This window comes from Sardina pilchardus, chromosome 2 (assembly GCF_963854185.1).
Source record: "Sardina pilchardus chromosome 2, fSarPil1.1, whole genome shotgun sequence".
Classification (NCBI taxonomy): Eukaryota; Metazoa; Chordata; class Actinopteri; order Clupeiformes; family Clupeidae; genus Sardina; species Sardina pilchardus.
The window spans coordinates 13,210,959-13,283,047 of NC_084995.1; the positions used below are offsets into that span (position 1 = coordinate 13,210,959).

At 42.6% G+C, this 72,089-nt stretch overlaps 4 protein-coding genes across 6 annotated transcripts; 3 read left to right on the forward strand and 1 right to left on the reverse strand.

Annotated features, from left to right (window-relative positions):
* Positions 1-3,677: 3,677 nt before the first annotated feature.
* Positions 3,678-23,722, forward strand: LOC134063703 (uncharacterized). 3 transcript variants are annotated; one of them, XM_062519375.1, is made up of 20 exons: positions 3,678-4,073; positions 13,138-14,314; positions 14,506-14,567; positions 14,722-14,763; positions 15,254-15,609; positions 16,162-16,554; positions 16,736-16,770; positions 16,878-16,997; positions 17,468-17,587; positions 17,706-17,747; positions 17,875-18,009; positions 18,800-18,919; positions 19,051-19,076; positions 19,189-19,690; positions 20,512-20,757; positions 20,866-20,953; positions 21,498-21,656; positions 21,753-21,872; positions 22,175-22,296; positions 22,927-23,722. In XM_062519375.1, the coding sequence occupies exons 1-20, from the start codon at positions 3,964-3,966 to the stop codon at positions 22,972-22,974; spliced, it is 4,023 nt and encodes a 1,340-aa protein (XP_062375359.1). In that variant the 5' UTR covers positions 3,678-3,963; the 3' UTR covers positions 22,975-23,722. The 3 variants fall into 3 exon arrangements, with proteins under 3 accessions (XP_062375359.1, XP_062375369.1, XP_062375376.1); XM_062519385.1 differs by having other exon boundaries at positions 15,257-15,609; XM_062519392.1 differs by lacking the exon at positions 3,678-4,073 and adding an exon at positions 12,455-12,586.
* Positions 23,723-29,907: 6,185 nt separating this feature from the next.
* Positions 29,908-33,013, forward strand: paip2b (poly(A) binding protein interacting protein 2B). Its single transcript, XM_062519406.1, has 4 exons — positions 29,908-30,047; positions 31,480-31,637; positions 32,038-32,211; positions 32,335-33,013. Exons 1-4 carry the CDS (start codon positions 30,041-30,043, stop codon positions 32,389-32,391), a joined length of 396 nt encoding a protein of 131 aa, XP_062375390.1. The 5' UTR covers positions 29,908-30,040; the 3' UTR covers positions 32,392-33,013.
* Positions 33,014-34,284: 1,271 nt separating this feature from the next.
* Positions 34,285-38,916, forward strand: dok1a (docking protein 1a). Its single transcript, XM_062519419.1, has 5 exons — positions 34,285-34,493; positions 35,715-36,023; positions 36,300-36,378; positions 36,619-36,791; positions 37,115-38,916. The coding sequence occupies exons 1-5, from the start codon at positions 34,437-34,439 to the stop codon at positions 37,967-37,969; spliced, it is 1,473 nt and encodes a 490-aa protein (XP_062375403.1). The 5' UTR covers positions 34,285-34,436; the 3' UTR covers positions 37,970-38,916.
* Positions 38,917-42,644: 3,728 nt separating this feature from the next.
* Positions 42,645-44,124, reverse strand: LOC134100766 (NAD(P)(+)--arginine ADP-ribosyltransferase 2-like). The gene is made up of 3 exons (XM_062554176.1): positions 43,995-44,124; positions 43,625-43,698; positions 42,645-43,516 (listed from the first exon to the last, which is right to left on the reverse strand). The coding sequence occupies exons 2-3, from the start codon at positions 43,667-43,669 to the stop codon at positions 42,746-42,748; spliced, it is 816 nt and encodes a 271-aa protein (XP_062410160.1). The 5' UTR covers positions 43,670-43,698; positions 43,995-44,124; the 3' UTR covers positions 42,645-42,745.
* Between the last annotated feature and the right edge of the window lie 27,965 nt (positions 44,125-72,089).

The following is a 72,089-nucleotide window of genomic DNA, read 5'->3' on the forward strand; positions in this document are numbered from 1 at the left end:
TATAACATTAACAGAGAATGGCAAGAGAAAGTCAAAAGTTTTGTACAAGGTACATACTCCCCCTGTTGCAACACACACACACACACACACACACACACACACACACACACACACACACACACACACACACACACATTTCTAGTTGTAGTATGTCTATTAACAAAGTTCCTAAGTAAACAAGTCCTCTGACGTTTCCTCTAACTATCAAGGTTTTGCATGTTTAGGCACGTGCTGACTGGACTTTGGCAAAGCACCTGCTGAACGGCATCATCCCGGCCCTGTAGATATAGATGAGGGGCTGAAGAAACCCAGCCAGAACAATAAATAGTGTGCTGATGGAGATGCCCAGGGTGCCATTGATTGCATCTTTATTCGCTTGTAATATGATGAAGGTGAGCGCCATTGGGAGGAGCTGCACCACCAATGTCAGGCAGCTGATCAGTATCACCTGAGCGGCCCTCTGTTTAGCTGCCTGCCTCCCCCCCTCCTCCCTCTGTCGTCCAGTTTCTCTGGGTCTGTCCGCTGGTCCGGGCCGCTTCAGAGCCCAGATGACAGACACACCGCAGAACACATCCACAGTGAGCACAAACAGGAATACAGACCCGTACATTGCGAAAGGGTAGAAAGACAACATAAACACGTTGCAAAGGCAAATCCCCAGACCGAGCAGCCAGACCACAGCTGACAAGGACACTCTGTACCTCAACGGTTTCCATCTCAAGAAGAGCATCGGGTGGAGCACCGCCAAGTACCGCTCCACGCACACACACATCTGGAACAGGGGTCGTCCTGACAACAAGAGGCCATCAAAGAAAGCCTTAGCACTAATCAGCTGATGTAAACAGGGCATCATCATATGCACCACATAGAGGACTGCAGAAAGACAGTAGATGATTTCGGCCACGGCCTGGTTCAGGAAGAAGATGTCTGACGACTCACAAGTCCCGGTCCTAAAGAGAATGAGCCAGATTACAATACCATGGACTGGGGGTCCCAGGATGAGACAGACGAACTGACTGCATGTATAGAGAATGAGATCTCGTGCGTCAAGCGGTAGGGGTGAGGCTGTGGTGCAGTTCATTGTCCTTGCCTAGGTGGGCTGATGGGTAAACAAGAACAACATGAAATCAAAAAAGACTTTAGGTCCGCATTTGAACGATGGGCAACGTGCAAAGTCTTTAAGTCTAACTAAATCTAATTTAATAATCAACGTGCTAATTCAATTCCACAGACAGGACCTTAACCACAAACACTTATGACTCAGATCAATGCTCCCACATGCCATACGACTATACGGCTATAGCTTAGACACAACTGCAGTTTGCACTGCACTTTGGGCTCTTCAAATGGACACAACGCCTTAGACTTAGTTATTAAACCCACAGAGATAACTGGGAACTGGAAAACAACATTACCAATCCCCACTTATAAATGTACACATTTCTCATGACACCAACCTGGAAATTGACACTGTTCTTCTAGATCGTCCTCCACTGACTCTGCCTGCCTCATCTCATCTCGTCAGGTTTTCCACTTTAGCTTAATCACCATCACATCATTTCAAAGGCAAATCTTTCAGACCTCAGTGATGGAATTTGCAATTGGGTGGGTCAACTGAAAAAAAATATTGGCAAATGTGTGAATGAAACTGAACAACGTTAGTCAAGCATAACGTTGCTGTGCATGATTCAAGATTCAAAAGACCTCCCTGCCCATATATCCAGTCCAACATCCAGTAGTCTATGTTTGACACACATACAGTCATGTGTAACTTTACACTATTACAATTCATATGACACAGAAAAAGTGTCAATGTCATTGAAAATGTAGTGAGAGTTTACACATGACATTATGATGTCTGTTATGTTTTCCCACCATTCATTTGCTTTGCCAAAAAAAGAGAAAATAAAAATGCAAATGTGCAAAAGTCATGCTATGCTTGATGATCTCTCAAACAAATAAAAACATACCAAACCAGACCAAATGATGACAATGGTCTGGTTTGTTGTGTCTTTGAAGCACGGCCCTCCTTATGCAGCATATGGATTGATATTACGATCACTCCAAAAACAGAGAGTGCATTCGATGCATAGGAGACATTGCAGTGCAGATACAGATCAGTGGTGTGTAATTGAGGAAGAGGAGGCCCAGGAGTGTGGAGATGGCCACGAAGGCCCTCTGCTTGGGACTGTCCTGCTCTGACTCTGGCTCTCTTCTGTTCTGAACCTGGCCGTCTCAGCTCCCACAAGATGGACGCACAGCAAAATGATATCACCACAGCGGAAAAACACAGCAAGAGAAGCATCATATTCTATATTACCTCTACATTATTAGCAGGAAGCAATTCCTAATAAAGACCAAAGCAGAGGCTAACAGTCCACACAGCAGTAACCATGCCGACTTGAACCTTCATTGCCTGGTATGAGCCTCATATATTTGAGGTAGAGAACTGCTATACATCTCAGGTCCAGGTACAGTATGCAGCAAGGGTCGGCCAACCCATGTTCAGACAACAAAGTCAGTATAATTGAAAACAAATCACTTTCAGCATATCACCTTTTGCCAATGAATCTTGGCCAGACTCTGCGAAGTCAGAGTAACAAATCCTTATCTAGGAAAATGTGAATCCAGTTGTCAAATCAACAACCAATAAAGAAGAGTGCCATAATATCAAGATTTCCAAGAGCATGTTAGCTACTGAACTTGCAAGCACCGTCAAAAAAATCGTGATCCTTGGTTCTCTAATCCTTCCATCTGACAGTTCATCTCTTCCAATGTGTCTGCTGAAATTAAACCTATGTATCGAAAGTCTCAAATTTCATAGTTTAACTGACATCCTTCTTTCTTACATGCAATAGAGACATAAAGACGAAAACATTTATACACAAATATCGAAGGGTATCTATGGCTTTAACATTGTGCATATTATATAGTTATATATTATAGTTATATTGTTATATATAGTTAGTTATAGTTATATATATAGTTATATTATAGTTATATATTGTTATATATTCCAGGCAGGACAGAGCGCCCGCTCCACAAATCTTCTGAAAGGAAATGTGTTCTCCGCTGGCAGACGTCATGTTTTGACACTGGACCAACCCACAGGTCTTGTACCTCTTCATCAGCATTCTAGAGTAAGCTGAGCTCTTGATTTAACACCGTCTTGTTGTCCTAATGTTGCGCGGAATGCCATATGGCAACACCACCCTTGTCCTCTTACCATCAACTGCTTCAGACCACTAGATTGCAGCATTGTCTGCTTATGTCTTTTCCAGTAACATGTAGTATGTCTCCGCAATAAAAATATTATGGCTGATGACTGAGCCAACGTGGTCTTTCATATACCATAGTGACTAGTGTACTGCCAGAAGCCTGTTGACATGACTGGCACTTTGATAATTGTGTACACTGTCGAGTTGATGATATATTGGGTTGTGGAAGGTCCTGCTAAATCTGATACCACATGCCGAGGGGGTGGGGGTGACAAGAGAGGGTAGCTGAGGGTGGGGGTGACAAGGGAGGGTAGTTGGGGTGGCAACACCCACACACAGAGTGTGATATCATGTCTGCTGCCACCGCCCTGCGCAGCCGAGGAGCTGGCGTGCGGGACCAGAGTCAGGAGCGCAGGGTGACGTGGTAACGGGGAGTTCCGTGGGGGAGTGCAGCGGATAAATGCGTGACTAAACATGACTTGGACGAGCGGACAGCCTGACAGGATAATGTATGTGACCACTGGAGAGAGAGAGACAGCGCGAGATTCCTAAACAGAGCCCTTGGTGAAAAGAGGCTGACACAACTACATGGACACTAGCACTGGATAATGGCTCAATAAATGTGGAATTCATTGTGGTTTTAGAAGAGATTATTTTTATTTTCTTCTTCTTTTTTTTTTATCAGCGATTGATTTATTTTTCGTCCTTTTTGTTTTTGGCGTGGACTGCCGGAATAGTTTTTTTTATGCTTCAGTTGCCGTTGGACACCATGAAGTCTCATAAGAAATCCAGAGGTCAAGCTCTGGGTCAGCAGGGCAACACCTACTGCAAAGCGGTGACCAAGACAGGAAATCAGTGAGTGGCCTCAGACGCATGATGATGGGAGATTTTTCTTAAAAAATCTTCTCCTTCTTTTTGTCACTGGCAGCTTTTCCTGTTGCATCAAATAACAAGTGCAGTATGTATTACTCAATGAAATTTGATAAGAAATACTTTTTTAAGAATAACTTTTTTGATGTTTTTTTTTTCTGAAAATGAGCTGAAGTCAAGTTTGATACTATATATAGTGCTAAATCAAAATTTAACTATTTTGCATGCAGTATGGAATATGAAAAGTCATTAACGAAAACAAGACTTGTTCGAAGTACATGGCTCTGCACTGAATTTCACATCCCCGAAAAGATCAATATGATTAAATGTTCCTGCATCTGCAATAAGCTTTCTATGTTATGTCAAAGGACTTAATGTGTCAGTAGTTCCATCATAAAACCACAACAAATGTTTCAAGGATCAAAAGTGACAGTAAGTGAAGGACATGCCTGACAAAATCAACAACAATTTCTTTTGATTTTAGAGATAGAGTTATGATTTTATTCATTAAGAGCTTTCTTTCAAGTCATTATTATAAATGAGATGTCCGAGAGATATGATCAATCCGATCGCAGTGAACTTGTCAAAGAGGTCCATTCACACTCTGACAGCAGAGTTAAACAAAGTCAGGATATTCACTGCAGTGAACTTGTATGAGAAGGAAAAACAGGTGTTGCCACATACTGTACAAGGGAATAGGAAATATACTGTATTATTGTGAAAATAAAAAGTGTAGAAATTGTAGAAAACCAATTCCTGTTATGGTTATTGTTACAGTTTTGTTATGGTTATGGTGGCTTACAATACAGTATGCACATTTTCTATTACAATGCATTGCTAAAAGTCAGTATACATTATTATGAACATATTCATGACAGGGGCTCTAAAGTATTTGTAATGCTTCATATGATTTTAAAAAGTATAACTTTTAATGAATGTACTCATTACGTACAACATTATAAGTAATTTCGGCCATTTCGTAGTCTACAGTAATTTCCCGCATATAAGCTGCATTGTGTATAAGCCGCAGGACAGTGTTTTATCCAAGTTAAAAGAAACAAAACCATATTAACACCATATTAACTGCTCCCCTGTATTAACCTCATAGCTGAAGAAATTTTGCAAAATCGATGTATAAGGCTTATAGTCGGGAAATTACGGTAGACAAGATACATGGACGCAGTCAAAGTTAGAGCATGTGCATTTAAGAGTCCTTTATGACCGCTCTCGGGAACACTATGCACCCATGTCACAAACACATGACATGCCTCTGTGCTTGCGTCGCCTTACAAAGATTTGGACAACTCCTCTCGCTATGCAGGTACTTGTGTAGTTTGATGCATTTGCGTCTGCATAGATTGGCACTCTATGAAACGACCCTTATAGCTTCAAGTATCATATTGAGTAGTAAAGCATCTGTGGTTATGGCAGTGACATCAATGATGACATCTTGAATACAGTTTCTTTGAGTTGTGATTATATAAATACTGATATAGATTTATGTCGATCATTATGAGGTTTTAAGAATACTTCATAACCTTTTAATAAAGTGTTTACAATGCTGCAAGCAAGTGTGAATAACTATAAATGGATCAACACATGCATATTCAGATTTACCCAACAGCTGATGTCATCACCCAAAACACACACTAACACAGAAAAAAAGTGCATGAGTTGCAGAAATACCATGGACATCTGCAGAATTATCCTGAAAGACAAACCTAATTAGGAAGACACTACACTTTCATTTCTGCACTAATTCCAAATGTCAACATGTAATGACCATAAACTGTAAAAATTACATGTCATTACATGTTATTATCAAAATGACATGCTTAGTTACATTTGCACCGATATGTAACTGCTAAAACATAATGTACATATTCTATACGTAATGAAAAACAAAACTTGGGCTCATCCAAAATATTTCTAATATTTTCTGAAGCATGTTCAAATGGAGTTTGCTATTCTGTGTAAGCTCCCAATCACGTCTGTATATCAACAGGATTTGGCTGAATTGAGGCGTCATGTTAGAGACTTTCAGAGACTTGCTTTGCCTGAATAATTTATAGCCTTTGGTTGCTGGGTTATCTGGGTTTGCCTCCTTTAGGGAGGGCACAAGGTTGGTGGTGTCAGACTCAGTGGGTTGCAAATCACTAATTTTATGATGTGGGCCATAGCAGCGGCATGGTACGGGGTTACACAGTCACCTGTTCGATTCCCGTTTTAAATACCACGCTTCGACGAGCAGTCATCTGTGGCCTTGAGCAGGTTGATCTGAACGAGGTCCTTTTTCTAGTCAGACTGTGGTATATTTTCAGAGAAATGGGAGTTTTACAATGATGTGTGATGCGGTTTGCCAATGCAGTTGAACAGGTGATGAGCCAAGTGAAAATGTGAAAGGCTGCGGGAGGTCTTCAGTGGCTTGTAAATTCCATGTGTGGTTTATAAACATCGAAGTTCAGGTCAAGTTATTTCCACAAGCTTGGGGGTAATAAAAGAGAATAAGTCATCAATCATTTTTGTGTGACTCATGCCAGCGCAAGGAGATAAATCAATTGGATGTAAATGGTGACATACATATGCCTACATGTGCAGCCACATAATATGACCTTTGCTTCATTACTTCATAAAATGGCTATGATTGCGAGAAAAAGGTCAATATTTTAAAAAGGAAGATTAATATCAAGGGACACTACTGAGGCACTCTGAATGGAACATTTGTTTTGGTCCCTTATATGGCCAATTTCAATTGGACCAAATGTTTAAAAGCATACTTATTATTTTATCCGATTGAGAAGAAGTTTTTAGAACACCTACACAACTTAACTTAAAAATAATTAACTTGCAAGAAATATCTGCAATCTACAAAACAGGAGAAATTTTTAGAGCTTATCTGAGTGTCCTATCTTACGAGGATCATCCCTATCCCCTGCACTTACATTGCCCTTTTCTGTAGGTATGTTTTCATAGACAGAACATCACGGGGTCTTCTCACGAAGGACGTCATGCCCTCCAGAGATGGGAATCGCCAAATCACGTCTGTTGGCAGTAATCAAACCTTGACGCAGCCTCAGACATCCTCCCCCCGTGAAACTAAGCCTTGATGGCATTTAGATGTGCCACCTTCATATTACTCTGATACCGGTGTAGGCCCTCGATGGTGTTATATCCATCGAAATAAATCAAATCTATTCCAGGAGCTTAACACCAGGACGTGTGGTCACAGGGCCCAAGAGGGCTCGGGGACTATGCAGCTAATATGGCCCATCATCACGTTCCTGACCAGTTTTATTTGGTGGATTGCCCTTCGTTCTAATGTCACATGGCGCCGCGCTACATTGCACCATCAAGGAATGCCCTCCGTCTTCCAAGAGTGGACGTAAATCATCTTGATTCACTGGTGTAGTGTGAGGGCATCCCTCCAGCATGCCTGCCATAGCTATTAGCTGAACTTATAATCTGTTTATAACACTTGGGTTTAACCAGTTAGCCTGTTCAAAAGATTTAATCCATTGTTCGACATCTCTTGGCTCTGTTAGCAAGAGCACCTGTAGAGCACTGGTCCCCTGCCCAGAGCTGGTTTGGGCACAGCTGGCCTGAGAAGTCGCCCAATATGAATGTGTAGCATTGCATCTTTTAGGTGAACCTTATGCTTGCTTCGGCGTGTGATAGGCTAAAAATAAGAGTCTCCTAAAAAAGATTTACGGCCTCAGCTATACAGGCAGACACCCGAGAGACAGGCATAGCTTATGCCTGGCATAGGAAATAGAATGAGTTGGAGTTGAGAGAGAGAGAGAGAGAGAGAGAGAGAGAGAGAGAGAGAGAGAGAGAGAATCGTTAAGCACTTTGATTTAAATGCCTTTTCGACATTTGGACATACAAAGCTCATTTTTACAAATGACTCTATGGTCTGTTGAGGTGGTGATCGGTTGGTGAGTGTCAACGTTTTAGAATGAGTCATGGTGTGTTAACATTCCTCTAATTTACACCCTTGTCCACCACGTGCCGCTGAGCTGGCTACACCTGTTGGGTGCTAAAATATAGCTTTAGGAGGGGGCAAGAGAGCGGGGCAGATGGGGTTTCTAGATCATGGCTCTCATGTGCTCGGACAATTCACAGGGCCTACTGTAATTAAGTGAGGGTAGCCTGTTACCAAAAATGAATGTGCAATTCTTACTGGAAATTGAATTGCTGGAACAATACTTCCACGTTAGGCTACTTTGTGATACGACGCCCATCCCATCCCATGGAGAGTGTGGAGCATGGTAAATGACCACAACCAGTTGAACACCAAATGGGAGCCTGATAGGCAGTGTTTGGCCTGCTGTTGCTGCTCGTTTGGCTAACCCAGGTGGAGGAATCTGGACCCCACGCTGTGCTGTTGGTCCCTGTTCGCGTGTGGTGTGCTTTTCAGCCTGTCTTCACCATATCACTTCAAAGAGTCTACCCATGACATATATTCAAATGCCTTGAAATTCACCTCTCCAAGTCAAAGATCATCCATGCTAGAAAAAACATTGACACATTCACTTATCATGTGATATGGCCTTAGTTCCAGTTAATGTTAATACTGTAATTTCCCAAATGTTAGCCGCAGATTATACATTACTTGATTTTGCTCAATTTCTTCGGCTATGTGGCTAATACACGGGGGCAGTTCATATGGTATCTACAGTATATGGATTTGTTTTTTTGTTTTTTTTACTTGCATAAAACACTGCCCTGCGGCTTACACACAATGTGGCTAATACACAGGAAATTACTGTGATTTAGATAACTACGTTATGTAGGGCAATATATCTGCACTCAAAACAGGCAGAGAGGGTTGTATTATCTAAGACCTATGTTATCTATTTGTATATTTATTTAGTCATTAATTGATCTGTGCTGATTGGCTAGTGTCATAAACTGAGCACACTGTCTCATGCTTGTGTCAGGGTTGATAGCTGTTTTTTACACGGAGAGTTACACTGCAGATGCCATGTGTAAGATTTATGAGACTTGACAACGAGGTGAGGGATTTACGTTCTGTAATGTCAGGGATACAGCGACACCGATATGAAACTATTGGCTGTGTGTGTGTGTGTGTGTGTGTGTGTGTGTGTTTGTGTGTGTGTGTGTGTGTGTGTGTGTGTGTGTGTGTGTGTGTGTGTGTGTGTGTGTCTGTGTGTGTGTGTGTGTGTGTGTGTGTGTGTGTGTGTGTGTGTGTGTGTGTGTGTGTGTGTGTGTGTGTGTGTGTGTGTCTGTGTGTGTTTGTGTGTGTGTGTATGTGTGTGTGTGTGTGTGTGTGTATGCTGTGATTTCTAAGAAAAAAGCTGAGTTTGCACAGAGATTGGAAGAGATAGAATTGATTCATTGTATTTTGCTCTAAAGAACTCCTTGAATTCATCTGTGACATTTGAATTCAATAATTGGCTTTCATTGAGAATATGCTACAAATATGTTGGGTGAAATACTTCTACCCTAGCAGAGAATAGGGCAGGGTGCATTCTGCAGGAACATTGTACCTTTTGGCTGTTTCTTCAGAGGTAGGCTGCAGGTCATCGCTTGACTTCTCTCCTGAAGAGGCCTACCCTTTATAGGTGACACAAGAGGGTAAGGCCTGAAGACGTGTCTGAACTTTCTGAAAACATTGAAGAGGGAAGACTCTGACTGGATTATATTATTGAATAGTTCTTTATTGTCATTGACATTATTGTCATACAACAGCATTAGCAGTACACATAAACACACACACCCAGTCATTGAATAAAATGACTATACAGTATGCATATTCATTACACTGATTCATTTCACAACAGATTCCATATTGCATCTTACTTCTTGCATTGAGGGTGGTTATTGCATTTGGATAAAAAAAAACTATGTTTGAGTCTATTTCTACTTGTGTTAATTGATCTATTGTCTGCCTGAAGGCAACAGTTCAAACAGGGTGTGATCGGGATGGGTGTCCTTTATAATAATCTTTCTAAAGTCTTTAAGACAATGGGAACTGTAGTTCTTCCAGTGTGAGGAGAGGGCAATCTTTTGGATGGTGTTGATGGCTCTCTGGAGTGGAGTGCTTTCCTCTGAGCCGCTGTGCAGCTGGTGTACCATATGCACATGCAGTATGTTATGCTCTCAGTGGAGGCATGGTAAAAGGACACCAGCAGTCTTTGTGTGATCTTATTCTTCTTGAGTATTGTCAGGAAGTACAGTGTCTGCTGGGCCATTTTCAGCAGCACAAGTGTTCACGCTCAAGGATAGGTTCTCATCGATGTGGACTCCCTGAGGCGGAAGTCTGCCACCCTCTCCACACAGTCCCTGCAGATGATTAATAGTGGGATCTCTGTTTTCTTTCTCCTGTAGTCTATGATGAGTTCTTTGGTCTTTGAGGTGTTGAGGAGCAGGTTGTTGACCCTGCACCGTGTTGACAGCCGCTCCACCTCATCTCTGTAGGCAGACTCGTCCCCCATTATCCAATGTACTTTGCTAGCATACCTGCAACTCAGCACAGACATCAAGTTCATTGGCTAGGCCTACACCGAAACAGCTGAAACATAGACAAACATAAGCATTCAATATCAAGTCCATGGCCATTGGGCAGTGATGATGGCTCCCCTGGCGTAAAAAAACACACAATATGGCGCTCTTGAACCGTCAATAGAGTGCCGGAAGCGCCGGTCAGCTGTCCTCAATAGTTTCTGTGGTCCATGCTCAATTCTACAATAATCTAGAATTTAGGAGAGGGTTTGTCAAACAAATGAAAGATTTACTAACGTCTTAAGTTTAAAGAAAAAATAATAGCATGAAAACACAGCCATTCCCCCTATACAGACAGTGAGCCTTTATTGGCTAAATGATCTCCATATGATCTGGTTGCACCACATTAATCTTGCTATTGTACTAACACCTGCCAGCTAATCCACAAATCAAAATCCACATTGTGGTAGCTGGATTAATTATAACCATGACACAGTGATGTTTCGGGACACATTTACTGCTTTGTTATGTCAAGCAGCAGAACGAAAGAATGAGAGCTAAACAATAAGACCATTTTCAAATGCACCGAATGACTCAGATCGTAAATTACTTCTTTGGTATGCACAAAACTGACATAAAACACACACACACACACACACACACACACACACACACACACACACACACACACACACACACACACACACACACCAACTGGCTGATGTTTTTAGTTTACACATAGTTTAGTACATATAGTCAGCAAGCCGTGTTTTCATGGATAGGTGTTTGAATTATGTCTTTCTCTGTCTAATGAATAGCCTACTCATGGGCACAGCATATCAGAGGCCATGTTGGGATGGCAGCAGGTCCCAGGGCTTTGTAGAGGTTTAATTTATATGGGACAAATATGTTTTTCACCTCGTTGATCATGGTGCTAGGAGAGATGCCAAATGGTAGGGAACAGGTGTCAGGGAGTGGGGGCTGTGAGACTGAAAGACAACCCCATGGCATGTACTGAAATCAACACAGCTCAGAAGACAGGGCTGTTGGGAAGGAAAGGCGTAGAAACTGATAGGCTAGTGTTACAATTTGTTTGCCGTGTTTGCCAAACAAGCAGTCGACATAAACAGACTCTAAATTCACAGTGGCAACGAAAATACATTATACCAAAACTTGCAACATGAGACATTTTGACGCATCTAATTCAGCTGAGACTCAAACTGATCTCTTCATTGAATAAACCATGCATGCATTTTTCCTTGATATAATAGGCCTAAACCATGCAAAGAAAGAGTTACCTAGCAGAAAAACAAAACTCCCAAAACATTTAAGCCAATTATATAAAGATTGTTGCAATGAATTGACTGTCATACTATACTGACTATAGATGATTGATTTATTGGAGATATTTTGTAAAAAGGATATTTAATTCATCAGGTTCTCAGGTTCTTTACTGAAAATGGTCTGTCCCTACTAGTAAAATCTGATCTACATGTTCCACAGTTTTGTTGTGATAAAGACTGATGTTTGAAAAAAAAAAAAAAAAGTTTTCACTTCATATCAATATCTTAAATTCTAGAAATTGTACAACTGTCCCCAATGTTGTCATGTCCTGTCACGCTTACACTAGGCCTACATTAAAAAAAAATGGCTATCAATTTGGTAGCCTAACTATTTATGTGAAAGAATATCTATGCAACAAAAGTATAGATATGCAAGACAACAAAACTGTAGATATGCAAGATATACAATCAGGGATATGTGATGTGACTGTGATTAGGCTACAGACAGATATCAGAAAGGCTAAAATAGGTGACTGCGCCTCTTTGCTTGAAGCTCCGATCCTGTTTTCGTTGATCAATTAGTCGAGTCTGTGATTTCACAGAGAATATCGATGCGTGCAGCCAGCCACTGGTTTAGGATACTGAAAGAAACCAGAAACACCGGCGATATTCACACCGCTTTGTCAATAACAACATTTATCAAATGTGTCTATGTTTAAAATAAATGTGAAATAAAAAATAGTGCAGAAGGTAAGAGCGATAATAACCTATTCGAGTCTCAGAAACGTGCTCGTTCGTCATTATCTAGGCATTTTAGTCTGTTCCATCACAACATCGAAAATGGCCATGATATGCAATGTTAGGCTAACGTTGTTGTTAGCGAGATAGCTACAATTTACTACTTAGCTTGAAAGTTAGGTCTTGGGGAACATCTAGGAAGTTCTTCCTTAATGAGTGTGTGATGATTACAAGGTGATGATCGTTACAGTGACATGTTCTCTGGCATGTCCACCCCTTCATGCAAGCCAACTTGAGATACCGTTGACGTTAAGTAAGCTAACGTGAACTGGAAAAAAAGATAAACCCTCTCGTGTCTGGGAGCATAAGTAAACATGATCACTGTGGCATATGACAATAATGCTATGCCTTGCAATGAAAAGCTAATTTGTTTGAAAATGTTGTAATAACAACATATTGTTCCAACACAATAATAAGTCGGTTTGTACAGGGAAGGAAAGAGCTATATTATGCTATATTCTCTGCTCATTATTCTGTGCCATGATTTGCTCTCTCCTCTTCAGGCTCTCATTGCAGACACACACACACTCTCAGCTGGTGGGCTCTCCCCAGCTCGGCAGTGGCTTGTTGAACAGCCCGCTTCTCTTCGCTCCGACCGGGGCAGCCGTGCTCCAACTGGCGCAGATTGAGGCTCAGCTCGCCCTCAACCAGCTCAGCGCCCTCAGCATCAGCAACCAGCACACTAGCAACCCGGTGGCCCTGCTCGGCCTGCTGCGAGCGGCAGCCGCCTCAGCCTGCTCCCCTGCCGTCTCCATGTATCGGCAGCCCCAGGGGGCTGACTTCCCTCGGCCTCGGCACCTGATACCGGTTGCCGTCAACCAGGACAGTCACTCCATCTCGCAGGACTACCAACGGTCAGCCTTTCCGTCAGCCATTCCTGAGGACCCGGAGGTTGCCAAGTACCAGAGGATTAATACTGGCTTCAGGCAAAATGCCCCAGCTGTGCAGGACATGTGCTTCCCGTCCAGGCCCACACAAACCCTGGGGAAGCCAGGTGCTGAGGACTGGGCTCAGTACAAGTCCCCAGGCTCACAGCATGCTTCCTCTTCAGTGATGGACCAGTCAGGGACCTCCTCCTGGAACACGTCGCGGTCAGCGGCGGACAGGTCCACTTCTGACTCGGTCGGCAATTTGCTGGCCAGCTTCGGACTGTCTAGCAAGGATCTGGAGCTTCTCAGCCGGTACCCCGACAGTCAGCTCACACCAGAGGCCCTGCCTCTCATACTGCAGGACATCAAGTGCCGCAAAGCTGGCAGGAGTGCGCCCGTATCCCCGCCCCACGCACAGCTCTCCATGCTGCCCCCTCACCACGGCCCCAAACCAGACCCGACCGCAGCCACTGCTATCCACGCCCCCAGCTACCTGAGCATGGCCACGCAGGTGCCAGGGAAGGTCATCGAGTACGGCCATGCCAGCCAGGAGAGCTTCAAGCGGGTGCCGTTGCCCCCCTCTCCCACCAAGCACGAGGCAGAGCCCGCGGCCAACGCACAAGAGGCGAGGAGCTATCTGGAACGCCGCAGGAAGCCCAGCCCCGGCGTAAGGCCGCACGCACGAGCCTCCCGCAGCCCGCCGACCGCGAAAGGTCCGACGCCCACTATGGTCAACGACTACGTGGCGGCCCCGCCCAGAGTTTATCCCCACACATGCTCGCTCTGCGTGGTGCAGTGCGAAGACGCCAAGGTGAGCGGCTGAACTCATCAGCATATGAGATGACAAGATACAGGGACAGAGACGAATTCCAAGCCTCAGTAAAGGGGCGTGATGTTGTGGTCTGTCTTTGAGCATGATGTTGTGGTATGTCATTGAGCATGATGTTGTGGTCTGGTATTAAGCATGATGTTGTGGTCTGTTCTGTTGTCTCTGTCCCCTAGGACTGGCACAACCACATCAACACGGTGGTCCACACAGCAGGGTGCAAAGACCTCAGGAATCAGTAAGATCATGTATTTGAATGTTTCTATTTCCATGTCGTCACAGTAGAAGCTCAAGCAGCTTGCTAACCTCTAGCCTCAGTGACGTTGTGAACTGCCTCGGTCACATGCTTCAGAGTGGACAGGTGTGACTTATTTGACTTGTCTCCCTCCCAGGTATCCTGACTGGAAACCCCCTGGCTCCAGTCTGTGGCCCAGGTGAGTGAGTTATGCACTGCACTGCACTGGATGCACATTGGATTCATCACAGATATACAGATGCGTTTGACTAGGTGGCCAGGGTACACCGAAACTAAAGCCTACCTTACACTGACAGACTTTGACAAGATTTGGGAAAGATTCTTGAAAGATTATAGTCTTTTGAGTAAAGCTTGAATGAGGGGCATTAGTTGAAATACTACAATCTTTCAAGAATCTTTCCCAAATCTTGTCAAAGTCTGTCAGTGTAAGGTAGGCTTTAGTTGAGCACAGGATCAAAAAAGTATACTTATACTATGTACAGATACGTTTGACTAGGTGGCAGGGTACGCCAAAAGCTCAACTAAAGCAGAGCGTGCACGCTGCTCTCAAGTCTGGTCAATGCCAGTCCCATTGGTTATCGTGGAAGCGGCAGCATTCGCTTTGCCAGTTCTACTTCAGTTGCACCTGGACCTTTGAACTTGTCTCTTCTCCATTCTTTGTGTCAAAGCAGAGATCGCTCCCCTTCTCAGGACGGTTGGTCTGGGCGCCACGGAAACCGTTCGACCTCGCGCTCGGCCTCGCGCTCCCTGTCATCCTGCTCCTCGCCGGGTCGCTCCCCGACACGCCACGGACATAGCGGCAGAGGCTCCGCCTCCAGGGGCCCACGCTGGAGATCTCCTGACCGCCAAGCCCCGTACAGACACACCCACTCCCACTCCCCACCCTCTCACCACCAGCACCACCACCTCCCCCAGCACCAGCACCAGCACCAGCACCAGCACCAGCACGCACCCCCCCACCACGGCCGGCATGGGTCCCCTTACGCTCGACAGAGCCACCCACGCCACAGTCACATTCCTACAGGTATGTCAGGATTCTTATTGTGGATGCGCTCTCGAAATGAATGCGTTGAAAACGACGCATCTCTGTGTCCAGATAGGGACAATACAGTTTGTATTGTTTCCAGTACATTGCCTTTGTTATTTGTTACACAAGATGTGTTGAAAATGACACAAAGTGTTGTTTTTTAACACATCTCTGTGTCCAGATAGGGACAACACAGTTTGTGTTGTTTCCAAAACATTCATTTTGAGAGTGTACAGTGTGCTGTGTTCTGAAGAATGAGAAAACCTCTCTTTTTAATGCTGAATAACAGATTCGATATTTTGGGGTTAACTATAACCATTTTCTGAGGCTGTTGAATAGTGCACAGGTGGCCTGTTGATTTGAATGGTGAACAGGTGGCCTGTTGATTTGGTGCTTTTTAAATGGCCTCAAAAATGGTTACAGTTAAGCCCAAAGTACCACAGATTCTGTAAGACAACTATGTGGTAAAATGACCATGTAGTGTTCAGTAAATGGCGTTGATATATTCTGCACGAGAGTCACACAGTGCTGTGTTCCATCGCTCCCCAGATGGTGCGTCAGCACGGCATCTCGCCCACGACCGGCCCAGAGGCCCTCACGAGGCGCCCCGTCGGCGAGCAGCAGCTGGACCTCCATCGTCCTCCTCCCCCAGCTCCTCCGTGTCCTCGTCCCCGTCCTCCCGGCACAATAAGAGGCAGCCGTCCACCTCTCCTGGGGGCGATGGAGCCAAAGCGCCGGAGAGGCGAGGGGCCTCCCGCTCCTCCTCCGCCAACGCACACGGCAAGTCACCAGCGTCCACCTCCAAGTCCTCCTCCACCAAAACTGACCATCCCAGCAAGTCTCCTGCATCTAAGTCTGACCCGAAGGCAGCGGCTTCAGATCCCAACGCAGTCGTGGAACCAGTGGAGAGCAAAAAGGCCGACACTGTTAACAGACGGACAGGTAAAGGCTAGTTTTGGGAGAAAACAATTTTGACAGAGCTAGAGTAACAGAACACTAATTATGGCAGAGCTAGAATAACAATGCTGTGTAGCCATTGTACAACTCTGTACGTAATCTGTAGTTGGAAAGCTGTGGACCTTTGAGGACTGATTTGCTCTCTGTGTTGGCCTTGTTTTTGTAGAAACTACAGAGAAAGTGAAGTGGACAACAGATGAGGTGAGATACTGAAGTGGACACCAGAACATTTGGACCGATTTAGAGCTCTCTATACAAACTGACCACAGGTAAACCATTAGCTAATGCCTTTGTTTCTTGTGCTGTAGAGGGGCATCGTGCTGATGTCTGGGCTTCCTGAAGAGGGTTACTCAGAGAGTGATATTGTGAAACTGGTTAGCCCCCATGGAGAGCCAGCACAGGTCATTATCGCCACCGCAGAGGGAAAGGTAATCGCAACCTGACTCCATAATCCACTTTAATTTATCAGTGAATGCTTGTGTTTATATTTCTAGCATACCGTAATTTCCCAACTATTAGCCGCGGCTTATACATTGATTTTGCAAGATTTCTTCAGCTATGAGGTTAATACACAGGGGCAGTTAATATGGTATTTATATGGTTTTGTTTATTTTAATTTGCATAACACACTGTCCTGCAGCTCATACACAATGTGGCTAATACACAGGAAATGATTGTGCTTTTTTGATGAGCTTTGTTTCAGGATCTTCCTGTATATGTGCTGTTTTGCTCATTGAGTGGTGTTGAAAGGTCACTGTCCAACATCACGGATTATCATGACGCGATGGGAAAGCTAGGGATGGCTAGAGGGCTTTATAATACAGATGATCCACGTGGTAACAGTCAGCCTTTCCCATAGCCCTCCTCCTCACAGGTGTGTGTGTGTGTCTGTCTCTAGGCTGTGGTGGTGCTACCTGACAAGAGCTCGGCTCAGGAGATGGTGAATGCACCCGCCTGCATCGGTGACTGTCAGCTCACTCTGGAGCAGCTATCAGTGTCAGTGGACCTGAGTAGGCCGGTGAGCTTCCTCAGTGATGAGACTGAGACTGTGTTAAACAATATTTACTGAGTGACCTTGTGCACTCATGTAAGCCCTCCATGCTTTTGACATCGTAATTCAAATCTTTCTGCTGCAGGTGACACTATTCCACGCGATGATGGGGCCTGACAGGCCTTGTGTGAGTGCCCTTACATCTTTGTCCTATTGCATATCATTGTTGTGTTAGTGGCGCTCACATTGTGAAATAGCCCTGAGTCTGGGTGAAGTGAAACTGACTGTTGGCCTTGTGGCTGCCTCCTCGTTAGGGAGCGTTGACTGCTTGGAACAGGCTGCTGGTTGTGAATAATGTTCCAGACACACCAAATGGACCCAGAGAGGTGCAGCAGCTCATTCAACGGTTTGGCAACGTCAGCAGAAGTCTGGTGCTCAACCACAACAAGGTGTGTGTGTGTGTGTGTGTGTGTGTGTGTGTGTGTCTCTCAGCCTGATTTTGAATGTGTTGCCTGTTATTGAATATTGAATATGAGTTATTATGACTGCTGCTAGCACGCAGGCACACATAAACACACTGAAAACACACACGCACACAAACATAAACAAACCCACGCGGGCACACATAAAAGCATACACACACACACACACACACCCCACTACCCCCACATACACACTCACAAGCAAACACACAGATACACACAGAGAAGCACACATATGCACAATAACAAACTCAAACCCACACTATGGACACGCTCATCTACATGCACAAGAGTTGCAAGAGTAGGGGCCGGAGTGGGAGATGGAGACAAATTGACAAACATGATTTATTTTTGCTATCCGCAGGCTGTCTTGTATGCTCCCAGTTTAAGCATGTGTGATTTGTCATCCATGCTACTTAACCCACCTCTTTGTGTGACGTGCAGACAGGATGTTTTGACCTATTGGGCTCCACCCAGCCTCTGACGATGGCTATTTCCTGACCCCGCATCTGTTCGGGTTTATACCTGACGAAGATCCGAGTGGTCGAAACATTGTAAACTACCATTAAAGTGGGAGCATACAAGACAGTGTGCGGATATCTTTTCTTTTGGCCAGAACTGAGCGGCTGTCATATTTTGTACTGCTTTGTGGTACATCTAGTTTTGGGTTTTGTGGGTCCTGGTTGTTTCAGAAAAAAATATCCTAACCTCATAGCCTCCTCTTTAAGTCGTAAACTCCTCTCTTAAACCCCTGCAGATAATCTTCGAAATGGAAACGGCTGCCATTGCCCAGGTCGTCTACAAACGCTTCCAGAAGTTTCCATGCATTGTGCAAAACAACCCCTTATCCTTCTCCATGAAGCCAGATGTCATGTTGGTAGGTGTGATTTTCAGATTCAGAAATACTTCACTTAGGTTAATTAGGAGGCTGTAATAAACATTTACATCACAGTAAATAATATCACAGTACCAAGACTAGTGGTAAATAGTGTATTTCATCCTTTCCAGGTCAAGAAAAATGAAGAAGCTAAAAGGTACTTTACTTAAATGAATCCATCCATGTTTAATGTTTCCTCATGAACAAGATCCACTGAAGACAGATATCTGAGCTGTCACTGTCACATCTATTCATTTCCTTTCTTGCAGCGATCCACCAACCTCCACTCCCTCTACTTCATCTGATTGCAAAGCATCAGACCCGGCAGCTTCATCAGATCCCTCTCCGGCGGCCGCTGGAGACCTGGAAGCCTTGCCCAGCCAGGCCACCGCAGCCGAGCGGACAGACAGCGCCTCTGTGGGCGCGGACGCAGGGAAGCCGCCAGCCCCGTGCCCAGCAGGGAAGGACGCCTCCGCGTCTCGGGCGCCCGTGGCGGTGAACGGCGACCGGGAGATTGCAGCCAAGGGAGGCGGAGGAGGAAGTGATGTAGAGGCGGCGGCGGAGAAGCTTGACCTGCCGAAGTTCACCCCGGCGCTCCTGCAAGCCCTCCTGCAAGAGTGCAAGTCCCGGTCAGCGCTGAGGTCCTCTACGGAGCCAAAGGGAGCTGATACCGAAGCGGCCCCAAGCAAACTCTCACCTGCCCCGCCTGCTCCACCTGAAACCACCGTGCCCAGAGGCATAGACGTTACACAGGATGATGACCATGAGATGGTATGTGACAGTAGGGTTGACTGACCTGTTCAAACAACTGGTGTAATATGTCTGCAGTGCAGATGCTGCACTGTGGTTAGGGAAGGTGGGAGAGGACATACAGTTCATTATTTGTGCGTTTAAAAGAGAGAGGAACCAATGCTGTCGCTAACCAGTCCTAGGCACAGGATAACAAACCTAACCCCTGACAGCCACGCCGAAGCAGCAGGCATGTCGGCGCAACAGTCAGAGCAAAGATCCTTTAACCCTCTTGTCAGAGCATGCTCAACAGCAGTGATGGCATTTGGTCACGCTTTTTTGTCCTCTCCTGGAACTTCAGGTGTTCCCACGCGTTCCTTATACTCAGACGCATTCCGCTTACACATGACCCACTCTATGCCCCACCTTCTGCTGCATGCACCCCGCCGTTTCTGCCCCACATGCCTCGGCCATCTCTGGGGCCCCTCACGCAACAACAGGTGCTATGTGTGTCTTTGTCATTACATCAAGTACAAGATGGATGCAGTGCGTGGACGATTTGTGTACCATGGGGACTCTTATTTATTTACATACATTCAAAATATCACCTGTTTCCAGGTGTCAGTTCAAGCCCTATAGCAGGCGTCACACTCCGCCTCAAACGCGGGGTCTGTGAGGTAGACGCTTGCACCGTGAACCCACCCACCCAGCCAGCCAAAGAGCCAGTGCGTGTACCGTATGGCAGTGTGAGCACAAACTCCATTGTATGGGTGAACGTTGCGGCGCACTCCGATTGAGTGTAGACCCTCTTGTGATCACCGCCCCTCACCTCTCGACCTCTTGTCTCTATCTCTGCGTATTAGGGAGGCGACCTGGAGGATGACCTCGCCCCTTGTGAGATGGACGACCTCGTGACGGTGGATGAGGTAGGGGACTTTGCCGGGGAACCCGGCCAGCCGTTAGAGGAGACACAGGCGGAAACTGCAGAAGGCCGCTGGGAGACCGCGGGGCTCGCCTCCGAAAACACGGGAGCGGAGCCAGGGGAGGAAGACGAGAGGGCGGAGAGCACAGCACCTGGTGGAGGAGTCAGCCAGGACCATACACAACAGGTGTTTGTTTTTATTTACTTTTTCCAAATTGTCAAAGTTGTGACTCCACAAGCCTGTTTTTCTTCATCTTCTCATCCTCACTGTGTCTTCCAACTCTCTGAACTGTAGAACGCGGAGAGTGAGAGCTGCATTGGTAGTGTTGCCGTGGGTAACCAGCAAGGTGAGAAGGAGGAGGTCATCACCCCAGGTCCCATAGGTGAGTGCGGTGGTCACTTCAATAATGTCAACTCCAATATATACAGTACATAAATAGGTAGATAGATAGACAGATAGATAGATAGATATGCTTTATTGCCACACAATGTTGGTGGTAATTGTTGTTACATAAAGAGGTAGCTCAATCCAGTAAAGGAGAAAAAGAAAGAAGAGCAAAACAAATTAAAAGTAAATAAATACATAACTTCTGTAGTGTTCAGGAGTCTGATGGCTGAGGGGAAACATGGTTTCAGTTCGTATGGACCTGTAGTATTACAGAGGGGAGTAGCTGGAACAAGTGGTCGTTTGGATGAGAGGAGTCTTACTCTGATTACTCTGGAAGCACGGTGTAAGGTGCACTTAGTACTGAGTGTGGACTGAGAAGTCACAACCAATCATGTGACAACCCTCTCTAATTTCCTTTAGGTGCAACTGTCTAGACTCTCACACTAGACAGTGATGGATGAAAAAAGTAGCTTATTAATGGATACGCTCTCATTATTGGCAATGGTTAGGTTCACATGTGGGAACTGGTTCGTCCTCAGATTGTACAGATCCGCTGGAGGACGGTCCACACCAGGCCGTTCAGATGGACAGTTGTGCCACTCTAGACGCTGTGGACACGGCGGGCGAGAAGGAGGAGGCCGATGACAAACCGCAGGACGAGACTTTGATAACCACTTCGCCCACATCAGAACTCACAGGTGAGACTGCAGCTTCCATTCATCTATGACAGGAGCGGCATATTTGTTTTGCTTGACACTGACCCGACGGAGTTGTGTGTGATGATGTGATGTCAGAAGGGCCCAAGCGCCGGAGATCAACGGATCAGTCTGAGGTGGCCACAAAGAGGATCCGTAAGGAGCCAACCTTCCCCAGAGACTACAGCCTGCCCCCCTTTGACTCTAATCGTCCTGTAGGTGAGTAATGACGTGAAGTTGCCCCTGATATGAGTTATATATAGATATTTCAGTCTGATATTGCCTTTCGCACACCAGCAATATGACACTGTCAAAGGTGGTAAACCTGTATGCCGAGTAAGCATTGTGTATATTGGCATTGGCAGTATGGTCGGAAAACCAACGACGGTTGACCCTCACCTATGAAATGTGTTATCACTTTTGTGAAATGTATCTTCCAGATGACAACTGCAGGACAAATAACATGACGGCAGTGCGTTGCGAATTTATGTGTGCGCTCGGCTGTGTGTATTTGATGACAGGCATGGAGTTCTTGGAGCCAAGGACAGGCTTCTACTGTCAGGTGTGTGCCAAGTTCTTCTGTGGAGACGAAGACGCCAAGGAGAGTCACTGTCGTGGCATGGAACACTATGAGAATCTAGAGGTAGGCTACTGCCGGCTAGCACCCATCTGCCAGACCAACCCCATGCTATAACATTACATTTGGCTGACACTTCTTGTCCAAAGTGACTTACATATGTCAAGTATATTACAAGGGATTGCATTGTCCCCGGAGCAACTTGGGGTTAAGTGCCTTGCTCAAAGGAAGCCGGAGACCGGCTGGGGTACCCCCCCCCCCCCCCCCCCATACATATGTTTCCATACATAAGTTTGTTAGTTTATGTCTTAGGTTACTGAGCTACATCTCTTGTGTGAGAAGTTATGTCAGGTATTGTACGTACAACAACTGCCTAGTAACCATATGCTTCTCTGCTTGGCATTCCGTTTGTCCGTGGAGTGCTTCTGGTTGCACTCTGTGCATGTGACATACACTATACAAATACAACTGACTTGACTTGACTTGACACATAAATCAGCTTCAGGTCTGGAGATCAAGCCATGTAGTAGATTGTTTGGCAGGAGGTTGGTCTGCCAATCGCGGGAATTCTCATTTAAATGAAAACATTCAAAATAGCTCCCGCATACTGGCATGTCAAACTGCATCATTATGTCAACTTGAAGATATACCGTTCTCCTTACCTCTGCTTTTCACGTCTTCTTAACCTAAACGCAGACCTCATTACAACACTGGAGACTGAAGCTCACCAATGAGACCTCCTAATGAAGCTCTCAGAGGAGTCTCCAAGCTCTGCTCATTCCTACACCTCTTCCACCTGTGGGTCTTTTATTTCACTGACGCCAAACTCGTGTTATGTTGTTCATTTAGTATTTTTGACCCATGCAACAAAGGAACTGTAAAGACAAAAAGTAAATAAACTCTTTTTTTTTTTTTGTTTTAGAAGTTTTACAAATGTGTCTCTCTTGCAACTGTTTAAATTAAAAAAAAAAAAAAAAAAAAACTGTGGTTTAGACTAGAAGGGAGCTGAGTACATGCTGACTAGTCTCACCTTATTTCTTAGAATGGGACACAAACACAAGTTTCCCATACAGATGCTCATAACCACTGTGATCAACAGTAACTACCGCAGAGTGCATACATCAGAGGGATGTGGTTAACCCAGTGTCTCTAAAATTGGTGCACGCAACAATTACAATACTGGTGTGGTGACACTTCTGATCCTAAAATGAGAACATTCATATGCAAATTAGGACAGTAAAAGGCATCCATTTGTGAATCAAAGCCTGGTCAGTGACTACATACAGTACATCGCTCCATGTGAAAGCTTTGACAGGGCCGTGACAAGAGGATCTGAGGACGGTACGTACTGCATTATCATGACACATTTTTGTTGTCCACTCACTGCAATTACATTGTATCAGTTCATAGTGATGTGATTTGTGTGGGGTATTTGTATAAATGCCAGTGAAAATATCACTAAGTTGTTCAATGTTCAGTGCACATAAAGAAAGCTTAATGTACTGAAAAACATGTAGTACATTTTTTTAAAGTGTAATATCTGATATGTTGTTATAGAATAATTTTGGACCCATATATGTGGTAACAATACACAATAAGTGCACAATCACGGTAATGCAACAATAGGTTATAAAGATGGACTGCAGGGCCTTGCCTTGTTTCAACAGATATTGCAACAGTCATTTACAAGTCGAATACAAGTACTGTACTAGCATTTTTAGGTATCTATACTTTATTTTTTCTAACAACATTTTACTGTAGTCCCTATATTTTCACAGACACACAGTATCTGTTCTTACTCCTTACATTTTCAAAGCAAAACAGTATTTTACTTGCTTTCCCAACATTTCCCATTTCAACCTAAATGGATGGGACAACTGTGATGTAAAAGGGATTGAGTTTGCAACTGGGTGCCACTGAGGCCAAAACAAAGGTGACATCTTAACGGAAAATGTATTCGTCGAATTTAGTACTTTATCAGAATATGAACAGACGTCAAAACATCATATTCTTTATTTACTTTTCCCCCTTAAACATTTTCATTAGACCTATTCTGCCAGCAATTTTATCACAAACAGAATGTTTGTTTCTCTGCAAGTTCATCCCTGGCTTGGTAGTAGTCAACAAGATTTCTTTTTGTTTGTTTATTTGTTTTAGTGAAATGCCATATGGACAATGAAGTAGTTGTTAAGAAGTTACAGTTGTTAGATTGGAATACACCATAAGCTACAGTGTGCTTCTTTTAGCAGAAACAACTGGTTAAATAGTATTCAAAAAAAGTCTCGGTACTTTTTACTTTTCTACATTAAGTACTTTTCAGAGCCTGCAATTATACTTTTACTTGTAAAGAAGTTGAATCAGTACTTGCTTGGTACTTTGCTAGAGTCTCTAGTATTGCATGCACTTCTTGAGTATGCAAATGCTTGTAAATACTTCCATTCAGTTGCTTTGCATTTCTTCACTGTTTAGACAGCTCCATATCTATTAGCATTGTGGTTGAGATTGTTTTGTTGAATCTATGCCTCCTCTCATTTGAGATTCAAAACTAAAAAGTAATCAATTTAATTTAGTAAGGTATACAACAAAGACATATGATATCATCAGGGTAACTACCTTCCCACACCACATCAGGATGGTTTATTCAAGTAGAATGAATCAAATCACACCTGGCAAGGCAGATGGTCTCACCTGTTATTCTTTACTCATAATTTACAGGTATTCCCCTGGTACTGCAGAAATGTGCTTCATCAACGAGAGCTCCCCTGAATCAGATCTGGAAACATTGTACCGCTGTGCAGGGGCCCGTTATGTGAGATTATACCTCGTAGGTGAGAGCATGTACCTGCTCCTGGGTGCTCCACTTCACATTTATTTCATCTGGCTGGTTGTGACGCAACATGCAATCGTTTCCAAGTTCTACGCCTTGAATGTGGCCCTGTGCGAGCTAGTCTTCTCTTTAACTGTCGTTGTTGGGAACTCGGCCTACTTGTTTACGCGCTACCATTGCCTTCTCTATATGGTGCTGCCCACCTACGCCTTCATTTTTTCTGCCCGTCCACTCTTCCAATGTCTCATCTGCGTGGAGCGGTATCTGGCAGAGATGGGGGACTCGAGTCTAGTGACTTGACTCGAGTCAGACTTAAGTCGCCAGATTGAGGACTTGTGACTTGCTTGATCAACAGTAAGAAAAGACTTGACTTGACTTGGACTTGCTACTCATGACTTGAGACTTGACTTAGACTTGCATGCAATGACTCGACAAGTCATTGCTGTCTTGGTTAATTGGTGAATAATAATAATAAAAACGATTTTCGATTGGATATTTCCTGTTGCATGTGGACGAACCTGGCAACCTCTCTACTAGCTGCTAGGTGACGCGCCCGCCATCTACAGTAGAGTGGTCGGGGTTTAGAAGGTGGAAGCTGTCACCAGTTCTGCTGCTAGCCTACTGCAGCAGCCAGTGTTCCCAAAATCATAACATTTGGATTTAAAGACTATTCAACTCAACAAAAGAAACGATTCGCCGAGTGCAAGGTGTGCAGCGCAAAAATATCCGACACATCCAGCACCACGTCAAATGTTATCCGCCATTTCCGACTACACAAAGAAAAGTAAGAAATGTCTCTAGCTAACTTCACATTATTTTTAATCTAACGTTAGCTGGCAGCTAACATCCCATCTCCATCAGTAAAACGTGACAAGAGCTTACTGTTTGCACCACATTAAGTTTTATCATGTTGACTTAGTTTCACATTGATTTCACATTGGAGAGAAAAACTTTGAAACAGTCTTTGTCCCGACGCACATAGCCTAATTGTTGACATTCTCGATAATGTCGAGGGGAAGCTGTAAAATACTTGTATTTGTCGTTAGGGAATGTATAGGCCTATTAAAAATGCATTTGAGCATGAAAAAATAAATAAATATATGTTATATACATTTAATTCTTATTCAGAATTATTTTGTAGCTTCTCTCATGTCAGATGTGCGAAAGTGCGCAGCCACATTTCGCCCTCTGATGGTGATGATAAAAAATTGTGGCCCTCTTAGTCATGAAAGTTGCCCATCCCTGGTCTACCACATCAATGTAGCTGTTAGTTTGTTAGCGCTATAGCTGCTTTTATTTTTATTAAATCATATAAAGTATAACAGCCAAACAACATGCACAAACCCTATTAGCCTACTGTAAATGTATGTAAAAGTATATGAGAGATGTATGACATAAATGAGAAATGGGCCACTTTCAAGAGTAAATCGTAGTATATAGCCTATATATTATTATGCAATGAAAACATGAGCTAAACACACATACACTCACTCTCCCTCTCTCTCTCTCACACACACACACACACACACACACACACACACACACACACACACACACACACACACACATTCACAACATACAGTATGAGAGAGTTGAGTGATTGATGACTGAGTAGCCTACTCTGTCTGGTAATTATTGTTTGGTACACCAGGCCCTGTAGTTGTTCCTAGTCATTCTGATCCTGCTGGTCCTAGTGAGCATTTATAATTATTTTTTAGCCTTATATCCCCTTCTTCTATTTGTTAGCCCTTTTGTGCAAAGGAGGGCTACATAAAACTTAGGCTGCCGTCTCTTCAAGTTTTAAGACGGTTGTCTTCCAGCTTATTATATGACTTGACTTGTAACTTGCTTGACCTAAGCTATGACTTGACTTGACTTGACTCGACCTAAGCTATGACTTGACTTGACTTGACTCGACCCTCACAAAAACGACTTGGGACTTGCTTGAGACTTGAAGGTTAAGACTTGAGACTTACTTGAGACTTGCATATGTGTGACTTACTCCCATCTCTGGTATCTGGCAGTGGTGCATCCTCTCATCTACCTGAGGTACAAGACCCTGAGAAACAAGATGGCCTGTACTGCCCTGGTTGGAATGGTGATAGGGGGATTTACTGCAGCAGAGATCGTTTATACACCCCACTTCCTGATACGCGACTTTGCTATTCTGTTTGTCATCTTGCTGTCCATAGATGTATTCTGTAGTCTGTCAGTGCTATGGGCTCTGAAACGCCCCAGCCCAGGAGAAGGTGAGGAACAGAAGGATCGCATGAATGTCATGAAGAGAAGCGCTTTCAAAACCATCATGGTCATTCTGGCTATTACTTTCTGTGACCATATCATTGTCACTGTTATGGGTCTCTCTGGAAGGTTTTCTGAAGACGACTGGATTTGCACAGTTGACATAATTAACACATTTGTGTTTGCTCTGTGTGGATTTGTCCAGCCTCTCTTGTGCTTACAGAAAATGGGGAAACTGCCATGCACAAAAGAAAGACATGATACAGAGTCTCGTGAATTGAGCTAAAAATGAATATTCTATTGTAAAACTGCAGTCATATGATTGAACTATATTTATTTTCAACATCAGTTATATTGTGTTTTCAATATACATTTTACACCAATCAGATAGTAGGCCTACTGTAAAGCTATGTCTTCTGTGTCTTCCAGTGATAAACTTGGCCATTTTTAAAACTGATTTAATCCAATATGTTTATAACCACTATTATTTCTTACGCATCTGTGATTAATTTGCAAAAAACGACACTTGCTTACTGTTACTTGTTTGCCAGTATTTAATAGGCCAACTGTCAAATTACTTTGACCACCAAATGTTCCTCTGTATCAGCAGTGGCTCCAGTATACGTGCAAACCAGCAGGAAGAATGACAAACCTAATTATGAAATAGTCCAAATGTTTCCAGCAGGACTGGAACATCTCATGATATTTCATTAATTGCACTTGTGGTAACCAAACTACACAATAAAGGTTTTTTTTGTTAAATTGAACACCACAGATGAATAGCTGGTGCTGAGGTTAGTGTAGATGAATACCTAGAATAAGAATAACCTTTACAGACCCTAGGCAGATGGGTTAGGCCCTTGAGTTGTGGACTGGCTCGAGGTTTCTTCCCATGTACCTCCAACTCAACTTGCTCATGGGCTCTCTCTGAATGCTCACTGGGTAAAGCGCCATGAGACATGTGTAATGTTTTGGCGCTCTATAAGTGAAATTAAATTGAAATTGAAACTAATATCGAGTAGTTAGAAGTTGAGCTACTGTAGTCGAAGCTGTATGTCTGAAGCGTCTGTCTGTTCATGACCTGTCTTCTCTGTATTCGGCTGCATATATCCAACCCAGATCCACAACTGAAATCATAGTTGCAGTTCTAGGAAAGTGGCAGAAAAGAAAGCATAACGCCGTTCCAGTGCTTTAAGGGAAATGGTATGATTTCCCTTGTTGGGTTTATGCAATAGTTCTACTCAAAATAGTACTTTTATTTACACAGTCAATAAACAAAGAGCAATAACAAGGTAGCCTTTTACTTACTGTCCATCAGGCAGAAATGCCATATTCTGTTTTTGAATAATAACCAAAGATACCTTATAGGTGTTTTCAACATCCAATTTGATGATTTCTTTGATTAATTTAATTTCTGTAAAAATGTAAATGTTGAAAACATTGTGGTTGGCTTGTGCAATTCACAACAAAACATTTGGGCTGAGTTCAAGGCAGACAAAACGTTGCAAAGCGCATCATTCAACACAAACATGGTACACTGAACACTCTGTTGCTCTTCCATACCATCTAAGAAGACCATTTTTGCTTTCGTTTCTAAATGTTTTCCAAGTATGATTATCAATTTTCCTTCCGTCTTTAATAAACAACTTTAGGTGGATATTGCCTTTTTATTTTCACAGGCCACACATTGATGCTGATAGGATATAGCAGCTCTGACACACCCACCAAACGAGAGAAAATACAACATCAATGTAGAATAAGGAGTCACAACTTAAAATGGCATTTTAAGGTAAAATTAAGTCATTTGGAATAATCTGTAGTGCATTTTTGTATGCACAAAGTGCATGCAACAAAGTGCTCCACTTACAAAACATTGACAAAAGATGTTGAACGGAGTGACGTAGTCACCACTGATCGGCACAGGCTGACTAGAACGGAGTGACGTAGTCACCACTCTCCAGCACAGGCCTACCCGTGACACCAAGACATAGGCTAAACAAATATATTCACACTTAAAGTTCTCCATATATTTGGAAAATAAGTGATAAGTATGGATATTTATGCATATGAAGACTACAAATATGCCAGTCACATATTCACATAAGTTCTCCATATATTTGGAAAATAAACAATTGAATCTAGCATATGAAGATATGTAGCATCTTCTTTGGGAAATGTTCAAATATTTTGCATGCAGCTTTGAATGTTTGACACAAATATTTGAAAGTCCAAGCTATTTATGTCCATATATTGCCATATGAAAGATTAACTGAATAAAATCCCTTGTTAATCTACGCAAGTAATGAGGCCTCTGGCCAATAAAGCTAATTCTCACATTTTTCTATGCATGTCCAGACAAGAAAATCCAGGTTGGCAGGGCCAGGTTAAAAAAGAAGGGCCACTAAAGGTCATTTAATATAAATGTAGTGATAGTTAGTATTTTTAGTATTCGTTTTCAGGGGTAATTTTTTAAAGCAAACACTACCAGGCCTACACCACTTTTCGTAGTGGAATGAGTCGAGTGATGAGGCCCAGAGAGTAGGCCTCATGACGTAGTCAGACGGGAGGTCAGAAGCTAGGGGGCGATCGCGCATTTTTCTGCTTAAACTGGCTGCTACATGGCCGTCTCTAAATAACGTTAGCTGAGTGCGTGCGACACAAATAACAAAACGTCAGCTTGTGACACTTCACGGTGTGGAGATCATCTGTGGCAATTACGAAATTTTAACTCATATAAAGAAAATGCCAGGTAGGATGGTAAATTGGTGCGTCATTGCATGTTTATATGCACTAACGTAGCAATTCATAGTTCTAGCTTGTTTCCGCGCAAGTGTATCACACATGGTACCACATCACAGACTTACTAGCTAACATTAGCGTGCTAGCAAGCTATCGTGATTCCTAGCATCAATCGTTTTTGTGAGCTGTGGCTAAAGCATTGGCTTTGTCCATTTATTTTGATCTGGTAGAAGGTCCGCTGTACCGACGACGTTAGCTGACAAATTGATCAAGTTCTTAAAAGTAATCGCCGTCAAAGATCCCATTTGTAGTTTGTAATTCTAATGTTAGTTCGAGCTATGTAGGAACCTACCAAGATCAATTGATAAGAGCTAATGTTGCTCCAGGTCTCTGAACGCGTTATCGCTGGAAACAACAGAGCATGGTAGCTTGCTAACTTGTTTGCCAAAGTTGCTCGAAACGGGCATACTTCTCCTTTGTAATGCCCCTTGTGGTATTCACCAGCTGCTAATTAAGCAGGTCTGTCCTAAGATTACTTGGGTTTTGTTTAAAGCAATATTTTAGTTCGGTTTCTTACAGCTGTTACAACGACGTAAGGTGCTTTCAAATGAATAGCCTCTGTTGCATCAGTTCAGTGTGTTTTATGGTCATGGTTCTTAGAAGGCGCGTTTGTCCAAAGCGACCTATCAACAATATACATTCCATTTTAATAATAATAAAAAAAATAAAGATGATAATGGAATAATACTGTCTCAGTGAAAATATGCTAATAAGTAATTAGTACAAGATACTAGAAAATCGTCTCAATAACCATATACAGGAATGAATGAATAGCCTAATAATTAGTTAGATACAAGGTAACCAGATGTGTCTCTAAACGCTCTCTGAAAATCCCCAAACTACCCTCATCGGAGGTGTGACGTGGCTGAGGGCCAGAATGAGGGATTTAATTCTGGCATGCAACAGGAAGCAAATGAAGAGTAACAAATAGTGGAGTTACTGTGTCCTCTTTGGCTTATTAAAGACCAGACGTGCCACTGCATTTTGAATAATCTGTAATGGTCAAGCAGGTAGGCCAGTTAGCAATGCATTGCAATATAGTAGAAAGAACGATGTGCTGCACAAGAAGTTGTGTGGCATATTGTTTGATACAAGGTCTGATCTTCCGAATATTGCATTAACAGACAACTTTGTGTATGGTAGGAATGTTTGCAGTGGCACCTAGTCTTTGATAGCACTAATGATCGTAATTAATTAAATTGATGTAAACAGAGACACATTGATGGCATTAACATTAAACATGTATGCATAATAGCATTACCTGTTTTTCAGAATCTGCTTTATTGGCCAGATTTGCATAAACAAACAAGGAATTTTACTCCAGTTTTCAAATGATTAGTTGCCTCATCACAAATCTTTAATTGTACAACTCTTCAACACAGAGCCTACTGATATGAACAGTCCCGAAATGGCCAAGACGCCGCTAGGCGGTAGCAGCACAGGGAAGAATGAAGGGGTCGTCAATGGCCACAAGGAAGGAGAGGCCAATCCCTTCGCTGAGTACATGTGGATGGAGAATGAAGAGGAATATAATCGCCAGGTGGGTTTGAAGGCCTTGCAAACACTTCTGCCAATGAAATACTTTCTAATCTTTCTAATGTCTGTTGTCAACACTTAAGAATATATACCCATCAGAAATGTGACTCATGAAAATGTATAAATGTGATTATAGTGACAGAATATCTATCTGTGTGTTATGTCCTGAAGTAAAAAATATTCCTAATGCCACCCACCACCAATAATGGAGAGAACTCAGAACTGCCCACCCTGAAACTAATAACTGGTCTGTCTTCGTAGCAATTAAGGATCTTTGGTAGAATGTTGACCTATGTTAATATTCCTGTTGACATGTTAATTGGTATATGCTGAATAAATGTTCTGTAGTAGCAGCAGCAGCAGCAGCAGCATGGTGACGTGTCTTTGTGTCCACTGTGCCCCAGGTGGAGGAGGAGCTGCTGGAGCAGGAGTTCATTGAGCGCTGTTTCCAGGAGATGCTGGAGGAGGAGGATCAGGATTGGTTCATCCCAGCACGGGACCTCCCGTCAGGGATTGGCCAGCTGCAGCAGCAACTGAATGGCTTGTCGGTCAATGACCGGAATGCAGAAGACATCGCAGTAAGTGAAAGATTGTGAAATTTGTTCCTTGACAGAAATAATTACATACTTGGTTCTTCATTACTGACAACTCTGTTCTTCCCCTGTCACCCCCTCCCCCCAAATCTCTCTCTTGTTAAACAGCGGAAGAGCAGTTTGAACCCCGAGGCGAAGGAGTTTGTCCCAGGCATGAAATACTAGGGGCTCATCCCTTGACCCCATAGAGACTCAGAGGATTCTGGCGGCCACACTTTCATACATTTCATACATCCACCCACCAAGTGGGGTGGGTTTTGATCGTTATACCGCTGGTATTTTTTCCGTCTTTATTTTTCTTAAGGGGAACAGGCGCCATGGACACTCTCCTGGAAGTTTTTTATTTTATTTTATTTTTCCTTGTCAGAAATCAGTATAACTTTCCCAATGGATTTGTGCAAGAGGTGACTAGCTATCCAGACAGTTATGTGTGGCGTTTTCTTGATCACTGAGAAGCAATTATGTGGTATCCACCATTATGATCGTGTTATAGAAAGTTATTCCAGCTCAGTGTTTATATTTCCTGTTTTCCTCCTATTTAAGAGAGTCATACTTGAGATGAGATTATATTCAGGTGAATGGGAGGTGAAAAGGTTTAATAACTCACATAAAGCAGCTAGACCAGAGGACCTGACTGCAGTGGCCGGCAGCTTCAAAGGGTTTTTTTTTTTTTTGTCCTTCTCTTTTTTGAGTCCTGTGTGTAGTGTAAAACAGTGTGTGCAACTAGCAAAAGCAAAATATGTATGAAAAGGTATATGTAAATAAAGAAAAGAGCAGGTTCCCTCTTCATGAGTGTTTCGGGCTCTTTGTACCAACATTTCTGGGGCTCTGCCATGGGTGGGTAAGCTCAACTTACTACTGAGTGACTCATTGTTTTAAGAAACAAGCTCTAAAGCTTAGTTTACAAACATTTTGGTTCATATGACACGTACTCAGCAGAAAACGAAAGACTGATCTGAGCCTTTTAAAAATCAGCTACCATTATCAGTGTCACTATTTGATATTTGAGTTATTTTGTACGTCAATCATGATCTGTATCAACCAAGCCGAGGAAGGGAGGGAGGCAGCACTGTGACTAATATCTTGGTATAAGGTGTGTTTTTATTAAGGGAAAGGCGCAATTTGCATTGTATGACACATAGGTGTGTTTAGAGAATGTATTCTGTTGCTGGTTTGATGATGCTGAGGCCATGGGACCGCAACCAGGGAAACGACAAAACACAACCATGTAAGCAACACAAGTGCTGATGAATAAGGACTGCTTGGTGTCCATGAGCTGTCCACACCAACAATAGACTACATGTATGATCAATAAGGGAGGACCAGACACCCCCAATACATGTATCAACACAAGGCAAATAGACTACACAAGAATCAATGTAAAAGCATTGTTTTTATCTAAAGGGGCTTCGGGATAGCATCTAAATCAAAAAGCATTTTTATTATCTTATCTACTCATTTCTACATCTTTAATGATACATTGATTGATTGAAACTTTATTGTTCAACTTTATCAAGTGTTCAAAAGGATATTAAAAAAACACAATAAAGCCCAAAGGCTTGTCTCCATTGTGGCCCTTAGGATGGAAGGGGACTAACAGCACATGGACTAAAACATTGAAGGGAAAGGGGTCAAACAAAATACAAAACAACAACAACAAATAAGGGCTACAATCAGAAAAGCAGACACATATGCGCTACCATATAAAAAAAAATAGGCAGGCAGACACACAGCCATAGCCTACAGTACGCCTACACTATTCCTATAGGCCTAGCCTACATCCCACATTAGTGTCAAGTTCCTGTTGTTCTTGCTGGTTTGGAGCATGGTTTCGGAGCTCACTCGTGATCATTCAGTCACACCAAAGACAATTCACAAATGCACCCACGCAAACAACACACGACCTATAGCACTTTGGCAATATCACTAAAGTGTTGAGTAATTTTGCTTGACGTAATCTACTTCTGGGACAACTTCCTCTTAAATGGTGACATCATGGCGAAGAGGTGTGTCCGTTGGGCTGGGCGCACACTAAACCTCTCAGGTGTTGCACAAAATCAGTTTCTGTTCGATGTGAGATCCCTACATTTCATAACAACACGTCCGAAAGATAGATAGACTTCTCGTTACGGAGTTATGGACATCATTGGTCAGCGACATCATTGAAGTTAATAAGGCTCTGTGATCCAGGTAAACATAGAATAAAGTTAATGGACACGCACGTAAAACGAGGAGAAGTCTACTTACAGCACCAGAAACATGACGAGGTAAATATATCTACCGTTGTTGTATTAAACGTGTCATTAGCCAACTTTTTAAAAATCATTATTATTCTGTAACAGGCTATGCATATGCTATTTGACTCCGACTGCTGAAGATTATTATGATTCTAGAGCGCAATTAAGCTGTTGTGTTGTAACATTTAGATGTTGTCAGTTAATCTTTCTAACATTGATAGTAAATGATTTACCACCGTTAAATAAGTTATTGTTTTTTAGTTAAATATTATTTGTTATCAGGAACCTATAAGTAAAACGTTTATTTGAAAATCGCTCAGCCTTTCTATTTGCCTTGGCATGTCAAATGTTCCTGCTGTAAAAGATATCTGCATGGTAAAAAGTAGAGCCCTGCATGTTTGGGCAGGAGCTCACTCATGGTTGCACTGCTGCAGACATTCCAAGGCTCCCAACCCCTCCCTACTTCTCTCACAAACACATTTGCAAGGCCAGGCAGATTGTTTGAATAATGTTTATTCTGCAAGATAATACAGTAGGCCAATAGGTTATTTTAGACTATGGAGGTGCTAGGCCCAGGTTATTTTAGAAGTAGACAATGCCTCCAAAAGCAGCAGTGAATGAGCACAAGTAAACTACACTGTCCCACCTTTTGCAAGTAGCCTACAGAGCACTTTTGACCATCTGTCTGAGAATATGATGTTTTTTAAGCAAGGACTGCACTCATTATACAGTAGCCTAGCCAACTTTAAAACATTTTCAATTGTCCTAAAATGTGAAATTGCTGTAGCGATCTGGTCTGCTGTAGCTGTAAGCAAAGTCAAAATTACTGATGAGTGCTGTCCTTGATTCAAAAACATAACATTCATTAAGACTAAGAGTAGGAAGGATTCCACGAAGCCCTCAAAGAGACATGATGGGAATTTTGTGATTGAGGTGGGAATTTATTTTCTTGAACTTTTAGGCCTAGAGTTTCCTCATAATAGTTTTGCATTGTTTCTTGTTCCCTCACAATATGTTTCACAAAGTCAGCAGTAGGCTATTGTGTGGGAATTCAAAAGGAGTTCTGAAAATATAGTTACACCTATTCCCATCTAAAAAATAATTCCAATCCTACAAAGGTCCCTTCGGGGCCTCCGGATTCAGCATCCAGTCCAGTTTAAATTCAGGTGTTGAGCGCGTTATTCTTGTTTTTTTTCCCTGTTTCTAACCATTTCTTTGTGTCTTCCCATCTTTCTTTATGTGTACCTGTAGAAGTGGAGGAGGATGTGGCTGGTGCTGTACCCCTCCAGCCGGCGGGGAGTGGCCCGACTGGAGATGTCGGACGCGGACGGCGGTGGCGATAAGCTGTCAGCGGTGGTGCGATCCAGGCACCCAGAGCGACGCGTGGTGCGGCTGGCCGAATGTGTGAGTGTGGTGCAGCTGCCCCCCCACGCCGAGGCTTGCCCCGGAGACAACATGGCCGCTTTCTGTGTGGAGACAGGGGAACGCCGGCTGGTGTTTGCCGCTGAGAGGGACAGCTGTGCCGACTGGGTGGAGAGGATGTGCCAGATTGCCTTCCCGGTGAGTCCAAGCAGATGTGTGTGTGTGAAGGATGAAACTGTGAATCACTGCTTATTTCTCAAACAGATGCCTCACCTACCGAAAGTAAGGCTTCTTGTTGATACATGTATTTGAGTGCTTGATACTCCCTTATCTATCACAGAGGTAAAATATCTTTCTGTTATAGTATTATCCTACCACCTGTAATCTCTCTCATGATCTCTCTCTCTCTCTCTCTCTCTCTCTCTCTCTCTCTCTCTCTCTATGCCTCCCTCTTTCTGTTTCTGTCTCTCTCAGATGGACACTGGAAATGGAGATGTCCAGAATCAGAAGCTTCAGATGGAAGAAAATCAAATCTACGTTTCCACAGATGAGAGTGAGTGTCTGTCCCGATGTTTTAACTTCAGCAGCATTCTATATTTGACTCTGATTCCATTTTAGAAGCACTCTGAGTAACGAAAGCAAACTGAGAGTGCTGAGGCAGTGGTAGTGTTAGTGGCCTAAGAACTGGGGTAGCCTCCAGTAGCCAATTGTTGGTACAATTCCCAGATTAATAACAATATTATCACACAGCAACAACAGCGTAACTAACAGTATGCTTGTGTTGTTCCCTCAGTATCTGAGTTCAGAGTGAACGTCCAGACAACTGAGGCATCTGCTCGTTGTGGCCTAAAGGGGGCGTACTGGCTCCAGGCTGGTGCAGAGTGTCTGGTGCTCAAGGATCTGGAGAGCCACAGGACAGTGCTGGAGTGGCCCTACAACCTGTTGCGTCGTTACGGTAGAGACAAGGTCAGCATCATGGGATGAGGTCATTAGCTTTGGGTGGCACGTTATTGGATTAAAAGGGAAAGCCATTCAGGGTGTCTTTGTCGAGGATAGAGTCTTACCTTTTAAGCAATGAGATGCAGCCTTTGGGTGATAACATTGTTATCCCAAAGAATGATAATGGTATTAATATAATTTTGGAGTTATATGTGCAGGATTTGCATCCCTGTGCTTTACTTCTTTGAAAAATGTGTTGTTAAACAGTGGAGTCATTTATTATTCAATGGAGTCATTTATTTTTCAATACACAATATTTGACCCATATTTCTGTTGGTCCCTGTGTTCAGATGGTCTTTTTGATAGAAGCTGGCCGGCGCTGTGAGTCGGGTCCAGGAGCGTTCACCTTTGAGACCCGGCAGGGAGACGACATCTTCAGCCGCATTGAGACAGCAGTGCAGGAGCAGAGGTCCAGTGCTCTGGCAGGAGTCAAGCGTAGGCCCAACTCACCCCTGCCCAGCATACCCAACAGTGCCGCCGCCGCCCTGGCTGGGGTGTCAAGCGACTCCAGCTCCAGGGTTGTGTCCAATTCAATTAACAGTGTTGGGGCGGGCGAGCCAATTTATACGGATCCAGCCACCGTGATCAGCTTCTCCAAGCCCATGTTGTCAAATGCCTTAGAACCCCCCGACTCACCTGAGATAGTGTATGCTGAGCCAATGGATGCCATCATAACTCCTTACCCCATGAGACCAGACCAACCCTCCGCCCCTCCTCCCACCATTGTCCTCAGCGAGACCTCCGAGCCGGTGTACTCCAGCCCTGTGAACTGTGTGTGCCCGCCCCTGGACCCTGATCGCTGTGATGATGATGCTGAGCCAGTGTACTCTGAGGTTTCCGATAAGATGCCTGACGTTGCATTTCCACTCCAAAGCCAGCCGGAGGCAGTGTACAGCGAGCCACACAAGGCTGCAAACCCAGAAACAGATGTGTCACAAAGTGGTGTCAGAGGCGGGCTGACAGAGAACAAGCCAATGGATGACCCTTCAGCCTTGTACAGCAAAGTCAACAAACCCCCAAAGCTTCCTAAGACCCTTAGTGTCCAGGTTAACAAACCACCAAAACTTTCCCAAACCAGACATAGACTACCCCACCATGGACAACCTACCCCAGATATAGTCTATGAGGACCTGGGGCTTATTTGAAATCACATTCCAGCCTAAACTTATACTGGTGATGATGACCCATGCCTTTCAACATTTCATCTGGCCTATAGGTTTCTGGACTGTTTCAAACATGTGTGGGCCATTTGCTATGCAGAAAATGTTATTTTCATTGTTGACATGACACCGGTGCACATGAGACACATGGGCTCATACTATTGACAAACAGTGTAACAGATAGCACAATACGCCAAATTATTCCATTATATTTTTTAATAACAAATGTACCTGCTAATATAATGTAATGTTTATTTGCCACTAAGACAGTATTCATAAAGCACATTAGAGTAGAATAGATATGATATGTCACTTTTATCAAGATATACATTACACATTAAGTGAAATACTACGAAACTTTTTTTTTAATAATCTAATTATTGCGATTTACAGCTCATGGATTTCAAAAATCCAGAATCTCTGAATAAAGAATTTGTAATACAGAAATGCCTACCTGAGATGAGCTCCAAGTCAAAACGCTGGCCTTCCCTTATCAGTTTGGGCAGGGCAATGGGCTTTTCCATTATATATATATATACATACATTTTTTTAGATGCATCTGTATATAAAATATGATATAAAAGTATATAACAATCAATATGCTGTATTACTAAAATGTTCTTGTTGAGGTCTGCTGTCAGCACAAAGCACTTTCAAGAGTGGAGACTGACATTGTATTTTTTTTTCTCTTCCAGTCTGGCTGAATGTGGCTCACATATCCAGAGTTGTTGATAGGTTTAGTGTTCCACAGTACACAGGTTTCTTGTTTACTTTGTTAGTTTGCTTGCCTGAAGCTCAAAATGTGAAACAGATTGAAACCAGACATGTATTTATAATACTTGTACTGTTGATTGTCAAGCTCCATCACTTTTTTCAGTCCAGAAATAAACATGTGCAGTAGACCTCAGACCTTGTAATGTCTACACAAACTATCCCAAGTATTGTTGCTTGCAGCAACATTTTCTTAAATTTGTATTAAAAGAGAAATAAACACCATGTGCTACACATGCTATTAACCAGGCAGCTATGCTCTTACCTTGGTGCACTAAATGATGCATCCCACTATATTGTTAACTGGAGGTGCATGGCCAATCATTTGTTTCTGATTAGATTCCTGCCACTGCTGTAACACTCCACAGCCAGCAGGAGGCAGTGTACAGTCAACCACACAAGACTACACAGATCTGCCAGAGGGTGGTGTGATGTCAGAGGTGAGGTGACGTCGGACCAATGGATGACCTTTCAGCCTTGTACAGCAAAGTAAACGCTAACAGAATGTGTTCTGTGTGCATATAAACTGGTACATGGTAACAGGAAGAATTAGTCCCAAGTGGCAGAATTTGCATCTTGTAACATTTATTGTTGATGCAGCACAGGTGTCTGTTGGTGACACGATGCTGTGGCAAGTCAGCATCAGTTCCTTGCTCATTGCTTTGTATTTTCACTCCTCAAGTGCAGGTGTGTCCCTGCCACATGGAAAGCAGAAAAGGGAATGTATTTAGGGTGTTCATGCGCAGGGTGAGCTCTCAGTAAGTCTGCAATACCAAGACACTGCTGCTCAGGAGCACAGAAACCAGCATTTAAGAGGGATGACAACAGGCAAAAGGGGAGAAGATGGGATAAGCCAAGCTGAACGCCATGCAGCATGACAAGGAATGTGGACATATTAGTTGGGGAGGCAAAGTCTCAAAAGCTCAATAAAATGGGATGAACCTGACATGGTTTGTTATACTTTTTATTTGCGTTTTATTCTGTTAACTTTAACCCTAAGAACCAATAATTGGAGGGTCTGCTCTGCCGGAAATGTCAAATATCAAAAATTGTGGCCATTTTAGTGTATGCATTCCATTGAACCCCATTCATTTTGGCATCACTTTAACATTAAAGTAGACTTTATAGCTCAAGCATTTTAGCCTTTATATGACCATTACTTATATCCTGAGAAATACCAGACAGGCTTCATGACCTCATATCTCACTTTACAGCTCCTCAATCATTTTTCTAAACTGATACTATAAATGATGTCATGAAAGTGTGACTTTCAGTTGCACTTGTGAGATGTAATGGTATTCTCTGAATAAGAAAGTAGTCTGACAGTGTCCACGTGGAGAGCGATAGAGGAAAATATCCATTGCTTAGCACCATGTGTATGTCTCTCAACTGACACTGAAGATGCACAGCAGCCTCCAATAGGTTGGGTCTGTCCATTTGTTTTACTGTCTGTGAGAACAGCCACGATGAATCCTGTGTTGTTGTAGTTCTTGCAGGTGCTGCAGCAACCCCTGGTGGTGAAGCTTTAAAATACATTGTCTGTGTCTATTTTGCACACTAACTGCTTCATGTTCAGCCTTCTTGATGGTTTATGTTCACCCTGCTGCCATGCAGCCTATTAAAGATGGTTTGTGACTTTAATAGGTTATATCAAAAGTATGCATTTTCTGATATCTTCATGGTTTTATGACACACTTATTGCTGTGTTAGGCCTACTGTACATGCTGGTTTATGTTAGTACATTCATTCAGGTCATTCTGTTATCTGATTTAGCCTAATTTTGCCTATGAATTGTTAGGCAGATAACCTATAGGTTATTTATGGTTGTTTTAGAATAAACATACATTGTCATCTAGAAAACTGAGGTCCTTGTTTTATATATACAATTTACATTGGTTGCACTATAAACATCATTTTAGCCTGTATGCACCCAATCACAAAGATTTTAGGCTATGCTTTCTTTTTATTGCTGGTTTTTGGAGTTCGCTGTGCATATGTTGTAGCCTGGAGACCATGCAGACTCTCTTACGTAGTCAAGCGGGGGCCAGGCTACATACAGTATATTGCACCGTAAGCTCAGATGTACTTAGAGGGGAGGGGAGAGTGAGTTTTTAAAAGGAGACAGAGGTCTACAGAAAACATATTCTGTTTAACAATCTTTAGTATCAACAGCGACAGGAGGACTCATGCTTATGAGGACCTTCACTTGTCCTATTGCCTTGTGGTTTTGTGGTATTTTAAACTGCATGCTCATTTAATCTGCAACAGTTTTTTGTCATCTCCTGCTTTCTGTTTCACTCATTTTAAAAATACTATCACACTAGTCATAGATTTTTCGATGTAGGATGATTTGTTTAGCCCCCTCAACCTAAGACAGCAATTCATATGAGGTAAACAAATGAATGAATGAATGGATGGATGGATGGATGGATGGATGGATGGATGGATAGATAGATAGATAGATAGATAGATAGATAGATAGATAGATAGATAGATAGATAGATAGATAGATAGATAGATACTTTATTGATCCCCAAGGGGAAATTCAAGAATGGATGAATGAATGAATGAATGAATGAATGAATGAATGAATGAATGAATGGACGGATGGATGAATGAACAAATTAACATATGAACGAATGAATGAATGATCTGATTTCATTCTTATTTTAAGAAGAAACCGGGCATGGAATATCCACCTAATGCCACACAGAAGGGCCTTTTCTTCTCTGGAAACAGAACCATCCTTTCCCAAAGTGAGCCCAATGATGACTAAGGACTAAAGACTCACAGACTTAATTGATCTCAGGTGCTAAGTGGGTGAGTGTGTGAGGCCACATGGGCTCAGATAGGTATATGGGATTGGGACAGCACTTCACCAGATCACATGTGGGCCTACCTTGGTAATGTTTAACAACAAAGACGTTGCTGACACTTGCACCATGCACATGTGCCGTGCTGTTGTAATTTCTGGATTTTCCTATGGTCTCTGGATCCTCAAGTTCAAGCTATATAATTTGGTAAGGATAAGGATAAGAAGGAGAAGTAGCCTTGTTTATATCTGTGGGCCATCAGGAACTGGAATCCAGGAACTTTGACCAGGCTACAAGCACCAGTGCTAGAGTTCCTGCTGGGTTCACATCATCATGGGCCATTCTACCAACTGCACAAATTAATACAACAAGACACTGCGTGACATTCTGCTGTTTTGTAATCACATAACTGTAGCAACGTTCATTGTGATGAGCAAACATCTGCTGCCTGATGTGTGGCCATGACCACAGATGGGCTTGTTGCTAGCACTTAAGTTTCAGGTTCAAGTTCAAGTATTTTATTGTCATGTACTTTTCAAATTAATTATAAGGAATGAAATGTGTGTGCTCATAAGCCAGCTCAACTTTAAAGAATAAATTAATAGAAGCAATTAAAAGATGCACACATATACGTATGTTTATATGAAGTGATCCGCCCGGTTTCAGTCTAGCCTATATAGCCTAGTGAAATATAAACCCATAGGCCCAAATTGATCTCAAACACTAGATTGTACCACAGTATAATCAGAGCTAATATGTTTTATTCAAATGCTACCTCTATGAGCAATGAGTAGAACAAACTGTCCTCCATTATTGAAAGAGAAAGCACACGTTGCAGTGTGGTTTCTGTGTGGTTTCTGCTGATGATGAGAGATGACAAGGCAGTGGTTTTCTTCCACTTCAGTATGTCGTCAAGCTTTTAACTCACACAACCACCAACACCCCAGATACCCCAGTAGATATGAGAATAGTTATGCTAAGAAAATGTTTCTTTTTTATTAATGATTTTTTAAAAAAAAGATATGTAACAGTTAAGAATTTCTTTGTACGGTTCTCAAGGCATACAAGACACATCCTTGGATCAAAAATATAATTTTATTTTCAAAGCTCTGTATGGGTCATCAATTCAACAGCCACATGTTTCTATTAAATGAGAAAGCATTAATCTTACATTGCCCTACGCATACAGTGTCTTATATAGTGCACAATCCAAATTACTAAGGATACCAGTGCTGGTCAGCTTGTACACTTCACGACACCATGCGTTTCTTTTATCCCTCACAACTCTAAATTTCTCATAAGGTGGGATCAACACCTCTTCCTCTTTAGGCAAATGTGAGTAATTCCCCAGAGCAGCACCATGACAGGTATATATTTGGAAACAGGACTTATCACCAAAACGGTCGAGATCTTTACTGAGAGAGGTCGATGTGAAGCTTCCGAATCGGATCTCCTTGACATTTGTGTCAAAGTCCACATTGGTTCTACGGTAGGTGGTCATGCACTGCTTTTGGTTCTCTTTCTGGATTCGGTTCTCTTTTTGCTTTTGGTTCTTTCTCTGCTGTTGGTTCTCTTTCAGGAGCTTGAGGGCATCAGTCAGCAGGAAGTGGAGAGCCTTGTAGGTGAACTTGGTTGTCTTGTAAATATTCCTGCCCTCACGCACAGCTGCATTAAACTTGTTGTAGATCTCATAACGTCCCCCGCTGACGTACACTCGGATGGCAATCATATGGTTTACAGTCAGATTATTTTCTGGATTTGTGTGCTTGTTATTCTTCTCTGCATTTTTCCATGCTATTTTAAAATCAGGATTTGCATTCATGTCATTGGCCAGATAACCAGAGATCCCATCGGACATTTCCTCTGTGCAGGAAGAGTAGATGTCATCAATAGAGTTGGGTGCTATGTCTAAGGGCCATGCCTTGTATAGATCAAGCACCCTGTAACCCTTCAGAAAAGCAGACACAAATGTTTATGGAGATTGAAAGACAAAGGCTCTATTTAACACACTTCCAGATATAAACCAATGTATGCTGAAAATATCCAGTAGGCCTACCATTGTTGTAGTCACCATGACCAGCATCAGAATATGGGCCTTCATCGTAACAGTAACTGATTTAGTTCCTAATCCTGTAAAGAGAGATAGACAAAAAATGCTTTTTATTTCAGATACCAGCACTAAGAATTTAAGTGACCACCACCACCACTACAAAAATACTACTACTGCTACAAATAATAATAATCATTTTATTATTATTAACAATAATGATGAACGCTCATAATGATAATTATTATCAATGAATTATATAATAAATAATGACAATATGAATAGTTCCTTGAATATAACCTGAATGCTCCACATACAAACAATAACCAGATATTGATTATGAGGCCTTATAACAAGTTTTTCAATGAGATGTACTTACGCGCACAGAAGTAGAGGATGTCACAGTCTTCAAACTGATGTTCACCCAATGTCTGTATGTCCTTTTATCTCCCTATTTCACCACACAGACACACACATAGGCCTGCACACACACACACACACACACACACACACACACACACACACACACACACACACACACACACACACACACACACACACACACACACACACACACACACACACACACACACACACACACTCACAAACACACACACACACACACACACACACACACACACACACACACACACACACACACACACACACACACACACCAACATGCAGAGACAGAGGGGGATGTGGGATGGAGGGAGGTGGGGTGGGGGTGACCACATTTTATTTCTATCTTTGTTGCACAACTTCTTCTGTTTTTCTCATTCTGCATTCTTATGCATTTTGTAAATCTGTTACAGTTTAAAAATGAGAAAAATGCAATAATATGCTGATATACAACATTAGCTTACAAAGCACATGGTTAACACAGCCAACAAAACTATAATCACATCAACATTGGATTATTAGCACAGCCTTGACCTAATATACACTGTGCTGACGTGCTGGATTGCAGCATGACTTGAGCAGGAAGATGCTAATCACATGCCGTGGTCTGAGCATCTCAGTGGTTTGCTTGATATCTGTGAAACCTGCGTTGAGTTGAACCGCGAGGCTCAGCCCTGAACTTGTTCAGACTCGGACCTGCAAACTGCAGCAGCTTCGATCGGAAGTCAAGCGTGCCAACAATCGAGCCATAAGCCCCCCAGGCTGCTAGCTCTCTCTCCATAGCACCAATCTGAAGGCCTCAGGAGCGAGGTTTACACAACGGACAAACTAAGGGGGGCAAGCGAACTTTTGGACGCATATCCTGTGGCTAATAAGGGTTTATTTGCTATTGGAAAAGAAAGAAAAATACATCTTGCTTGTGCCTGTTGAGGTGTCCACGACCATGGCAACCTTGACAGGGACAACAATTAGGCCGACATTCCCAGCCGCACTCCCTCTCCGGACAATTGCATTACCCTATCCCACCCATAGTGTCTATTTATTTGCAAATATACATACTGTATTTATTCTTACACATAGCCTTACACTCTCAGAAAATAAAGTACAGCATTGTACTTTTAGAGGTACAAAAGCTCGTTGCTGGGGCAGCACTCTCAAGGGTACACACTTTGTACGTTTTGACCAGGTACATATTTGTACCCTTAAAGTTTGTACACTTTGGTGGTAATATGTACCCTATTGTATTCTAATTCCATATGGGACCCCAAGTGAAAGTTCACTTTCAAGGGGCATAAAAGCCCTATGCCACACCTACACCACACACCCTTGTCACTCACTATACAGTATACACCAATGGGAAAACAAAGACAATCTAGAAACTCATAAAGAAAAGAACAACTCATGTGGGGAAACATTAACCACATTGGCAGCTTGGTGTTCGTCCTCTTGCTGCTTCCTCAAAAATGGAAGCAACAAGACACACACACACACACTCACGCATGGGTGCATGCTGTTGCAACACCCCGCCTTCTCTAATTTTGGCCTCTTCCTACACATGCAGATAGTGTGGTCTAACCAGGGCTATGGTGGCTAAGTGGGATAGTTACATCACATACAGCAGGCCAATTGCTGTTGGCAAGAAACATATTTATAATGTTTCAACTAAAAATAAACATACAGCATACATCATGTAGACCTATGTGCGAAGAGCTTAACTTGAACTTGAAGTTTGACCTGAATTACCATGTCAGAGCAGAGGGGGAAAAAAACACAATCCCTACATTGTGTGTGTGTGTGTGTGTGTGTGTGTGTGTGTGTGTGTGTGTGTGTGTATGCGTGTTGTTTCCAGAAATCCTCTAATATATTTTGTTCTAAAAATGCTGACATGTCTGCCCTTGCTGTGTGCTGCTAGTTCTCTTGGGATATATAAATTAGAGTGATTATCAATAAACTGATAGTTTAGGCTACAACAAGGTATGTGGAGACAAATGAATGTGCCTTGCTGAATGAATCTAAGTCCGCTCTCTGGCCTTGTGGCAGCCATTACTCTTGCAAAAATCCTGCTGTGTCCCACTTTAAGATCTTTGATACTTACGTAATAAATACGATTGATTATAAATTCTTAACCATATACCAGGTACCGTGATATCTGCCTGGAGCTCTACAAGACTCTATTTTATGATGGGATTTCCAGTGACCTACTACTACGCCTTTACAGATATCCCAGAGAAGGGTCGGAGCTCGGAGCTGAAACTCATGCCCATGCAATGTTACTGTTAGCAAGACATTTCAGTGGTGCACATGAAATCCATTAATGACGTCATCATGTTCTCCCAAAAGGACAATGCCGCTTTGTGCCTTCATATGCATATGCAATGTTTGGCAAATTGCTAAACCGATAAAACCAGACATTAAGCAACTCCGAACACCTTGGCTGAATGCAATGAAGCACTTCATTGAAAATAGAATGTGCTTTAAAAAAGAAAATAAAAATAAAAATAGGTAGCAGTCTTTAGTCCCGATGATACCAAGGGTATGAATGATAACACTTCCCCTAGTGGACAGCAGCAACGGACAGCAGTTACAGGAAGCGCTCAGTAAGGATCTTCTGTTGTCCGCCTGCAGGACCTCCTCGCTGCCCGTGCCGCTCGACTCAACCTGCATCTGAGTCAGGTTCAAGTGCCCAATCTCCGATGTGTGTGTACGTCAGGGACTGCGCTGGACTCAAGTACTGGCCCTCCAACTTCATGAAGGCTGTGTGAGTGTTCTGGACCATGTCGCCCCACGGCAAAGCACTGTGGGGTCAAATGGAAAGAGGTGGCAAGGTGCATATTAGGATGAGGATTACATGTTACTACCGTCATTTCCCAACTATAAATCGCAGCTTATACATTGATTTTGATACATTTCTTCAGCTATGAGGTTAATACACAATTGATATGGTATTAACATGGTTTTATTTCTTTTAACTTGCAGAAAACACTGTCCTGCGGCTTATACACAATGCGGCTAATACACAGGAAATTACTGTACTATTACAATATTGGATCATTACTAGTGTAAAGTCAGCATATAATAGTTCTTAAAGACAATCTTAAAAATATGTAAAGCACAGAACTAAAATAAAACACAGATTTAAGTTAAACTGTGATTTGACTTGAGTTGTTGATATAAATGTTTGGCTAAACAAATCTTGCCTTTGGTTGGTAGCAGATGGTAACTTCCCCTGAGCAACGTGTGGAGATGGACATCTGGTTCTCTTTGAATAGAAGAATCATGAGATATGAGCAAAACCAAACTATTTGACCTGTGGAAGTGATGTACGCAGCTCATCAGCAAACATTCATCAATGTTAGGATTAGAGCGAGAGGGCAATGACCATACATATGAGAGGACAAGCTGTTTGACAATCCAAAGTCCTTACAGTAAATTATGAGGTGAAGAGCACCTGACTATAATGGATCCATACCTGCTCATACATCAAATGGTTCATCTTCTCATTCATGTTTTCCAGATACTGAATCCTAGTTCAAACAAACCAGAATAGGAGGTAGTGTTGTGGTACGGGTAAGAGTAGAGTTCAGAAGTGCAGACATCATGGCAATCAAATCTAAATGGGTTCTTTATAGCTGCTTTCAGACATAGCTGTAAGTTCGCATGTTCTGCGGATGTCAAGCGGTCGGGCCGTGTATCTGAACCACATACAGTAATCGGCTATTTGGAATTTCAAACTTAGCCGGCTCTTACGCTACTCCCCTCCTAGTACATATGGACATTGAAATGAGATGGTATCTGAACGAAGCGAACACGCAGAGATTCTGTTCATGTGCGCCGTTGTCGTTCCCACATTATGTCCACATTTTAGCATCATATCTGAATCACAAGAAGGGTTGGAACTCCTGTTGACAAAGATCCAAATACAGGCCAACTCCATGGTGGCAGTACCTGAGTTTGCATGTCTCATGGCCTTCCTTCTGCGTGAGAAGTTCACACTGAAACTCATGGTTCTCTTTCCACAGCTTGCTGTTTACCTCTTCCATTTTCACTGTTGTTTGTTTCACCTGGGATGTACATAAGGATTAATAAGTAACAATACAATTGTAATACCACAAACACTGCATAATGAGTCCTCCACGCACCATACTTGCATTTTTCCCTAACTTTTAAAATTAAAGCAAACAAACACACACACACACACACACACACACACACACTTCTGCAAATACAGCAGTAGGATAGGATGACTGACATACTGGTCCTTGTCCACTAACCTTGCCCACTTGTTTTGTAAGGAAATCACAATTCTTCTGAAGCTCTTGGATCTTCTCATCACGCAAACGCATTTCTTTTGTGTGAACTAATTTGGCGGCGCAAAGCTTGTCCATGAAGCGTTCTTTTTTCTCATTGTACTTGCTGTAAGAAAATGTTAGAAACAAGTTTCAATGATGGATTTTCTACAGCAAACAGCTAGAGCAAAGGTTCATTACCAAGTGGACCAGACAGGAAAACGAATGGGTCTCCGTGGGCCACCCAAAATATGTTGTTGCTAAAATGACTCTATTGTGGCTATCCTCAAATAGTCTTTAAAATTCTATATCATAGCTCTACACATCAACATATAAAAAATGGTGTTTACTGGCTTCTGGTGTAGGATACCAATGCATTTTTATAACCATCAAACACACCATTGAACACCACTGAACCATGAAATCTAACCCTGAAATCAGGAGCACAGTTTCACTCACTTCAGTAGTTTAGCCTTTTCGTCCAGAAGTTTTTGAAGTTCCTCTTTCAGGACCAACACCTCATGTTGGCTAGCGAGCAACTGGTTGTTTACCACAAGGTCGCTCTGCAGCTGTGAGGAGGAGAGACATAGAGAGTCATCAGGAATTGTTATGGATATCACATTACATACATTGATATGCATGTTATGGATATGTTTAGGAGGCAAACTGTATCCAAATAAATGCCTAAATTCCTAAGTAGTATTAAGATAAGCTGACATAAGTTATGTATGAAAAAACTCCATGGCCACAGATATAATTGACTGGCCCTACCCTAGCTGGCATAGGGTCATAAGGTCATCCATCAAAGGGACAAAATAGTAGCAGCCAAAGAGAATCGTTGATAACAGATGATACCGATACCGATAATTTTCTGACTGCAGAGAACAGCAAGGAAATGTGAACATGTAGGTCTAAGGTGCTTTGATTAGTCATTTATTTGGATACAGTTTGCCTCCTAAACATATCCATAACATGCATATCAATGTATGTAATGTGATATCCATAACAATTCCTGATGACTCTCGCGTGTATGTGTTAGTGTTTTATTTTGCATGTGTGTAGGTCTGTTCAGTCTAATCCCATTAAATTGCGATTTTAATTATAGCTTTCATAATTTCATAGGTGTTTTTTTCTGTTCTGAAACTGACTATATACTCTTGTTATGTATATTATACAGAGCGATGAGTATAGTAGATAGTATAGCCTGAAACTGAATCTATCCTATTGTTAGTGTGACAGTGCCCCATATGTGTATCAGCATGATTGTGAATGGTGTGATAACTGCATGGTTAGGTGCTGGAGCTCCAGGGGGAGGTAAGGGACCTGGCACTTGAGCTTGAGCTGGTGAGAGCTGAGAATGAGGGACTGAAGAAAGAGGCCAAGGACATAGATGTTTATCTGGCAACGCTCAGGGCCCAAGCACAGGAGGCTGAGAAGCAGAGGCATTCTCCCACTTTTCAACACTTTTAACTGATTCTTTCAGGCTTTTACAGCATTGTGCTAATGAATGTGTGAAATTATGGTCACAGTCTCACATGTTTGGTGTGACATGGCATGACGCATAACGATGACAGATGAACATGCAGCAACCTCAAACAACGGTTTTGCTCAAATTGTTCAGTTGTTCGCTCAGTTGTTCCTGATGTTCTTTCATGTTTTGACACCTATTAGCTTTTTAAAAATGAACTGCTGTTTTAACATGAGCACATAGTTGGACAAAATGTCCTATCCTGACTCGTAGGCAACTGTGGCTGTGCTGCGAGAAGAAGATGGAGCAGCAGATGAAGACCCTTCAGGACAAACAGGCATCCATGACCCTCTCTGAAAAGGAGTTCCACTGCCAAGTGCTGGACCTCAAGGCCAAGCTGGCAGCCACGCCCACGCAGATGAACGAGCAAACAACTAAATTGGAAGTAAGTTTTCGGCCCATAATATGGGGTCCATAGGTCAAAACAACTGCTATCATGTGCTGTGCCCAATTTTACTGCATGTTTGGGTGACCATACGTCCAGACTTTAAAAGAGCAGTCCGGTTTCAAGTTCTCTGTTCGCCCTGCCAGCCTGTGTCCTGGCAAGCGACACAAGTGTGAGAAAGTGCTCCAACATCTACCAACTAGAGACGGAAACCTGCAGATCTCAATCTAGGCCTAGTGGTGTGCCTAGGCCAGCACATGGGAAAATACTTCACCATTTTAACGAAAGTAGGTTTTAACGAAAAATAGGTTGTGCTTTGGTCTCGTGCTTTAGACCTGATAGATGTATGTGCACAAGGGTGAGAGAGCGTGAAAATGCAAAAAAAGCAGTTGGTGGCCACAGACTTCAAATCAAGAACTGCATTCTACATGGTGTCATATGACTTTGGTGCCCCATGGCCTAACTAGATATACCGCATGGCAGAACAAAACGTAACAGTCACTCACTCCATCTTGCATATTCTCTCTGTAAAAATAATCACACGTCAATTTATCTTGTACTCCATCTCCTACTCTTGTAACTCATGTGTATCTACGTGTGTGTGTGTGTGTGTGTGTGTGCCTGTGTACAGTGTTGTGTGCATGCATGTGTGTGTGTGTGTGTGTGTGTGTGTGTGTGTGTGTGTGTGTGTGTGTGTGTGCGTACACTATATTGCCAAAAGTATAGGGTCACCTGCCTTGACCCCCAGATATGAACTTCAGTCACATCCTATTCTTAATCCATAGGGTTTAATATGACGTCGGTCCACTCTTTTGTAGCTATAATAGCTTAAATTCTTCAGGGAAGGCTTTCCACAAGGTTTAGGAGTGTGTTTATGGGAATTTTTGACCATTCCTCCAGAAGCACATTTGTGAGGTCACACACTGATGTTGGACGGGAGACTGGCTCTCTAATTAATCTCAAAGGTGTTACCAGCCAAGCAATAGCAGACAAAGTATACTATTAGTGAAACTCAAGCACAAGTCACTATCCACACTGTACAAAGCTTGGCGATCATATTACTCATATCATATGTCATATCATATGTGACGTTCCACGGCAAAACCAGTCGCTTGTCGCAACAGGCGTTTCTGAGAAAAATGGCCATTTATGTCACTTGTGCTAAAATCGTGGATTTTTTTTTATAAGTGTTTTGAAACAGTGGGAGGTCTACACTGTACGGTCGTGAATACATTTCGCCGAAAAACTGACCTTTTGTAGTCTAAAAACGTGAGTTTGTTGAGGTGAGAAAGTTAGAGGAAGCAGGAAGTTAGGCGTCTCGTTTTTTTGCCCCTCTATTCCAATATTTACGGTAAACGCACTCATTGACAACCACCAAGCCATCCTCGTGCTATGTCGTTGATACAAGTACCGTAAAACGTGTAATAGCGGCGACCTTACAAAGCGTTCGTGAGTGTTGAGCCGACGGTTAACTTCAGAGGCAGATTTCTCCGTTTTTCTATTGGCATGACAGGATGAACTCAACTCCTTTGAATGTTTATATTTCAGTAATATGACGTTCAATTCATTAGATATAGGTATCGTTTTGAAGGTTGATTATGCCCCTTCCTGAAAACGTAATAACTTTGATTTTGAAAATGTGGACATTGTGACTGATTTCGCCGTGGAAGGTCACATATGTCTCGTCTACAAGGTTTTGAAATATACTGTGCATTTAAAATGTAGGTAATTGGTTGAAGACAGGTCCTGTTTACCTGGTGATTCTGGTGGTGCATGCTCTGCTCGGTATCTAGGTGGAGCTGAAGCTCGCTGCTCTTCTCCAGAAGCCTCTGAAGCTCGGCAGACTTGCAGTTCCCCTCCAGCTCGGACACTCTGGCCAAGGCCTCCTGCTGCTCTGCCAGCACCTACACACACACACAGACACACACACACACACACACACACACAGATTGTCTCATGGACTCCGTCTTTTTCATGTATAATGAATCAAACTGATTGAAATGTGCATACACAATGCAATGTCGGGGAGAGTAAAAACACATTCTTTGTTTTAGGGGGTTAGACCTGATTATTGAGGGGACCTGTGGCATATCTGGCTCACAGCTGGTGTTGTACAGGTGCTTTGCTTCTCCTCTTACCTGTTGGTTCTCGTGGTCCAGCTCAGCGCTGAGTTTCTCCAGCTCAGCGATCTTCTCTTTCCCTGAGAGCACGTCTGCCTCCGCAGCGTTCAGCAAGGCCATGGTGTTGTGGAGGATCTCCCTCAACTTGGCAAAGTCCTCATCTTTCTGCTGGAGAGCACTCTCCTGCGCCTGATGACACAAACAAGCCGCACTGCTGATAGAGTTCACTGGGCATGGTGTACTTCAAGGGCATTCTTGATCTCTCAGAGCTGACATTTAATAAAGCTTAGATCATTTGATGAAATGCTATGGATAAAACGTTCAGTCCAGGAGGGTAATGGCATTTAAAGACTGATACATAATGAGGACTACTCATCAGTAGACATTCACTGAATGACTTCTTACTACACGGCAATACTACAAGTATGTTCACAGTCCCTATGCCTGTGTTAATTCCCTCCGTATTACCATTTATCTTGTAGAGTAGTACACTTTCGTTGCCATTTTGACTAATCATGAACTTGGCCCAATAACACAGTTTAGTCCAGTTTACCTGGATTAAGACCTTGTAGTCATCAATAAGTGGGTTCCATTTTTCATCCTGTGCAAGTTTCACACTTGACTCCAGAAACTCCAGCTAGGACACCATGCAAGAAATATGTATAGAGTTGGATTCTGCAGTGAACTTTCATTTACTTCATCATTACAATTGGCATTCTCATGACAAGTCATTAAATCAGGTACATTTGCAGTGAGGTTAACATACATCATAGGCTAAGTTACATACATACATAGACAACATATTCATTACATTGAGACATCATCACATTGAAAAGACAGAGCAAATAAACGCAAATCAGTTTATAGACAGCGGAGCTCTAAGCATACACAAGAAAAACGTTCCCTTCCAATAGTAGGCCACACATTGTTCTTGTGTGCATTTACACAAAACCAGAGCTGTATCTGGCTCCACACAGAACACAGTTGTCTTTCATCGGCCTCTAGTGGCAACACATTGTAAATGCAAGTATTGCCCCAGACTCACCTCCTTGTTGAGGTCCTCCACAGTGCTCCTGTGGATTTGCTCCTGCTCTCCCAGAAGCTGCTGTGCCTGGTCTCTTTGGAGCTGCAGCTGACTGAGCTCCTGCTGCAGCTGCTGTGTGTATGCCTGCAGCCTGCATAGCTCAACATCCTTCTCCTTCAGGTCCTCTAGGCACCTGGGGGGGGGGGGGGGGGGGGGGGTCAGAATCATCATTATGACACTTTTGTGACACATGCATCCATTTGTCAAGGATGTTGCCATTCACTTTGGATGAAAATGATTGATAAATTGAAGGCAATTTTCACTGTTTTTATATTCTACAACTCTATTTATAAAGCTAAGCTGGAATATTCCTTTTAAGTACAGAGAGTCATTCTATAACGCTGTTTAACAAATAGCTACAGTTCATAAAAATGCAAGTTGTGCTGAGATGCAGTTTGTTGTTTGGCACAGTACCTCACATGACCACTCTCTATATTATCATCCGTGGCCTGTACGCCAATATCCACCTGAAACAACACAGATCCCACGATTACAGACTCTCGAGCACAGAGATGCTTGCTGGTCACAATCGACTATAAATGACTTCTGGGCTAGCACCACTGCTTTTACATGCATTCATGTTACCTTTTCCATTTTAGGCAGTGATATCAGAGGAGGCTTCTCATCCTCAGCTTCAACTCCCTCCTTCCTTTTTTTATCAAGCTAAAACAAAACACAAACAAAAGTCCTTAAAATAAAACTACAGTGCAATGATCCCTTCAAATTTGAATTTCTTATGCTATGTTAGTCCACATGATAGAGATGTATTTATTTAAAGAGGAATACCTCTTGAGATGTAGCATCTCATTTTCAAGAGGGTCCACATAATTCAGTAAAAGCAAACAAATCACCGTGGGTACCTTATCCATGCCATCTTTGAAGACAGCGGCAGGATCAGCATCCATGAATGGTGGGGATTTCTCCACATCCAGAGCCTGCAATCTCTCCAGGAGAGAGGCCCTCTCAGCCAGCAGGTAGGCCACCTGCTCACTGGGGCTGGAGAAAATGATCTCGCCCAGGCTCCCCTGGGCAAGCAGCTCAGCCACCTCCATCTTCTCAGCCTCTATAAGAAACAATGATTAGAGAGCAAGCCCACTATTGTTCCACTTAAGTGTACTTATTAGTGGGCTTAATCAAGCAAGCCCACAGCTTGGCAAAGCCAAGCACTGTCACATCTTTTTTTTTTTTTTTTTTTAAAGCCAATCCATGTATTTACAGATCATCTAAGCCGAGTTCAATGCCTTTGGAAACACAACATTAAAATAGAGATCTTTACCAGTTATAGCGAGGCCCTAGCAACCATCATAATAACAACCATCCTAATGCCCTTGCAACAACCTAGCAACCACCTCTGTAATGTCAACTTAGCAACCACCATAGCAACCAACATGATTACCCTAGCAACCATGTTATTGTGCATAGCAACCACCGTGTGTTCCCTAGCAACACCCTAGAAACATCCCAATGACCCTAGCAACTTCCTGTCAACCATCTTATTTACCCTAGCAACCATCTCTATGATGTCAATCTAGCAACCACCATGATTACCCTGGCAACCACCATAGCAACCATGTTAATGTGCATAGCAACCACCATACGTTCCCTGGCAACACCCTAGCACCCTTCCCAATGACCCTAGCAATGCCCTAGCAATCATCTTTAAACCCTAGCAACAATCTAGCAACCACCGATATAATGCCAACCTAGCCTAGCAGCCACCATATCAACTGACATGATTACCCTAGCCACAATATGTACCCTAGCAACGTCCTAGCAACTTTCTCAATGACCCTAGCAACACTCAAGCAACCATCTTAATTACCCTAGCAACCACCATAGCAACTGTGTTATTTGGCATAGCAACCACCATATGCACCCTAGCAACCATCTCAATGAACCTAGCAATGCCTAGCAACCATCTGATCAAGCCCATTCTTGCAGTTCCAGTATGCTAGTACTCAGCTATTGTTATTCAGTGCACATTTCAAGGATCCTAGCTGTGGATCTCAGTGAGACTGTAGCCTGACCTTTATCAATGTGCAGCTGCTTCAGCTGAGCATGCAGTTGCTGGTTTTCTTCCTCAAACTTGACATTCAAGGAGTTCTGCTTCGCAATCAGAACCTGGACTTGGTCAAGCTTCTTTTGCACCTGTAATTACAACACACACACAAACACACACACACACACACACACACACACACACACACACACACACACACACACACACACACACACATACATACACACACACACACACACACACAAGTGAGCCCTAATCTAAAGGACATCATCTTCTTTCTGTGACTGTTACACCTGGGTGTTCATATTCTCATGTAGCATGAACAGTATCCACACGCCTATCATCATACACACAACCTTAAATTAACTGTATCTGATATTAGATTAATCTGATATTCTTGAATTTCCCCTTGGGGATCAATAACGTATCTATCTATCTATCCTAAAATAACAGGGTCATATCTCATTCCTCCCCATAACAGGGTGTTTGTATATTCAATTCACCTCCATATTTTCCCTGTCATGGGCCTCCTGCAGCGCCTTCACCTCCAGCCTGGCAGCGTTCCTGCTGCCCTCAGTGCGCAGGTAGAGCCTCCACAGGTGGAGCAGCCGCTCCACCACCTCAGCATTGGGGCGCAAGCCGTCCTGGAGCAGCTGCGTCTCCAATTTGGCCAGCTCCTTAGGACAGAGGTTAGGGAGAGGGGTTCAGATGAGGAAAGGTAAGGAGAAAATATCGTTATACTGTTGAGGAACTTAGAGCTACCCAGTGGCATAAAGGCTGTGTGTGTGTGTGTGTGTGTGTGTGTGTGTGTGTGTGTGAGTGAGTGAAAAGGCATACAATATAGGAGGTGAAAAGTATACAGGATCTCTAATGTAGATTTGACTTTAACAATATAAAACCTCACTATTATGTCTGTTTTTCTAACGGCTGGCACACACATATAGACTGACCCACATATTTCTCAAACCGCTTGTCATGAGGGTGACAAATGGAACCGTACTGTAACTGAGACATGTTCGCTATGTGCAGCTATGTGCAGCTGTTTGCAACTGTTATTGTAGTGTATCGGCTATTGGCTATGTGTTGATTAGATCAGGTTGCACAAACTTGAGCAATATATAGACAGGCAAGAGATCTAATCAAGACCTCATTCATGTTCATAATTTGGGAGAATGTAGGCTAAGTAACTGTAATAATCTCAAATAATTTCAAAGCCAATATGAATCAGGGTTACGCGAAAAAGGATGAGAAAAACAGAAATCTAGCCTCACACTAACCTACCATTAACACCGAGAAGAAATTAAATAAGATTTGAAGATGAAGTTACGATAACTGGTGAAATAGGCGGTTAACTTTTACAAATCCTCTCAACTTACCGCGAACATTGTCGCCCCCTCCATACTCCTCCACTCCATCATGAGCGAATCCAAAATCAACAAATTCTTATTTCCCAGCACACATTAAAAGTCGACTTTCCGTCAGCGGTCGTGAGTAAAAATGGTTTAATATGACAGTATTCCATGTTCCATGTTGATTAGGAACGTTGCTGGCTAACAATGTAGCCACCTAATAACATGCGCCAAATGACGGCACAATACAAAATTACGCATTCTCAAATCCGTTATGGTAGACGATGTACGGGATAATCAACGACGCGCCGTGCATTTAGGAAAAATTGGTTGAATTTCCCATTGTCCTGCGTTCTATAAGGTGTGCATTAATTTTACAATGCAATACTTATGTGTAGTTTAAAATCAATAACAAAAACAAATACCATCACTATTCACAACAAAACAAAACGGTGTGTTAACTTCCATAACCATTAGATCCTTCAGGAGAGGTACTTCATTTTTACCAGCTCTACTGCCCATACTCTTTATTGGTGGGACACCTGTGAGAATTAACATGCTAAATTGTTCAGAGAGTAGACTAACATTTATTACATAATATAGTGAAGCAATGATGAAATGCAAAACTGATAAACATAGGCAACTCAACTATTCTGTAATTCATTTTCACATCAAAATAACGATACCGTTGGGAGTGATAACGTTATACCGACCAACCCCCTCTGGCTCAAGGACTGCATGCTATTAGGTGCATTCGAGTTCGGAAACGGCTGACTTCGGCTGACTGCATACGTCAACGAGAGCTTGAGTGTCACCGGGAGGGGCGAAAGTTTTAGGTGCAGATGGTCCCGAACACGATTTTGCAAATTTGACAGACGTGATTCGCGTGAGACCTCGCGGGAGATATCGCGGAATTTGTGTGCATTAAATACAGTATTTAACTTTCATTGTTACTCATTAAAATGAGCATGATGACTGACGAAATAAAGTGATATGAAGTAGTTTAAATAAACCACTGTTATCATACAGTTACAGGCCTGCATTGTAGCACATTAATTAAATAGGCCTATCAAGTGTTTTCCGTGTGTATATGTAACCAACAGCATAAAATAGCAGAATATCAAAACCTTTTCAGTAGGCTAGCCTACCGCTGTTCCAGAAATCACAAATAAGAAGGTATCCCTTCCATATCTGTTCATTTTAGTACCTTCTAACGTAAGGGGCAAAGATTCTGCAACAGAACAAGATGGATCACTTTTGACAAGCTCAGGTGTCATCCCAGACGCTGGCTGTGCTGATCCTAAAGTGTTAACTGCATCCATCTTGCTCCGCTATAGAATCTTTGGTAAGCAGGCAGAACGAGACCCCTGTCATAATCGTCATGAGGAGATTTAGTCTAGATGGAAACAGGGGTCCACGCGCACCCCCCGGCTTTTTTTATGCCACCTAATTTTTTAGAATCCTTAAAGTGTCTATTTTCAGAAGCTGCCAGGTACCAAGCTGAAATAATGTCCCAAAGGCTTCATTTTTAACCCTTTGTTGCACCCGACCGGAACCCGAAAAACCGAATAATTATATAGAAAGAGGCATAACATTTGAAGTAAACAACATACAGAGACAAATGAACACATTTTTCCATACATTTCTAACCCCAGGAATTGAATGAAATGGTTATTTTTGACATTTGACAAAATATTGACCCTATTTCTGGACAAAAATGGCAAAAAATAGCCAAACATGTGTAACGGATCAACTATCTTTTCGTTTTCTCAAACACATAGGGTGTTTTTTTTTCCACTACCATATATTTTTTGAAAGGTCTGGATGTGTAGAATATGAATCTGAATGTTAATATTGAACATTTTGGGTTGCACTACTTGTTTTAGCCCTGAGAATAGGAAAACTCTGAAAAACCGATTTTAAGCAATTTTAGCTGAGATTATCCTAGTCAATTAAAACAGCTTTTAGATGACCTATTATGGACTCAAACTTCACATATGAAGACATAAGCCAAATATCTACCATGCGGCACATTGGTAGGTGTCTAAAATAACATAATGAATACATAATAAGGGCCTATAATGAGCCCATTTCATGTATAGGCCACGACCTATGGCAATTATGCACCCTCAGCCCCTTCTCCTAATAAAATCATGTTTTTTTTGTTTTTTTTTAAGGTCTCAGTCTGTAGAATATGAATCTAAATGTTAAAATTGAAAATTTTGGTTGCACTAGCTGTTTTAGCCCGGAGAATATAGAACTCCTAAAAAAGCGATTTTAAGCGATTTTAACAGAAATTATCCTAGTCAATCAAAGCTGCTTTTAGATGACCCATTACACACTCAAACTTCACATATGATGACTTGGGTCACCCTATATTGCTTCCTGATAAGTGACTAAAATGACTATTGTTGAAGTGTAACTAAGGCTTTCAAAATGGGCAAGATGTTCTGAAATTTGGAAGTGCGTGCAGCACTGCTGCAGCCAATCAACTTAGGTGATTTCGTGTCAATCTGGGAATGAGTGCTGCAGACATGGCTTATCACAGGTAGGCTAATCAGGGCAGCAGGTGTTGGGGCGTTTCATTCCTAATTTGTAACGACCCGGTGATGTAGACTCACCAGAGAAGTGCAGGACTACGTCAGCATAGCATTTTTGGACCAAAATGCCATGGAATGTTTCAACCTGTAGAGGGCGTGGAGAGCTATATCTCCAATACAAAATCGTACGAAATGTTGCTTTTATCGGGAAATACGATTTTTGACTAGCCTGACGAGTCAGACCCACATCAAGATGTAGGGTCTGGACACTCACCGTAGACAGGGCTCAATCGGAGGGGTGGGATAAACAGTTGTCTTTCAAATTCCCTCCCCGCAATAGGATAACGCTAAACGAATCATCTTCTTGTTTTCAAGTAGCAGGATGCGTAACCTTCCCTCTCCACGCAATAGGATAACGCTAAGCGAATCATCATCTTGTTTTCAAATAACAGGATGCGTTACCGTCGCAACTTCTGGTCGCATGTCAGTCACCATTATGTTAAGCCCTGTGATTGGATCGCTGGTGCTGGGGGTTCTCAGCTCCCTGGCTCAATGGATCGTGCCTAGACTGCCCCGCCAGCCAAATTACATTTGCTGCCGCTAGGGGCGTCTAGATTTCTAGGCTAATTTTTGACAATATTAACCCTGGTATTAGTGTAGTTCACCACTTATGAGTAATTTCAATCAATCAACATCTCAAAAAACATATTTTAGGGCGCAGTTACACTTTAAGGCCTTGGTCAAAACCTGGCAGAAAGCGTATAATCATCACAACGCAAAGCTTATTCCTATAGTAGTCTCAAGTTTTTCGCCATGCGCTTCTCTTTTATTGAGCAACGCACCAAGGGGTGTGGTGGCAATTAACGACCTAAGGATCTGGCGCATTATCTAAAATTCGCTACCTGTATCGTACACTGCCTGGATGGATAACACTACTGACCAAGGGAAACCTGGTCAAAAATCAGTGACAAGTTGTTCTGTTATTTTAAGAGTGCATTATCAACAGTGATACGGCACAACGCATCCTACTTATGTCATCCACAGAGTGCACAACCATGCAAAACATTACAAATTATACGATTACAATGGGAAGCATAATTATTATAAAGATATTATGAAATACATCTCACAATGAGTTATTATAGTTATTCACCATAATTTGTAAATTGGCAATGACGTATAAAAGTGATTAGGCGAGAAGCGCAGCTGAAAACGCACGTCACAAGATGTAAAAAAAGAGAGTCACAAGATGCACTGATGCACTGTTTGAAGTCGTGCTGCTTGCTGTTAAAGGGATTGACAGATGTCATTCTCACTGGTTTAAAGGATGTTATGCCCAAAACACACCCATGACTGATCAAGAAAAATAGGAACGCCTTGTTGCACCATTCGTTATCCATTTGATAATAAAAACACTCCCAATGTGGACTAGCCTTGCTCTGCCCTCGTTCATACTTCCGTTCAATTTTCATTTCCCTTCAGAAAGTCATCTGGGTCTGCGGTATATTTGCAGGTTTTCTCCTCAGGTCCAATCAGAACGATGATGTTGAGGCCGTGCGCTAGTTTTGAGCATGACATACGTGACATAAATACAAACACAATAACTACACTGAACAAAATTATAAAAGCAACACTTTTGTCCCCCCCCCCCCCCCCCCCGATTTATCATGAGCTGAACTCAAAGATATAAGACTTCATATACACAAAAGGCCTATTTCTCCCAAATATTGTTCACAAATATGTCTAAATCTGTGTTAGCACTTCTCCTTTGCCAATATAATCCATCCACCTCATATCAAGATGCTGATTAGACAGCACGATTATTGCACAGGTGTGCCTTAGGCTGGCTGGAATTTTGGTCAGATCCTTGCAACATGGAGCCATGCATTATCACGCTGAAACATGAGGTGATGGTCGTGGATGAATGGCACAGCAATGGGCCTCAGGGTCTTGTCTTGGTATCTCTGTGCATTCAAAATGCCATCAATAAAATGCCCCTGTGTTCGTTGTCCATAACACATGCCTGCCCATACCATAACCCTTCCACCACCATGGGTCTCTCGATCCACAAAGTTGATATCAGCAAACCACTCAGCCACACAACACCATACACACTGTCTGCCATCTGCCCTATAGTAAAACTCGGGATTCATCCATGAAGAGAATACATCTCCAAAGTGCTAGAGGCCTTTGAATGTGAGCATTTGCCCACTCAAGTCAGTTACCATAACAATGTCGAGACCTCGATGAAGACGACGAGCATGCAGATGTGCTTCCCTGAGACGGCTTCGGACAGTTTGTGCAGAGATTATTTGGTTATGCAAACCAATTGTTGCAGCAGCTGTTTGGGTGGCGGGTCTCAGATGATCTTGGAGGTGAAGATGCTGGATGTGGAGGTCCTGGGCTGGTGTGGTTACACATGATCTGCTGTTATGAGGCCGTTAGGATGCACTGCCAAATTCTCTGAAACGCCTTTGGAGACGGCTTATGGTAGAGAAATGAACATTCCTGCAGTCAGAGGGAGCAGCCAATTGTATGCTCCCTAGAAACATGCAACATCTGTGACATTGTGCTGTGTGATGGAACTGTACATTTTAGATTGGTCTTTTATTGTGGCCAGCCTAAGTTACACCTGTGCAATAATCATGTTGTCTAATCAGCATCTTAAAGGTAGGGTATGGGATTCGCTTTTTTGGCCATTTTTGCAAAATCACTTGAAATCCTATTCCTAAGCCACTTACAGCCACTGAGTTTGAAGCACTGAAATGGAAAAACACGTCAATCATATGTGGAACGGGCAGGGCTTGAAAAACTCCAGCTAAATTATTCTCTTGACCCTCTAGCATCATTTCACAGCTCGTTCGTCAATCTAACGATCGTGTGACCCTTTCGTGCACATCCTCAAAGCTTGTGAGCAAGTGCTAAAACGAAACCAACTAGCCTACTGCACATCCCGTCTGCCCTTGTTGTATGTGTCACTTCATTTCTATACAAACTAAGACGGCGGATTCGTACAGAAACGCAAGCACCCACTCAATAAATAAGCTATGTACCTATGTAGCTATGTTCTGTTCAAATATACACACTTATGGATACTGAAAAATGTAAGGTTCATTTATCAAATGTTATTTTGGTGTACTAAACGAAACGAACAAAAGGGACAGTAGCCTAATTGGTGCTTTTACGGTAATGTATAAAATCATCTGCCTTCGGGGATTTGTGGAACTATTACCTACCACAACCCTTTGGAGGTGAATAAAGAATGTAGAACTAGCTAGCTAAGTACCCAACCTGCTTGGGGAGGAAGCTGATGTGAGCGACTGTATGGAGACTAGAGCTCGTATTGTGCTGATGCCAGCTTTTCATTTTATACAGCTCTACCCTTGTCAAGAGTGCCTGGTTCGCTCTCGTGCATTTGAATTCTCGCTCATGCATGAATGCGCGTCCATGTTCTCCGAATGGGTGGAGTTAGGGTAAAAAGGGTAGGACTATTTGAGTTGAGTATTTTCAAAATCTGCCGGCCGTTTCGTGAATCCCATACCTAACCTTTACTGTAATAGGCCACACCTGTGAGGTAGATGGATTATACTGGCAAAGGAGAAGTGCTCCCTAACACAGATTTATGAACAATATTTGAGAGAAATAGGCCTTTTATGTACAGTACGTGAAGTCTTACCTCTTTGAACTAGTCAACTCATGATAAATGGAGGGCAAAAACAAAAGTGTTTTAAGCGATTATAATTTTGGCCAGTGTAGTTATTGTGTTTCTATGTGCATGCTGTAGCCTATATAGTTCTTGTGCATGTGTGTGTGTGTGTGTGTGTGTGTGTGTGTGTGTGTGTGTGTGTGTGTGTGTGTGTGTGTGTGTGTGTGTGTGTGCATGCTGTATCGTTCTTTTCCATGCCGTAGGTACAGTATATAGCTATTGTGCATTTTTCTGTCCTCCATAGGGAAAAATGGCAGCGCTTTTTCCAGGTTACTTCTGTGTTATGGTAGTTTTGAAACTATTAACAGCCAATCTCTTGGTCAGTAGTCAATGAGTTAATTGATTACAGCCTTCAGCATCCAGAAGTATATCCCACCCTCCTGCGTTTTGATTGACTAGGATAATTTCTGTTAAAATCGCTTAAAATCGCTTTTTTAGGAGTTCTATATTCTCCGGGCTAAAACAGCTAGTGCAACCAAAATTTTCAATTTTAACATTTAGATTCATATTCTACAGACTGAGACCTTAAAAAAAAAAAAAAAACATGATTTTATTAGGAGAAGGGGCTGGGGGTGCATAATTGCCATAGGTCGTGGCCTATACATGAAATGGGCTCATTATAGGCCCTTATTATGTATTCATTATGTTATTTTAGACACCTACCAATGTGCAGCATGGTAGATATTTGGCTTATGTCTTCATATGTGAAGTTTGAGTCCATAATAGGTCATCTAAAAGCTGTTTTAATTGACTAGGATAATCTCAGCTAAAATTGCTTAAAATCGGTTTTTCAGAGTTTTCCTATTCTCAGGGCTAAAACAAGTAGTGCAACCCAAAATGTTCAATATTAACATTCAGATTCATATTCCACACATCCAGACCTTTCAAAAAATATATGGTAGTGAAAAAAAAACACCCTATGTGTTTGAGAAAACGAAAAGATAGTTGATCCGTTACACATTTTTGGCTATTTTTTGCCATTTTTGTCCAGAAATAGGGTCAATATTTTGTCAAATGTCAAAAATAACCATTTCATTCAATTCCTGGGGTTAGAAATGTATGGAAAAATGTGTTCATTTGTCTCTGTATGTTGTTTACTTCAAATGTTATGCCTCTTTCTATATAATTATTCGGTTTTTCGGGTTCCGGTCGGGTGCAACAAAGGGTTAAAAATGAAGCCTTTGGGACATTATTTCAACTTGGTACCTGGCAGATTCTGAAAATAGACACTTTAAGGATTCTAAAAAATTAGGTGGCATAAAAAAAGCCGGGGGGTGCACGTGGACCCCTGTTTCCATCTAGACTAATTCCTTCCAAACCTGTTCCAAACAGACCTATCAAGTCCTTGAACTGACGTCATGGGGCGGGATACAGCCGGTTGCATGCACGAAAAGGCAAATGCAGGATTCGACTGCAGGTGTCTTCATCCCGCGAGTTTTGAGTGACGTGACATGGTCGCAATTTTGTGACATGATCACAACTTTTCTTCAAGTCGAACAACACGTCTAACCAGCATGCACTGCATATGACTCAAATTACGTTTCGACTGCATGCGTTTGCAGCCGACTTGACATGTCGAGTGCACCTATTCTAATGCAGTGAGGTGTGCCTTTTCTAAGTTGTTTCGTATTGGGAGTAAGCGCCTCCTGTAGGACACTCATAGCCAATGCTGTCCTTACCCAGAGGGGACAGCAGAGACATGAGTGCAGTCCCGTTCTTATAATACCTCCATGGTGCAGTCACCTGAGAGCACGAACACAAGCACTTCCTGTGAAGAGAAAATGATTAGCTCCTTTTACAAGAAGTCGACATCATAAATATTATGGTCAACACTGTGTAAGCCAGTTTCCGCTGCAGCAGGACAGAAACAGGAAGAGTACCACCCTTTCAGTAAGGAATAATGTATAGAACGCCATGCGGTCATTGGGAAAATCAGTCCCAACAGGGCAAAAAGGAGAAGAAGAATTTTGAACCTGCCCTGTGTTAAGGGGTCTGTACTTTTGCTAATTGATTGATTGCCTAATGAATGTGCTCCCAATTATGGGGATTCCTCTCATGTGTGTGTCATGTGACCATGCCATGAGATGTCCTATTTAGGCTGCACCTGCACCAATAACCAATTGATTGTGCGTTCTTACTGCAATCTGTGTCCAAGAATGTTTATTCTTTAGTAGCCGGCATCTAGTCAAGCTCTGTTTAACAGGTTACAGGCCCAGATGTGTTGACGTTTGTGCAGATGCGATGTGAGTGTTTGACAGAGACGAAAAGAACTATGAACTGTGGACAACTGTGGATACAAAGTTTTTGGGCCAAAATTGAAGAACAAAATTTGGAATTGGCCCACCGAGGGTGCGAATGCAGGCGCACTAGCTGAGGATGTAGCAAAGAATGCTGAAGCATATGCCGAACTGATTCAATTCCTCGATGACAAAAATTTGTCCCTGGTCATGCGAGAGGCTGCAGATGACTGGTATGGAGCATTAAAGATCTTTCGGGACTATTATGCTGGAAAGGGTAAGCCCCACATTGTGAGTCTCTACACAGAACTGACTTCCCTGCAAAAGTTGAGTGGTGAGATTGTGACTGACTTATCATATGTGCAGAGACCTCAGGCAAATGCATCTTTGTTGGGTATGACAAAGAACAGCCCAGCCTATGGTCTACTACCCTGACAGTAGAAAAGTGATGAAACACAGACTGGTTTCCAATGTTGAGGGAAAGGAGACTGATGACGTGCCTGATGACGATGACTGTGTGCAGTATAGCACAACCAGACCTGACTCTGACAAAGTGTGACATCCCTGAGACAAGGCTAGGCCCAAGCCAGAAAAGCATACAGCCAGCAGAGGTCAAAGCAGAATCACTTTCTCCAGATACCCTGGGTAGAGAGAGGAGATACCCTGAGTAGAGAGAGGAGATACCCTGATAGAGAGAGGAGATACCCTGGGTAGAGAGAGGAGATACCCTGGGTAGAGAAAGGAGATACCCTGAGTAGAGAGAGGAGATACCCTGAGTAGAGAAAGGAGATACCCTGAGTAGAGAGAGGAGATACCCTGAGTAGAGAAAGGAGATACCCTGAGTAGAGAGAGGAGATACCCTGAGTAGAGAGAGGAGATACCCTGAGTAGAGAAAGGAGATACCCTGAGTAGAGAGAGGAGATACCCTGAGTAGAGAAAGGAGATACCCTGAGTAGAGAGAGGAGATAGAGGAGATACCCTGGTAGAGCGAGAAGGAGGCCAGATTTCTATGGGGTGGAGAGCGATCAGGTGCAGATCAGCATTGATTATTGCTATAAGATGGTTTCTAATACCTAAGACTTTCAGAGAAGCTGTGACTTCATCCAACTCAAGAGAGTGGGTATGCAATGGGTGAGGAAATGAAATCATTGAGGGATAGCAATAGATTTACTCTGGCCGCTCTATCTGAGGGGAAGAAAGCAGTGGGGGCTAGATGGGTATATGCTATCAAAACCAATGCCGATGGATCTAACAATTACAAGGCCCGCTATGTCGCCAAGGGGTATAGTCAGGAGATGGATGTAGATTATGGAGAAACTTTTTCTCCTACTGATAACCTTACCAGTGTATCAGTAGGAGAAAAAGAGTGTTAATGCAGAAGGCTGCTCAGGAGGATCTGATCCTCCATCAGATGGATGTTACTGCCTGCCTACATGATTATGCAGCCAGAGGGGTATGAGGTAAAATTTCAAATGGTGTGCAAACAGGAGAAATCATTGTATAGACTAAAGCAATCAGGTCGAAACTGGAACAAAATGTTACATGATTACATGATTATGAGCTCTAATGAAGTTAAAACAATGGCTTCCTGAACATTCTATCTCTCTGAGCAGGGAAATAGATTTTTCAATGATGTTTTCAGAGATGTGTTTGAATATGAAATATGGGCCTTTTTTTTGGGGGGGGGGGGGGCTTTTATGCCTTTAATCAGATAGGACAATGTAGGGTGACAGGAAACGAGTGGGAGAGAGAGTAGGGTGGGATCCGGAAAGGACCACGGGGCGGGACTTCCGACTGGGGCCGAAATATGGGCCTTTTTATATGCCTTTATTGACAGAACAGTGGAGAGAGACAAGAAGTTAATAGGAAAGAGAGCAGGGATTTGATCCGGAAAGGACCACGGGCCAGGAATCAAACCCGGGTCGCTGGTGCATATGAAATATGCAGGTGCCCCAGCCAGTTGCGCCACAGCTGGCGCTCTGTATATTAAGTATGATACAAAGGTACAGTATATAGGAACCAATATACTGTATTACATTTAGAATGTTCTTGTTGAGCTCAAAATGATAGATAGATAGATAGATAGATAGATACTTTATTGATCCCCAAGGGGAAATTCAAGAAATGTGAAACAGAGTAAAACCAGATATTTATTTATAATACATTTACTGTTTATTTTCCAGTTGATTTATCTGACATCTAATTGTTCACCACTGCAGTCCATACATTTTTTAGTCCAGAAATAAACGTATGCAGTAGACCTCGGACTGCGAATGATATTTGTTCATTTATTTATTCACTCCATTGCAGAAGTGCCAGTAAAAGTCAGTTGACCTTGTAAAGGACACACAAACTGTCCCAGTTATGTTGCCCTCATCATCACTCCTCCCTGATCCTCATGGGAGTCACTGGCTTGCTGTGAAACAATGGGCCTCATGCAACATTCTCTTAAATGTCTCTTAATTTTCTGTTGAAATAATAATATTAAGGGGAAAAAACACACCATTTGCAACAAATGTTATTAACCAGCCAGATATGCTCTGACTTTGGTGCACTAAATGAAGCATCTTAATTGTTAACTGGGGGTGCATGGCCCATAGTTTGTAGTAACCGTAACACTTCACAGCCAGCAGGGGGCAGTGAATCACACAAGGCCGCACACCAAGAACAGATCTGCCAGAAAGTGAAGTCAGAGGCAGGGTGACAGGATGACCTTTTGGCCTCGTATACAGCAAAGTAAGCACTATACAGGGTATCTGCACATTTTTTATCAACAAATTTAATGACTTTTAAGACCTTTTTAAGACCTCTAAGAATAAAAATTAAGACCATTACCATATATATATTATATTAAAATTAAGACCATTACCATATATATATTACCATAAATATATATAAAAAGTACCAAAGCACATTTGTATTTGAGTGACAGTGCAAATAGTGCACGTCAGGCAACTGCCTTCTCAATACTACAACAATACTGCTGTAAATAACGTACAAACAGTGTGTAAACAAATCAAGTTGCAAATTACAAGTTAAACACAGTTAAAAAATGGACAAGGCTCCCGACTAACTTTTTGCGTTGGTTGCACTGGTGCGCCTAACTTTTTTTTCAGGTCCACCAGCACAAAATGTAGGTGCACCCACATTTTTCATTGCATATCTTTCTAACAGCAAAAGGTCACATTTTTATCGCACTCCTTTCATATAATGTGAATGATTTTTTATAAATATATTTCATAAAAAATCATTCACATTATATATATAATCATTCAAACTAAATACCCCCCCTCCCCCATTTTTCTTCCCCTTTACTTTCTACTGACATTTCTGATATTCATGACTGCACACTTTATGCAGATTATATAGCCTACTATTTGTATTACAACTCTAGGCCTACCTCTTTAATTCAGCTGTCTGATTGATGCCTCAAAATATTGTAAACAAAGTAGCATAGTTGGCTAGCTTATCATAGTCTACTGGTTGGACTGTTCAGTTTCCCCCACATGTGTTTAAGTTTCAAGGTAGGCTGATACTTTTTCTCCTTGAGACAGGTCCTTTTAGTCTTGGAGTTAGAAAACATTGGTGATGAGTTGATCACTCAACTTGAATGCAAGAGTTTTAATAAAATGTGCAGCATACTATGATGCTAACCGGATTTCATAATAATTTAGCTATAGTCATTGCTTTATTCACGATTGTGAATGTTTTATTTGGATGCGCATGTCGAGGGGTGGGTGTCCATTGAGCGCGCACGAGAGAGAGAGAGAGAGAGAGAGAGATAGAGAAAGAGAGAGGGCCAAGCCGAGGAGGTTTACAGTACTTCTATATTGTTTGGTAAAGTTGCACGCATAGTCTACAATGAAAACAGGCGAAAGAAATGTATGCTCTCACCCGAAAAGCGTCAGGTGCACCATTGCAACCTCGGATATTTTTCAGTCGCATTCTTAAAAATCTTGGCTCGCGTCTGCCACTCTGAAACACTATCTCCGTCTGTAGGAACGCACACGCTACTTTTTACTGTGTTGTTATATTGTAACACCCACAATATTTGAGTGTGTCTACATTCGCAAAGCTGACGAAACGGACTCGGCACGACATGAAATTTAAGACCTCCTCATCGGAAATTCTAGAATTCAAGACATTTTCAGACCTTGAAAATCCAAAAAAATAAATACGACTTTTTAAGACTTTTTAAGGACCCGCGGGGACCCTGCTATAATAGAATGTGTTGTGCCGTGTGCAAATACTCATATGACCAAAGCAAGTAAAGTCCCAAATTGCATCATACAATATGTATTCATGCAGCAAGAATGTCTGTTGGTGACATGGTGTTGTGGCAAGCCAGCGTCAGCTCCTTCATCATTGCTTTGTCTTGTTTTGCATTGTATATTCACACCTCACTTGCAGGTGTAATTGCGGAAGTGCCAGTAAAAGTCAGTTGACCTTGTAAAGGACACACAAACTGCCCCAGTTATGTTGCCCCCAACACTACTCTCTGATCTTCATGGGAGTCACTGGCTTGCTGTGAAACAATGGGCCTCATGCAGCAACATTATTCTCACCCTCTTCAATTGTATATTGCATCTTGCTTGTGCCTGTTGAGGTGTCCACATTTGCTGATTCTGATTCTCTTTACAGTAATGTCTCTTAAGAAATAGAAAAGTAAAGACCAAATGCAACACGTTGTCAACCACCCAGATCTGCTCTTAGCATGATGTGCTAAACTAGATGTACCGCAAAGCTGTACACAATATGACTGCCTCTCAGTCCTGCACATTCTCTTCGCAAATATAAATCACACTTTTGTTTCCATCATCTACTCCATCCCCTACTGCAACTTTTATGTAAGTAAATGAGTGTGTGCATGTGTGCGCTTGCTTTTGTGTATGAGTGCTTCTCTGTCTGTGAGTTGTCACTGTGAGTGTGTTTAGTGGGGACAATGGTGTGTGTGTGTGCGTGTGTGTGCCTGTTTGCCTGCTTGTGTGTGTGTTTTATGTGTCTCTGTGTGTATACTTGTGTGTGTGTGTGTGTAGGGGGGGTAATGGTGTGTATGTGTGTGTGTGTGTGTGTGTGTGTGCATGCGTGTGGGCGTGTTTGTGCATGTGTTTGTGTACATTTTTATGTACGTGTGTGTGCTGGTACGTGTGCATGCCATGCATAAGTGTGTGTGTGTGTCTGTGCTTGTGTGTGTGTGCGTGTATTCATGCATGTGTGTGTGTGTGTGTGTGTGTGTGTTAGACAGTAGCATTGAACAACCAGAGCAACCCTTCGCTACCATCTACAGGCTGATGGGTGTACAGTCACTAAATGTACACATAAATTAATTTATTTTATAGCCCCCCATGGAAGAAATTCCACAAAATGTGGCATACTCCCAGAGGATGTCAGGATAATCATACACGTGACATTTGGTGCAGTTCATAACATCTCATCTGAAGATAGGGGAGATTGAAGCAATATGATATTGCATTTTATCATGGGGGTGCAAATCACAAATGATTGGTTATAAGGTAAGTTGATGCGGGCTCTTGAGACCATCATACCACAAACAGTTTGTCATCCTCGGTGCCACGGTTCAGGTAGTTAATTAGGAAAAACTGTCATTTTTCAGCAGAGGGGTGGAGTGGCCCCCAGGGACCAAACAAAACATTTCCATAAAAGCCTACTGGGGCAACATGCTCACCAAGTTTCATGTGTCCTGGTGTTAAAGGGATAGTTCGGATTTTAAGACACGAAGTTGTATGGGTTCCCTGTCAGCAACGTAGTGCATCAGCACTGACTTACCCCCGACAGCGTCCTGTGAGCCGAGATCCAGCCGGTTTTAGATCGTTTTTGATGCTGAAGAAAGTAGTCCGGCAAGTTTCTGGGGTCACGAAAGTAAAGTGTTTTTCTTCTCAAAACCATATGCGTTCAACAGAGTGATATATTTGCACCACAAAAACGTTGTCCAGGAAAAAATCAAACCTCGTTATCACTTACTTATTTTTCGCGATTCCTATCACTGCGCGCTACTGACAGCTGGACAACGTTTTTGTGGTGCAAATATATCACTCTGTTGAACGCATATGGTTTTGAGAAGAAAAACACTTTACTTTCGTGACCCCAGAAACTTGCTGAAGAAAATAGTCCGGCATCAAAAACGATCAAAAACCGGCTGGATCTCGGCTCACAGGACGCTGTCGGGGGTAAGTCAGTGCTGATGCACTACGTTGCTGACAGGGAACCCATACAACTTCGTGTCTTAAAATCCGAACTATCCCTTTAAGGTGTCCCAGGAACCGTTGACCAAAAATTCAGGAAGTAGATGACGGGAAAAAATAAAAAATAAAAACCTTTGACAATCACGATATGGGTCACACTTAAATGTGTGGAGGCACATGGCCGATTGTTTGTTATTAACATGTGTGTACGCTCCCTAAACACCAACTGACTGTAGCAAAAGCAAGAATTTGAACATATTCATTCTTCATGTGGCTGACATGGTGTTGTGGCAGGGAGGGCAGCATGAGTTCCTTCCTGCATTGTATTTTCACCCTCCTTACAGGTGTGCCACTGACACATACAGGGCAAGCTAAAAGGACATGTATTGCTATGCAGCTGACTGGGCAAAAGTTTATGGTGTTCATGTGCAGGGTGAGCTCTCCGTAAGTCTGTGTACAGTGCAAGACACTGCTGCTCAGGAGCACAGAAAGCAGCATTTATGAAGGATGGCAACTGCATTGGTGCTCTGTAGACTGGGGAGGTGCACAATATTTGCTTGCTGTGAGAACCTTGGAAGCATCCCCAATCTCTGAAATGTACAGAGAGGCACAGA

Excerpts from the sequence above, each read along its gene's own strand:
- LOC134100766 (XM_062554176.1), bottom strand. The coding sequence starts at position 43,669 with ATGAAGGCCCATATTCTGATGCTGGTCATGGTGACTACAACAATG. Across the intron at positions 43,517-43,624 it reads TCATGGTGACTACAACAATG|GGTTACAGGGTGCTTGATCT; the intron begins GTAGGCCTACTG and ends GCTTTTCTGAAG.
- dok1a (XM_062519419.1), top strand. The coding sequence starts at position 34,437 with ATGGACACGCACGTAAAACGAGGAGAAGTCTACTTACAGCACCAGAAA. Across the intron at positions 36,379-36,618 it reads CTACGTTTCCACAGATGAGA|TATCTGAGTTCAGAGTGAAC; the intron begins GTGAGTGTCTGT and ends TTGTTCCCTCAG. Across the intron at positions 36,792-37,114 it reads GTCGTTACGGTAGAGACAAG|ATGGTCTTTTTGATAGAAGC; the intron begins GTCAGCATCATG and ends CCCTGTGTTCAG.
- paip2b (XM_062519406.1), top strand. Across the intron at positions 31,638-32,037 it reads AAGAGGAATATAATCGCCAG|GTGGAGGAGGAGCTGCTGGA; the intron begins GTGGGTTTGAAG and ends ACTGTGCCCCAG. Across the intron at positions 32,212-32,334 it reads GGAATGCAGAAGACATCGCA|CGGAAGAGCAGTTTGAACCC; the intron begins GTAAGTGAAAGA and ends CTTGTTAAACAG.
- LOC134063703 (XM_062519375.1), top strand. The coding sequence starts at position 3,964 with ATGCTTCAGTTGCCGTTGGACACCATGAAGTCTCATAAGAAATCCAGA. Across the intron at positions 19,691-20,511 it reads AGGATGATGACCATGAGATG|GGAGGCGACCTGGAGGATGA; the intron begins GTATGTGACAGT and ends TCTGCGTATTAG. Across the intron at positions 21,873-22,174 it reads TGACTCTAATCGTCCTGTAG|GCATGGAGTTCTTGGAGCCA; the intron begins GTGAGTAATGAC and ends ATTTGATGACAG.